This window comes from Triticum aestivum, chromosome 5A (genome assembly GCF_018294505.1).
Source record: "Triticum aestivum cultivar Chinese Spring chromosome 5A, IWGSC CS RefSeq v2.1, whole genome shotgun sequence".
Taxonomy (NCBI): Eukaryota; Viridiplantae; Streptophyta; class Magnoliopsida; order Poales; family Poaceae; genus Triticum; species Triticum aestivum.
The window spans coordinates 40,045,349-40,117,437 of record NC_057806.1 but is presented as its reverse complement, the minus strand read 5'-3'; positions in this window follow the sequence as shown (position 1 = coordinate 40,117,437).

Here is a 72,089-nt window from a genome sequence, read left to right as displayed (position 1 = left end):
TTTTTAACAAAAGCATGATAAAATACTAATTCTTTTTTATAAGACTAATAGACAAATTTCCCAGGTTGTCCTATTTTTTCAGAATTTTTGGAGTAGCAGAAGTATGGTTGGAGTACAGATTACTACCGATTGTTCTGTTTTTGATAGATTCTGTTTTCAATGCATAGTTTGCTTGTTTTCTAGTTTCCATGGTTTATATTGCTCAATATATATTATGTAAATGATATGCTACAGTAGGCATTGTGTGCGAACAATTATGAATCTTGTCTTTGACAGTACCAAAGTGAAATGGTTTGCTCTTTATCATACTAACCTATCTCACGAAGTTCCGTTAAGTTTTGTGTGATTGAAGGTTTCAAGTTTTGGGTGAGATGTCGATATGAGGAGAATAAGGAGTGACAAGACCCTAAGCTTGCAGATGCCCAAGGCACCCCAAGTTAATATCCAAGGAAGATCCAAGCAACTAAGCTTGGGGATGCCCCCAGAAGGCATCCCCTCTTTCATCTCCAACATTACCGGTAACTTTACTTGAGGCTATATTTTTATTCGTCACATGATATGTGTTTTTCTTGGAGCATCATTTTCTTTTATTTATATTTGATTGATGTTATTTAGAATAATGTTTTTCATATTTTATTTCAATAAAAATGTCAAGTATAGTGTTTTCCATGCTTATTTTGCAAGTCTACATGTTGCTGTTCCAAAACAGAAAGTTTATCGCTGTTGCAAAAATTCCCTAGAAAAGTCAGAATGTGATAACATGCTGAAACGTTTTGCACATTAAGCTATGATAAATTTTATACAGTTTGGTAAATTTTCATAATTTTTGGAGTTAAAGAAGTATTGATACTCTTGCATTCTTTACAGACTGTACTGTTTTGGCAAATTGCTGTTATGTTTGCATTGTTTGCATGTGTTTGCTTGTTTAATTATTCTATTTGAGGATAGGAGTATTAAATATGCATAGGCATTTTGTATGCAATGTTGAATAATAATTTTAGTGATTTGCTACAGTAGAGAATGATGAGGTTTTTGCATTGGTTTATACTAACTTATCTCACGAGTTCTTGTTGAGTTTTGTGTGGATGCAGTTTTTAAGATTTAGGGAAACCGTGGTATAAAAGGAATTAAGGAGACACAAAATATCCAGCTTGGGGATGCCCAAGGCATCCCAAGATGATATTTCAAAGAAGCCTCAAGCATCTAAGCTTGGGGATGTCCCGGTAGGCATCCCACCTTTTTTCATCAACAATTATCAATTAGTATCGGTTGATCCTAAGTTTTTGCTTCTTCACATGATGTGTGCTATTGTTGGAATGTCATTTTATTTTGTTTTGCTTGCTGTTTTCATAAAATACTTAGATCTGAAAGTTTTAAATAAGAGAGAGTCCTCGCATAGCTATCTGTTTACTTAACAACTCGATTGGTCTTCACTTATATCTTTTTGGAGTAGCTTGTAATTTACTCTTGTGCTTCACTTATATCTTGTGAGTAAATTGTTGAATAAATTGAATTTTATGAAGCTGAAATTATATGTTCATATCATGCGTAGTGGTAGCTTCACATTGGGTTTAGAAAGTGAAATCTTTTGAAGCTTGACAATCACAATATTGGTCATACAAGCAATTCATGAATGATTACTATAAGGAAGAGAACTTTCACATGCAAATACACTATCTTGGAAATCATTTGTGATTGTGAAACCCCATCAAAATATTATATGGCAAAATTGTTGATGTTGGACAAGGAAGACAATGTAAAGGTTTATGTTTGTTCATATTCACATAGAAGTTATATTGTCATAGATCCTTCAACATGTGGTGCTTTCCCCCCATCTTTGCTAGCCAAAAATTCCGCACCAAGTAGAGATACTACTTGTGCATCCAAAAACCCTTAAACCCAAATCTTATTTTCAAGAGTCCAACATACCTAACTAAGGATTGAGTAAGATCCTTCAAGTAAGTTGTCATCGGTGTAATAAGGCAATAAAAATTGCTTCCAAAAGTGTTAGATCATTTAGTGTAAGAGAAAATTGAGTGTTGTACAAACTTGTGATGGCAAAGAATAAAAGCGACAGACTGCATAATAAAGGTTGCTATCATAAGGGGCAATATAACGTGATGTTCTTTTGCACTAAGGGATTGAGCATACAAATAAAAAGCACATGTTAACCTCTGCTTCCCTCTGCGAAGGGCCTACCTTTTACTTTTATGTATTTACTTTCATGCAAGAGTCAAAGTTTTTCTCTCCATTCCTTTTTATTTTTCTCATTGGCAAGCACCATGTGGTGAGGAAAGATCTAGGCACATATATCCAGTTGGATATGGGTAGCATGATTTATTATTGTTGACATCGCCCTTGTGGTGAATACGTTGGGAGGCGAAATTATAACCCCCTACCTTTCTATGTGTCTGGTTGAAATGTTTTGCTCATGTGTATGCAGTGAGTGTTAGCAATCATAGAAGACTATATGATGGTTGAGTGTGTGGAGCTCTTACTTAAACTCTATTGAATAAGTTGAATTACAGTTGCTTGGTGACTAAGAACATAGGTTGTTGAGTTTCAAGAGAATTCATTGTTTGAACCTTAACATGTGAATTGGTTGCTACTTTAACATGAGAAGTTTTATATTGTTGTTATGATGCTAGGAAAAGTGATTGAAATTACCATTGATCAAACTTGTGCACATTGCTAGCATTCACACTTCATAACTTATTTCTTTTATCATTTACCTACTCGAGGACGAGTAGGAATTAAGCTTGGGGATGCTGATACGTCTCTAACGTATCTACAATTTATGAAGTATTCATGTTGTTATATTATCATTCTTGGATGTTTTACAATCATTTAATAGAAACTTTATATCATTTTCTGGGACTAGCCTATTGACCCAGTGCCCAATGCCAGTTGTTGTTTTTTGCTTGTTTTTACACCGGAAACTTTTTGGAGATTTTTATGGACCAGAAGACATCCATTGGGCCAGAGCAGCACTTGGCGGGTGCCCCGAGGGGGGCACAACCCACCAGGGCATGCCTGGGGGCCCAGGCATGCCCAGGTGGGTTGTGCCCACCTCAGTGGCCTCCCGCACCCCTTCTTCACCCTATAAATTGCCAAATATTCCAAAACCCTTGGGGGTAACCCTAGATTAGAAGTTTCGCTGCTGCAAGCCTCTGTAGCCATGAGAAACCAATCTAGACCCTGTTCCGGCACCCTGCCGAAGGGGGAGATCATCTCCGGTGGCCATCTTCATCATCCTGGCGGCCACCACGATGAGGAGGGAGTAGTCCACCCTCGGGGCTGAGGGTTTGTACCAGTAGCTATGCGTTTAATCTCTCTCTATCTATCTCTCTCTCTCTCATGTTCTTGAGATGTCACTATCTTGATGTATCGCGGACTTTGTTAATATAATCGGATCATATGGTGTTTTCCCCTCTCTATCTTGTTGTGATGAATTGAGTTTTCCCTTTGAGATTTTGTTTTACCGGATTGAATACTTCTATGGATTTGAGAGCACTTGATATATGTCTTGCAAATGAATACTCGTGGTGACAATGGAGTATCATATTGATCCACTTGATATATGTTTTGGCACTCAACTCGTGGATTCCCAAGGTGACATTGGGGTAATCTATGCATAGGGCTTGACACACGTTCTCGTTTTTTGTTTCTCCGGTAGAAATCTTGGGGCATTCTTTGAGGTTCTTTGAGTTGTATTGCGTATTACGAATCTGAATTTTCTTTGGTGTTATTCTAGTATGAACTCTAGGATAGATCAAACGGAAAGAATAGCTTTGTGTTACTTTAGTACGAACTCTTGAATAGATCAAATGGAAAGGATAGCTTTGAGGTGGTTTTGTACCCTACAAACAATTTCTTCTTATGTTCTACGCTAGATAGGAACTTTGGAGTGATTCTTCTTTACACGTTTAGGGATGGTTATATGTTCCAATTATGTTAGCATTATTGAGAGATTGCACTAGCAAAAGTACGGGCCCTAGGCCTCATTTTCAAGCATTGCAATACCGTTTGTGCTCCGTTTTATCAATTGCTACCTTGCTGTTTTTTATTGTTCTTATTACAAAAATCAGTATCTACTGTCCATATTATACTTGTATCACCATCTTTTCACCGAACTAGTGCACCTATACAAATTTCCATGTATTTGGTGTGTTGGGGACACAAGAGAATTTTTATTATTTGGTTGCAGGGTTGTTTGAGAGAGACTATCTTCATCCTACGCTTCCCATGGATTGATAAACCTTAGGTCATCCAGTTGAGGGAAAATTGCTACTGTCCTACAAAACTCTGCGCTTGGAGGCCCAACACGTGTCTACAAGAATAAAGTTGCATATTAGACATCACTAACCACATTCATGATAAATCTTAGAAATCATATTCATTCAGATCAATGGCATAATCAACTAGCGAGCAATAATAAAGTATCTCAAATGCCAAGAGTTTGTCAAAACAATCATGATATAATATGACCATGATGGTATCTTGCTAGCCCTTTCTGAGACCGCAAAACATAAATGTAGAGCACCTCCAAAGTTCAAGTAGTGACTAACCATTGTAATTCATGGCAATGAAGATCCAGTCATGATGCACTCAACAATTGACCGCACACAATGCATGAGGATGACAATAGTGCTCTTTGGCCTGGTGCTTGTTTGAGAAGGTGGTGACTCAACAATAAAAGTAAATAGATAGGCCCTTCACGGAGCGAAGCATGGATTTGCAGAGGTGCCATAGCTCAAGGGTTTAAAACAGAGAAACAAATATCTTTAGGTGGCATGCCATTCCTGTCAACGTCACAACCGAGATTTTTTAGTAGCTTCAATGCTAAACAAATTAGTGGCGGTTCCCAAGCGTTAAAAGTAAAGTTTACTCCCCTTCCACCATCAATCACAAGCCATGGCTAACCAAATTCCCGGGTGCCCTCCATACCAACAACAGTCCGGGGGAGTTTGTTTTATTATTTGCAATTTTGAGTTTGGGACTGGGAATCCCGATTACCACCCTTTTATCGTGCGATAACAAGTGAATAAAAACTCATATGAGAATAACCCCTTAGCATGGAATATACTGACTGCCCCCTGTCGCTCCATGAGCGGTCCAGGCACACAAAACAGATGTTCATTTGAGTATTTAGAGATAGCACATGCAAATTTACTTGGAATGGCAGGGCAATACTGTTGGAAATATGCGCTAAAGGAAGTAATAAAATGGTTAATATTATATTTCCTTGTTCATGGTAATCGTTAATTAACTAATCCATGCTATAATTGTATTGACTGGAAACTCAAATGCATATGTGGATACATTGACAAACAACATGTCCCTAGTAAGCCTCTACTGGGCTAGCTCGTTGATCAAAGATGGCCATGGTTTCCGGGTCATAGACATGAGATGTCATTTGATAACGAGATCACATCATTAGGAGAATGATGTGATGGATAAAGACCCAAACAATGAACGTAGCATATGATCGTGTCAAGTTTATTTCTATCGTTTTCTGCATGTCAAGTATTTGTTCCTATGACCATGAGATCATGTAACTCACTGACACTGGAGGAGTACCTTGTGTGTATCAAACAACGCAATGTAACTGGGTGACTATAAAGATGCTCTACAGGTATCTCCGAGGGTGTCTGTTGAGTTGGGATGGATTGAGACTGGGACTTATCACTCCGTAGGACGGAGAGGTGTCTCAGGGCCCACTCGGTAATACAACATCACAATGAGCTTGCAAGTAATGTGACCAATGAGTTGGCCACAAGATCTTGTATTATGGAACGAGTAAAGAGGCTTGCCGGTAACGAGATTGAACTAGGTATGGAGATACCGACGATCGAATCTCGGGCAAGTAACATACCGACGGACAAAGGGAACTGCATACGGGATTAACTAAATCCTTGATATCGAGGTTCGAACGATAAAGATCTTCGTAGAATATGTGAGAACCAATATAGGCATCTAGGCCCAACTATTAGTTATTGACCGTAGAGGTGTCTTGGTCGTGTCTGCATAGTTGTCGAACCCGTAGGGTCTACACACTTAACGTTTGGCGATGATATTAGTAAAGTTGAGTCGTTATGGTGGTTACCGAAGGTTGTTTGGAGCCCCGGATGAGGCCCCGGACGTGACGAGGAACTCCAGAATGGTTCGGAGGTGAATATCGATATATAGGACGAAGGGAATCAGAGCCCGAAAGTGTTCCAGAGGTACCAGGTGAAAAGATAGAGTACCGAAAGTGGTTTCGGGGGGCCCCGCAAGTGTTGGGGGCCCCATGGGCCAAGGGGAGGGGCAAGCCAGCCCACTAAGGGGTTGTGTGCCCACAACTCCCCCTCCCATGATCACCAAAGGGGTGTGGTGCGCCCCCGTAGGGCTGCCTCCCCTGGCTTCGGGGGCAAGGCACTTTGGGGGGGCACCCAAAACCCATCTAGGGTTTCCCCTTGGCCGCCGCCACCCCCTAGGGGAAACCCTAGGGGCGCCCCTCTCCTCACCTACTCCCTATATAAAGAGGGGTATAGGGAGGGAGGCCACACCCATCTATGCCGCGATGCTGCCCTCCCTCTCCCTCGGTATTCTCCTTCTCCGCGTAGCGCTTAGTGAAGCCCTGCTAAAATTCCTCCACCACCACCGCCGCCGTAGGACTCAAGCTACTACTTCACTGTCGCTCGCTACATCAAGGAGGTGAAGGCGTCATCAAGCCATACGTGTGTTGAACACGGAGGTGCCGTCCGTTCGGCACTAGATCGGAGTTCGCGGGACGGATCGTGATTGGATTGTGAAGACATTCGACTACATCAACCACGTTTCTTAATGCTTCCGCTTAGCGATCTACAAGGGTATGTAGATCCAATCTCTCCTCTCGTAGATTGTCATCTCCTAGATTGGATCTTGGTGATCGTAGGAATTTTTTGTTTCCCATGCAACGTTCTCAAACATTGGCATCATGAGCTAGGTCTATGCATAGATGACATCATGAGTAGAACACAAAGAGTTTGTGGGCGTTGATATTCAGATTGCTTCCTTCCTTGGTTTTTTCTTGATTCAACGGTATTGTGGGATGAAGCGACCCAGACCAAATTTACATGTCCACGTACATGAGACCGGTTCCATTGACAGACATGTGACTTTGTTTCATAAGATGGCTGGCGGGTGTCTGTCTCTCCCACCTTAGTTGAATCGTATTCGCCGAAGGCGTTTGATGTAGAAGGTTAAATAGAAACTTGCATATCACCCTTCTGGTTTTGTGTAGGTAAGAACCGTTCTTGCTAGATACCCATATAAGCCACGTAAAACATGCAACAAAAAATTAGAGGACGTCTAACTTGTTTTTGCAGGGTATGTTGTGATATGATATGGCCAAAGACATGATGAAATTATTTGATGTATGAGATGATCATGTTTGTAATAGTATATATCGACTTGCGTGTTGATGAACATGGCAATCAGTAGCAGCCATAGGGTTGTCTTTATTTATTTTATGACCTGCATGTCAATCTTTAAGCGCTATGTAATGCTTTACTTTATCGCAAAATGGTAGAAATAGTTGTAGAAGCATGGTTGGCGTGACAACCCCGATGGCGACACGATGCTAGAGATCATGGTGTCATGCCAGTGACAACAGAGATCATGTCGGTGCTTTGGAGATGGAGATCAAAAGCACAAGTTGATGGCCATATCATGTCACTTATGATTTGCATGTGATGTTAATCCTTTTATGCATCTTATTTTGCTTAGGATGACGGTAGCATTATAATGTGATCCCTCACTAAAATTTCAAGATAAAATTGTGTTCTCCTTGAGTGTGCATCGTTGCGAAAGTTCGTCATTCCAAAGCACCACGTGATGATCGGGTGTGATAGACTCTATGTTCACATACAACAGGTGCAAGCCAGTTTTGCACATGTGGAACACTCGAGTTAAACTTGATGAGCCTAGCATGTACAGACATGGCCTTAGAACACAAGAGACCGAAAGGTCGAACATGAGTCATATAGTAGATATGATCAACATGGAGATGTTCACCATTGAAACCACCTCATCTCACGTGATGATCGGACTTGGGTTGGTGAATTTGGACAATGTTACACTCAGATGACCGGAGGGATGTCTATTTGAGTGGGAGTTTTAAGTAATATGATTAATTGAATTCATTTATCATGAACAATAGTCTAAGGTTTCTATGCAAATTTTATGTTGTAGATCAATGGCTCGCGCAGTAGCTTCCCTGAATTTCAATGCGTTCCTAGAGAAAGCCAAGCTGAAAGATGATGGAAGTAACTTTGTAGATTGGGCCCGTAATCTTAGGATTATCCTCACGGCTGCCCAAAAGGTTTATTTCCTTGATGCACCTCTTGGTGTGCAACCCTCTCCGGCTTCTGTGGACATTATGAATGCCTGGCAGGCGCGTGTGGATGACTACTCAGTAGTTCATTGTGCTATGTTGTATGGCTTAGAACCGGGACTTCAAAGATGTTTTGAACGTTATGGAGCATATGAGATGCTCCAGGAGTTGAAGTTTATTTTTGAAAAGAATGCCCGGATCGAGAGGTACGAGACCTCCGATAAGGTCTTTTCCTGCAAGATGGAGGAGAACGGGTCTGTAAGTGAGCACATACTCAAAATGTCGAGGTATTACAACCGTCTGGCTGAGTTGGGAGTTGTGCTCTCGCTAGAGGCAATCACTGACAGAGTTCCTCAATCACTACCACCTAGCTACAAGAGCTTTGTGCTGAACTATAACATGCAAGGAATGAACAAGTAAGTCTCCAAGCTATTTGTGATGTTGAAAGTTGCTGAGTCAGACATCCAGAAGGAGCATCAAGTGTTGATGGTCAATTAAACCACTAGTTTCAAGAAGAATGGCAAGGGCAATAAGTGTAACTCCAAGAAGAGTGGCAAAGCAGTTGCCCCTCCCGTGAAGAAACCGAAGGCTGGACCCAAGCCAGAAACCGAGTGCTTCTATTGCAAGGGGACTGGCTACTGGAAGCAGAATTGCCCCAAATATCTGGCCGATAAGAAGGGGGCCAATGCCAAATAAGGTATATATTATATACATGTTATTGATGTGTACCTTACCAACTCTTGTTCTAGTGCCTGGATATTTGATACCGGTTCGGTTGCTCACATATGCAACTCAAAGCAGGAACTACAGAATAGATGGAGGCTGGCGAAGGACGAAGTGACAATGCACGTGGGAAATGGTTCCAAGGTTGATGTGATCACTGTCGGCATGCCCACTCTTCGATTACCATCGGGGTTAGTGATGAACCTGAATAATTGTTATTTAGTGCCAGCGTTGAGCATGAACATTATATCTGGATCTTTTTTAATGCAAGACGGTTACTCATTTAAATCAAAGAATAATTGTTGTTCTATTTATATGGTTAATATCTTTTATGGTCATGCACCCATTGTGAGGGGTTTATTCTTATTGAATCTCGATAGTGATGATACACATGTTCATAACATTGATGCCAAAAGATGTAGAGTTGATAATGATAGCACCACATTCTTGTGGCACTGCCGCTTAGGTCATATTGGTGTAAAATGCATGAAGAAACTCCATGCCAATGGACTTTAGGAGTCTCTTGATTTTGAATCACTTGAGACATGCGAACCATGCCTCATGGGCAAGATGGGTAAGACCCCGTTCACCGGAACAATGGAGCGGGCAAGTGACTTGTTGGAAATCATACATACTGATGTGTGCGGTCCGATGAGCATTGAGGCGCGCAGTGGATATCGTTATTTTCTCACCTTCACCGACGATTTGAGTTGATATGGGTATATTCACTTGATGAAACACAAGTCTGAAATGTTTGAAAAGTTCAATCAATTTTAGAGTGAAGTTGAGAATCATCATAACAAGAAGATCAAGTTCCTACGATCTGATCGAGGGGGAGAATATTTGAGTTATGAGTTTGGCAATCAGTTAAGGCAATGCGGAATTCTGTCACAGTTTATGCCACCTGGAACACCACAACATAATGGTGTGTCTGAATGACGTAATCGAACCTTATTGGATATGGTGCATTCCATGATGTTTCTGGCCGATCTTCCATTATCATTTTGGGGTTATGTGTTAGAGTGAAAGGACCAAGATGAACCTAGAGGGGGGTGAATAGGTACAATTACAAATTTTAATTATCACTTAGCAATTTCAGGCAATAATACGGAATATGAAAGTGAGCCTAACAATTGCAAGTATGATGCTAAGAGATTATGTAAGATAAACAAGTAACACAAGCAATGTTGGGAATATCGCTTATCAGGAACTTATCGGTTGACCCATGATAAGAGGTAAATCGGCAAGTTTATCGGCATATCGGCCGATTTATCGCCATATCGTCTGATTTATCAGCCTGTTTATCTTATCGGCCAGACAACGATAAGCGATAAATCGGCCGATTTATCAGAATATCGGAAGATATCTTGAACAATGAACACAAGTATGTGAGTAAGCGAGCATAATATGACATAAGTAGGTGCTAAGAGACAAGTAACCACAAGTAGAGAGTTAGGATTACGAATAACTGCAACTCCGAGAGACGAGGATGTATGCCGATGTTCACTTCCTTGGAGGGAAGCTACGTCACCGTTAGAGAGGTGGATGTTACCACGAAGGCTCACCCTATTCTCCCTTTGAGACAACACCATGGAGGCGTTTCTCAACCACTAGTCGTATACCTTGGGGTGGTCTCCAAACCCTCACAAAAATTTTCATGGGTAATCACAATGGTTGATTCCTCTCCGAAAGACTCCTACCGCCTAGGAGTCTCCAACCTCCAAGAGTAACAAGAACGATGGGGAAAAACTCAAGACTTGATCAAATCACAAATTCCTTTGGTGCAAAGAAGGGGAAGGAGTGGATCTATCACTTGATCGGACAACTTCTCTCAAATGCTCTCAAATCCCTTAGGGATCTAAGATTTGGTGTGGAGGAGTGAGAGAGAGAGTGAAATGTGTTCTAGGGTTTGTTCAAAGTGAATGGTCAACCCTCTCCCATAGGGGAAGAGGGCTATATATAGTGTGAGGAAATATGGTCGTTGTATTGTAAGTGACAGGGTAGTCCGGACATTCGGGACAGGGCCCGGACATCCGACCTATTGTAGTATGTGTAGATAGAGGCAGAAAGCAGAGAACAGAATAGAGAGCCCGGACATCCGGCACTACTGGTAGGCCCGGACATCCGGCAAGGTGGCCGGACATCCGGCAGGCCCAAGCAACTAAAGGTGCCCTCTAGATAGCTTGTCCGGACATCTGGCATGGAGGCCCGGATATCCGGGGTGTATGAAGAGCCCGGACATCCGGAAGGGAATGCCACCTTATATGGTGTTCTGGATAGCAGGGCCCGGATATCCGACATGCGGGCCGGATATCCGGCAGGTGGCCCGGACATCCAGCATGGCAATAGGCAGAATGGACCAGAGAGAATAGTGATAGATCATAATGAATTTTGGGAAGGATATTTGTGGCAAGAGCAAGACTTTTACTAACCCTATCAACCCCCTCTTAATAGTGCGGGATCCTATACTCAAGAAAACAAATATGTAACCATTTTTGGTACTTCATCCTTGAGTAAAATTACTTCGTACGCTCACGATCCACACACTTTAGATGAACCGGGGACTAACACCTGAGATTCACTTGACAAACATAGTCCCCTACAGTATATTGTCATAAACATCAAAACATGATGTAAGGGCATGATTGCACTTTCAATCTCCCCCTTTTTGTTTGTTGATGACAATCATACATGTAGTATCATAGATGCAATAAATAACTTTAGCATTGACAATCATGAGAGCATAATACAAAATATGTTCCTATTTGCTTTAGCTCCCCCTCATTGTGTGTATGAGATGAATGTTTTAGGATGTACAACACAACCTCTCATGGTAATATATGTAGCTCAAAAAGGATATAAATGTGAGACACGCATATATGAAACAACCATCACACATAGACTCAAACATTTCCAGGCCACAAAGATAACAACATAGTCTCAACTGATCAAGTACCATAAGTAGCAACATAAAGAGACATACATAAAAAGTTTGAATAATAGAATAATAGCTAACACAAATAGCCAACATATAGCATGACCATCCTTAGATACTACTTCTCCCCCTTTGATAGCAACAAGTAAAAAGGGGTGAAGAACTAGACGGACTCAGTCACTCCTGGTGGATGTCATCATTATCATCAAAGAATTCGGCATACTCGTCACGAGACGGGAAACCGAAGGTGGAAGAAGACGAAGCCACAAGAATTGGATCGTCATCACTCATTGGACTCCCAAGGTCGCGAAGGCGCCGCTTGAGCTGGTTCTTGGAGATGATGAGGCGCTTCTGAACATCATGGTTTTGCTGACAGTTGAGAGTGACTGCCTTCATGATAGCAGACTGAGCCTTGCCCAAGAACAAGGCAAGACGTCCACGAGGAGCAGTCGAGGAGGAAGTCACGGAGGAACCAGTAGGCTGAGACCCACCAACAGACTTCCTAGGCGGTCGAGGTGCAGCAGCCGGTGGAGGAGCGGCCATGCGCATATGAATAGGAGGCTTCCAACTGGAATGCACAATAGTCTTAGCAACCTCAAATGGAGCAGTGTGATCAATGATTGCCTGAATGAATGGAGCATGAGGGAATTGGCGTGTCTGAAGACCGGAGAGACGGATCTCATGCCAAATATTGTGGGCTGTGTCAAGAGGCTCAGTAGGTGCATCATGCATATGGACCATCAAGTCAATGCAGGAGTTGCGATCCCTGGAGCGATCCCCTTCTAAGGATAGAGAGTGTGGAGGACACATTGATAGAGAATGTGGTAGGGAGACCAGAAAATGGATGTCTTGTTGGGTGGATATGCACCTTCCTCTGGAGTGAGCTCAGAGATAGGCTTAAGAAGAGCCATGCAAGCATCAATCCCTTTGGGACTGTAGTGAGGATCTGTACTGTGGATGTGACGACCAACACCGGAGAAGCCCAAAATCTGAACAAACCGATCATAGGTGATGCTCAACACAGTGTCATCAGTCATCCATGTGAGAGTGTTGTCTGACCCAAAGAAGCAGGTGGCATAGAACTGAAGGATGGCAACTTCATTCCAATCACATTTGAAGGTCATTGCTTGACCTAGAGTCATATCATCAATGATCTTGACCGTGTTGTCAGGGAACATGGCAGGATGATCACACATGAACTGAAGATCCAGGTATTTATGAGGGGCAAGTCCACGTCCATGGATGAAACTCGAGTAAAGATCTTGCTGCATGCGAGTATGGAAATGTGGATCCTCGGCATCAACCACCATCTCATATTGGTTGGTATCCCATCGGAACTCAAGGTATGGACAGCCCCCACGGTGGTGAAGTCGTGTGTGAGGCTGTCCCCGCTGTTGGAAGCTCCATTGAGATGCGACGACCATGAACCACGGGCATTGCAGCACCACGGACTTGAGGCACAGGGGCCCTCCTAGTGCCAGGCTTGGACTGACCAACAGAATGTCTCGGCGCAATGTCATTCTCTTCCTCCCCAACATAGTCCACATCATCCGGATCAGAGGCCGACGGACTTGGGGATGGTGCCAGACTCTTCTTCTTAGTGATGGTCTTCTTCTTAGGTCGAGCATGTTCATCGGAGTCGGTGGAACATTGCTGGTGATCGACTGAAATGGATACATGAGAAGGGTACCAATGAGAAGGAGTCAAAAAGTATGAAACAAGGATAAGCCAAATTAAACAATGGGATGAATATTTTCGAACATGACTATAGGACAAGTCCAAGTGGTTGATCAAAATATTGACATGCCCATGATTAAGTTGTTTAGCCAAGTACATAGAGAGGATTTTAGGCTACACTACTGCAGGATGCTGCTAATGCGACACTACGATCAGAGACCCTTCGACGAAACTGTGTGCGATGCCATAATCGCAAACGCTGGTGTAAAAAAACCATCAAAAAAGGTGCAAAATGTTTGCGATGGAGGATGCATCAAACACGGTTCTGATTTTAGTTGCGTGTGCGATTGAGGGCATACGGTTCAGTTCAGTTAACCATTTGCGATGAGGAGGAACAAAAGAAACGGGCAGCTAGATGAAGGTGTGTGCGATGTACAACATACGACTCACTCAGAGGAACTATTTGTGATTAGGCAACACAAGAGAAACGGTCAGCCATATCAAAGGTGTGTGCGATATACGGCATGCGGTTCACTCGGATGAACTATTTGCGTTGAGACATGAGAACAGAAACGGTTCAAATGAACAAGATGTGTGTGATACGAGGCAAACAGGTCTATAATCAGAAACATGTGCGAAGATCGATAACAACACAGACGATTACTGCTAACAAGTCGTGTGTGTTGTGAGCAAACGATTGCTGGTATACAATTGTGAGTGATTGATGAAAACATCACCGACGGGTTCCATTGTTTAGTCCGTGTGAGATGTGATTTTCTTTGTCCGCACAACATCTACGCTCTGTCTACAGAGCATCAACATATATACTTAAATTGACAGCATTGCATAACCAAATTAAGCATACAATTACACAAGTGACTACACACATAACATTTACACACACCAAAGAAAGCAATTACATGCATACTAAAGTAGGATAAACGAGGATCTAATCGTCTACTTATTGGTGCGATGACACTTGCCATTGCTCTGCTTCCGGCTGGATCCCTAGCCATTTTGGGGAAGGAGACACTTACTCATGTCAACGATCCACTTGTACATGTCGTATCTCGTGTATGCCTCCTTGGCCACGTACACAACGTGAGCTTTATCGAGTTTCTCCATCCAGGCGGAGTGCCAGGCACGCTTGTCCTTGTTGCACGAACCCTTCATGTCTTTGTAGTAGGGGTCGATGATGGCCTCTGCGAGGTGAACCAGCGAGTCCTTCTCATGCTCCTTGCTGCCCCAGATCTTGTATTGGCCCTGGATGTCGACAAGATTCTGGCAGGCGATGCCCGAATTCTCGAGCACCTTTACATCGTTGGTGATGTACACCGTAGCGGACATGTAGTGGGGGCTGTTGACAAACCTGGGGAAACGCTCGCAAGGCCTTGTGGCTAGGAAGTAGTGGTAGACGAGGACGTGGTGGCGCACGCACATCTGGGCGATGGCGACCATGGGATGAGACCCAGCACGAGCGCGGGTGTACTCGAGGTCGAATCCGACCACCTTGTACTTCTTCGCAGCAAGCAACAGCTCCATGATGTGGATGGAGTGCTCCACCCAGACCGGGTCATTGGTGTACACCACCGAGAGGTCCATGAACCTTTTGTGGGTGTCCACCATGGCACTCATGGTGAACTGCTGCTCGTCGTCGGCAGCCGCTCGAAGCACCATTGGATTCGCGCAGGATACCCTATAAGAATTTCTCGTGGTGGGTGTGCTTCTTGCAATGGTGGGGCGTGATCGAAAGGTTGAAGAGACACAAGGGTAGGTTAAATGGCCGCTATAATAAATGGGGCCCAGTCGGCCTGTAATCATCACGTCTTGTCACGACGTTCATAGCAGAGGATTCCAGTGCATGCTTGACAACACCGCACCGCACGCGTGGGCTCGAAGAGGCGCCAAATGTATCGTCGGTGAGCTTGTTCCCGTGCTACCGTGCTGTTTATCGCGCAAGCTTCCCGCCCGGCTAGTTTAACGATGCGTCGGCTGGAAGAGGGACAAATCATGGGCGTTTATTGGCAAAAAGCTTTGTAAAAACGAAGTGTGTGGAATGACTTCGGTCATAAGTTTACCCTTGGTTGATGCGGTCAAAGTTACACAGAAGGGTGATGATGGACACTCGAGTGCGAAATTAATTCTGTGCTCTATAGTGCACACAGTGGAAGAAACCAACTGTGTGCAATAATGTCGAAGATCGCAGTCGAGTTAGCTATACAGATCGTGTGCTGTGAGATCGACAAGGTAAACTGATTCAAGAATGGTTAATAAATTCTAAGAGCATTGCATATTAAGGTCAGTATAGTGCTAGCAATATACGAGTCTCATACGATGCCATTTCAATGATTGTACCACAAAAGGTCGAAATGTTACAAGGTTCAAATTCCAGAGTTATATGGCTCAAATTCGAATATTACAAGGTTCAAACTGATATTAGAAATGAAATTCAGATCATCAGCTGCAAATGCTCGCGCTAATCCGATGAACATGGATATCAGAGAGGTTCAAACTAATATCACCGCTTCTAAGTCTGGCTTCGAAACCTCACAATTTTTGCAAAGGAGTCAGCCACTGAGAAGTCATGTATGGGGTTGACACAATGATTTCCGATTACTCTGTCATCTGAAGTTCCAAAATGAAATTCAGCATTTTTGGAGCCTACTCCATTCTGCCGCAGGCGCCGGCGCTGATCAACAAACCATTCATTTTTGCAAAATAAATGTAGGGCAAACCTCATTTCCTTCAGCACCCTTGCTCTAAGAACAAAGAACCCGGCGAATATAATCTCCGGTAAGGTCCCTCGGTAGGAGTTCAAAGTAAATTTTGAGAGATGCAGATCTAGGCATTCGACGTGATAGTTATATTGTATCACATTATCCACCACTGGGCCTAATCTTATCAGCAAAAGAAGAAAATGTGTTAGTGCCTACATGCAGTTTTGAACATTACTACATGCCTAGCTATTTGGTTTGCAGGATTTGTAAAATGCAGTAACATGCCATCTTCGATCTGACATGATTAACATGGGCATTTGATTGCATTCTAGAAAAATTTAGCCTTCTTCACAAGAGGTTGGAGTGGATGAGAAGTTCCCTAAGAAAACTAGTACAGATGAATCCAAAGGAGAAATGCTTATTGATTGTAACCATATGGATCAAGCAACCAATATGGGGGGGGGCATGTATGTACTGAAATCGTCCAAAAGAACCTTCAGAAATCGCAGTACATTGTCATTATAAACTTGGAAAAAGGTGTCACAAATTGAACTCCCTTATGGTTAACATTTAACAAGAAAGGAACATCACCTCAATATATAGCTTCTCCAGGCATGGAAAGCATCTCAGGAAACCGACAACTTGCTCCAGGTCGGGCCCGATAGATTCTAGTACCAAGAGCTTCATTGTGCGTAGTTTCGAGGTCAAGCTTGTGTGGAAGGAGAGTTAGAAGGTGGCTATTGTACCTGAACGGGTGTGGATCCAATAACAAGTTCGGAGCATTTGTTAGACGTGTAGCCCATCACTGTCAATTTCGATGCAGAAATGACATTGAGTCTTGTTGGACCTTCTTGATCAACTACAAGTAATCTCTCAAGTGCAGGTGTGTCCTGGATGACCATACCGTGGTACACATCTTGCGATGTCTTCCTGCCGCACCAACAACACACATAAATAGTCCGAAGAGTCATGGAGATGATGTGGAAGGAAATTGTCGTGGAATTGTCACGGCAAATGTCCTAGCCAAAGGAATTACTCGTAGGGCCATCGCAACTAGGAAGATTAAAGAGGTTAATCAGGACAATGGACATGAGAGGTTTATACTGGTTCGGCCCCTTACGGTGAAGGTAAGGCCTAGTCCAGTTGATGTTGTATTGCTAGGTATTGACGACCAAGGAGCGAATCCGCTTGCTTGGTTATTGATCTGTTGTCTCTTCCCCTAAGCCGCCGTCGGGTCGTCCCCTTATATACATGGGTTAACGCCTGGCGGCCTACAGAGTCCCGGCCGGCTCATAAAACGTGTCCGGCTCGGTGACTTCTTTTATATGCCTTTCTTTACAAGTCTTTCTTTACATATGGCGGTTTACAATATTGGGCCTTAAGACGCCTCGGGGCTTAGGCCTTCCATAATTCTTAATAAACTATCACCTTGAATGTTTACTAGGCTTCTTTTGTAACCCGCCATTGGGGTTGACCCGGCCCCTCCTGGTCGGGTGATACGTCTCCAACGTATCTATAATTTTTGATTGTTCCATGCTATTATATTATCAACCTTGGATGTTTTATATGCATGTATATGCTATTTTATATGATTTTTGGGACTAACCTATTAACCTAGAGCCCAGTTCCAGTTTATGTTTTTTCCTTGTTTTAGAGTATCGCAGAAAAGGAAAATCAAACGGAGTTCAATTGACCTGAAACTTCACGGAACTTATTTTTGGACCAAAAGAAGCCCACGAAGTATCGGAGTTGGACCAGGAGAGTCCCGGGCTGCCCACGAGGGTGGGGGGGCGCCCACCCCCCTCGGCGCGCCCCCGTGCCTCGTGGACAGCCCGGAGGTCCACTGATGTACTTCTTCCTCCCATATATACCCATATACCCTAAAAACTTCGGGGAGCACAATAGATCAGGAGTTCCGCCGCCAGAAGCCTCCGTAGCCATCGAAAACCAATCTAGACCCGTCCCGGCACCCTGTCGGAGGGGGAATCCCTCTCCGGTGGCCATCTTCATCATCCCGGTGCTCTCCATGACGAGGAGGGAGTAGTTCTCCCTCGGGGCTGAGGGTATGTACCAGTAGCTATGTGTTTGATCTCTCTCTCTCTCTCTCGTGTTCTTGAGGTGGTACGATCTTGATGTATCGCGAGCTTTGCTATTATAGTTGGATCTTATGATGTTTCTCCCCTCTACTCTCTTGTAATGGATTGAGTTTTCCCTTTGAAGTTATGTTATCGAATTGAGTCCTTAAGGATTTGAGAACACTTGATGTATGTCTTGCGTGGGATACCTGTGGTGACAATGGGGTATTCTATTCATCCACTTGATTTATGTTTTGGTGATCAACTTACGGTTCCGTGACCTTGGGAATCTATGCATAGGGGTTGGCACACGTTTTCGTCTTGACTCTCCGGTAGAAACTTTGGGGCACTCTCTGAGGTTCTATGTGTTTGTTGAATAGATGAATCTGAGATTGTGTGATGCATATCGTATAATCATACCCACGGGTACTTGAGGTGACATTGGAGTATCTAGGTTACATTAGGGTTTTGGTTGATTTGTGTCTTAAGGTGTTATTCTAGTGCGAACTCTAGGGCTATTTGTGACACTTATAGGAATATCCCAACGGATTGATTGGAAAGAATAACTTTGAGGTGGTTTCGTACCCTACCATAATCTCTTCGTTTGTTCTCCGCTATTAGTGACTTTGGAGTGACTCTTTGTTGCATGTTGAGGGATAGTTATGTGATCCAATTATGTTATTATTGTTGAGAGAACTTGCACTAGTGAAAGTATGAACCCTAGGCCTTGTTTCAACGCATTGCAATACCGTTTACACTCACTTTTATCATTAGTTACCTTTCTGTTTTTGTATTTTCAGATTACAAAAACCTTTATCTACTATCCATATACCACTTGTATCACCATCTCTTCGCCGAACTAGTGCAACTATACAATTTACTATTGTATTGGGTGTGTTGGAGACACAAGAGACTCTTTGTTATTTGGTTGCAGGGTTGCTTGAGAGAGACCATCTTCATCCTACGCCTCCTACGGATTGATAAACCTTAGGTCATCCACTTGAGGGAAATTTTCTACTATCCTACAAACCTCTGCACTTGGAAGCCCAACAACGTCTACAAGAAGAAGGTTGTGTAGTAGACATCAAGCTCTTTTCTGGCGCCGTTGCCGGGGAGGTTAGCGCTTGAAGGTATATCTTTTGATCTTGCAATCGAATCTTTTTGTTTCTTGTTTTAGCACTAGTTTAGTTCATAAAAGAAAACTACAAAAAATATGGAATTGAGTTTGCCTCATACGCTTCATCTTTTTAATATCTTTTGTGAGTATGATGGAAAGGAAAATTGTGCCAAAGTGTTAGAAGAAGAATGCATTAATTTGTTTGGCACTAAATCTTTGAATGATGGGCATGATTGCAATGTTGTTAGTGTGAACTCCTTGAATATCAATAGTACTAATGATGATTGCACTAGTTATGATGAAAATGTCTCCTATAAACATGTCAATTTTTGTGGAGTGCATTGGGTTTGCAAGTACACACCAAATAGGGAAGATAGATATTGCAAGATGCATAAGCATTTAGAAACTAAATTGTTGCAAGAAAGGCTAGGTGTTTGTGCTAAAAGATTCAATATTTATCGCCATCCTTGTGAACTTTGCAACGAACATGGTCATTTAAAGCTCCAATGCTATTAGTTTCATGATCAAGTCGTGTTCAAAAATTGTGATAACTTGATTACCCTTGAGCATCATAAACAGCTTAGTCTTCTTTTGGGTTATGAAGAAATGAAACATATAACTGAGGGTATTCCAAAATTTAATCTCGATAAATTTCTCGATTTCGATCTAGAGGAAATTTATATGTATTGTGCGGTGAATTACATTGAAAACCCTTATATTGCCAATTACATAAAGAAAATAAAACAAATAGAAGATGAAGAGAATACTAATGAAAGGGAAGAGACTTCCCAATATCCTCCTATTATTTCTTATGATGAATCAGGTAACGAGGAGGAGCCTCCTATTCAACCAATCTCATTAATAAGGAGCTCCGAAAAGAGGATTGAACCCACACATGATGTGGTGAAGAATAAGAAGAAGAAGAAGAAAGGAAGAGAGGTAAAAAGATATCTCTCCCAAATAATGCTTCTCCTATTATTGTTGTGCCTCATGAAAATATAATTGTGGAAGATGATGCACTTGACGATGATCTCGTTATGACTATTTCTTGTTGTGATGATTATGATTGGGAAGATAATGATACTTCTTATGATCTTGAAAATCTTTTTGGCACTTGCTTGGAAGAATATGATAATTGCTATACTATTGGTGCTATCCATACTATTAATGATGAGAGTGATTATGCTTATGATATGAAAAGTCCCAAGCTTGGGGATGCTATGTTTGATGAAGATGATGTTTTTTAGAATATATTTGCTACAATTAATGTTAGTCCCAAGCTTGGGGAAGCTATGTTTAATGAAGATGATACTTTTAGTCTCCCAAGTTTTGATATGCAAATTTATAATGATGATAGCATGCCTCCTACTTATGATGATTATATTGATGAAAGTGGGTTTGGAAGAGTGTCAACTTTAGGAAGTAATGATCCCACTATTTTGGAGGTTGTTGAATCTTATTATGATAATTATGAAAGTGGATTTGGAAGGTCATGACTTTATTTAGTAATGATTCCACTATCTTAGAAGAGGTTTCAATTGATTATGATGAGAACAAAGTTGCTACTTATGATAATTATTGTGATGATACATATGCTATAAAAAGTAGAGATGATTATATTTATAAAACTTTTCATGACTATGATTACCCTTTTTTTGAACATTACTCTTTTAATGTGGAAACAATTTATAATATTCAAGTCTCTTATGATACTCCCACTATCCCGAATGAGAAGAATTTTGCTTATGTGGAGAGTAGTAAATTTTCTATGCTTGTAGATCATGAAAAGAATGATTTAGGTGCTGGTTATATTGTTGAATTCATTCATGATGCTACTGAAAATTATTACGAGGTAGGAATATATGCTTGTAGGAATTGCAATAATATCAAGTTTCCTCTCTATGTGCTTAAAATTTTGAAGTTATGCTTGTTTTACCTTCCTATGCAAGTTGATTCTTGTTCCCACAAGTTGTTTGCTCACAAAATCCCTATGCATAGGAAGTGGGTTAGAATTAAATGTGCTATTCATATTCTTCATGATGCTCTCTTTATGTTTCAATTCTTATCTTATATGTGAGCATCATTGAAATCATCATGCCTAGCTTGGGGCGTTAAACGTTAGCGCTTATTAGGAGGGAACCCAATTTTATTTTTGTTCCTTGCTTTTTGGTCCTGTTTAGCAATAAATAATTTATCTAGCCTCTGTTATTATTGATATTTTATGTTTTAATTAGTGTTTGTGCCAAGTAGAACCGTTGGGAAGACTTGGGGAAAGTCTTGTTGACCATGCTGTAAAAAAACAGAAACTTTAGCGCTCACGAGTATTGCTGCCATTTTTTATTGGAGAGTGATATTTAGTTAACTATTTTTGCAGATGATTAATATATAAATTACTCACGTCCAGGAATTTATTTTAGAATTTTTGGGGTTCCATAAGTTTGCGTTAGTTGCAGATTACTACAGACTATTCTGTTTTTGACAGATTCTGTTTTTCGTGTGTTGTTTGCTTATTTTAATGAATCTATGGCTAGTAAAAGCGTTTATAAAACATAAAGAAATTTTAATACAGTAGGTTTAACACCAATATAAATAAATAATGAGTTCATTACATTACCTTGAAGTGGTGTTTTGTTTTCTTTCGCTAACGGAGCTTACAAGTTTTCTGTTAAGTTTTGTGTTGTGAAGTTTTCAAGTTTTGGGTAAAGATTCGATGGATTATGGAACAAGGAGTGGAAATAGCCTAAGCTTGGTGGTTCCCAAGGCACCCCAAGGTAATATTCAAGGACAACCAAAAGCCTAAGCTTGGGGATGCCCCGGAAGGCATCCCCTCTTTCGTCTTCGTTCATCGGTAACTTTACTTGGAGCTATATTTTTATTTACCACATAATATGTGTTTTGCTTGGAGCGTCATTTTATTTTATTTAGTTTTGCTTGCTGTTTGAATAAAATACCAAGATATTAAATTCTTAAATGTTAGAGAGTCTTCACATAGTTGCATAATTATTCGACTACTCATTGATCTTCACTTATATCTTTCTGAGTAGTTTGTTGTTGCTCTAGTGCTTCGCTTATATCTTTTAGAGCATGGTGGTGGGTTTATTCTATAGAAATAGTTGATCTCTCATGATTCACTTATATTATTTTGAGAGTACTAAACAGCATGATATTTTGCTTTGGTTATGAATTTAGTCCTAATATGATGGGCATCCAAGAGGGATATAATAAAAACTTTCATATAAAGTGCATTGAATACTATGAGAAGTTTGATACTTGATGATTGTTTTGAGATATGAGTATGGTAATATTAGAGTCATGCTAGTTGAGTAGTTGTGAATTTGATAAGTACTTGTGTTGAAGTTTGTGATTCCCGTAGCATGCACATATGATGAACCGTTATGTGATGAAGTCAGAGCATGATTTATTTATTGATTGTCTTCCTTATGAGTGGCGGTCGGGGACGAGCGATGGTCTTTTCCTACCAATCTATCCCCTAGGAGCATGCGCGTAGTACTTTGTTTCGATAACTAATAAATTTTTGCAATAATTATGTGAGTTCTTTATGACTAATGTTGAGTCCATGGATTATACGCACTCTCACCCTTCCACCATTGCTAGCCTCTCTAATACCGCGCACCTTTCGTCGGTATCATACACCCACCATATACCTTCCTCAAAACAGCCACCATACCTACCTATCATGGCATTTCCATAGCCATTCCGAGATATATTGCCATGCAACTTTCCACCGTTCCGTTTGTTATGACACGCTCCATCATTGTCATATTGCTTTGCATGATCATGTAGTTGACATTATATTTGTGGCAAAGCCACCATTCATAATTCTTTCATACATGTCACTCATGCATCATTGCACATCCCGGTACACCGCCGGAGGCATTCATATAGAGTCATATTTTGTTCTAAGTATCGAGTTGTAATTCTTGAGTTGTAAGTAAATAAAAGTGTGATGATCATCTTTATTAGAGCATTGTCCCAGTGGGGAAAGGATGATGGAGACTATGATTCCCCCATAAGTCGGGATGAGACTCCGGACGAAAAATAAAAAAAGAGAAAAAAGAGGCCATAAAAAAATAGAAAAGGCCCAAATAAAAAAAATAAAAAATAAAAAAATAAAAAATGAGAGAAAAAGAGAGAAGGGGCAATGCTACTATCCTTTTACCACACTTGTGCTTCAAAGTAGCACCATGATCTTCATGATAGAGAGTCTCCTATGTTGTCACTTTCATATACTAGTGGGAATCTTTCATTATAGAACTTGGCTTGTATATTCCAATGATGGGCTTCCTCAAAAATGCCCTAGGTCTTCGTGAGCAAGCGAGTTGGATGAACACCCACTAGTTTCTTTTGTTGAGCTTTCATACATTTATAGCTCTAGTGCATCCGTCGCATGGCAATCCCAACTCACTCACATTGATATCTATTGATGGGCATCTCCATAGCCCATTGATACGCCTAGTTGATGTGAGACTAGCTTCTCCTTTTTGTCTTCTCCACAACCACCATTCTATTCCACCTATAGTGCTATGTCCATGGCTCACGCTCATATATTGCGTGAAGATTGAAAAAGTTTGAGAACATCAAAAGTATGAAACAATTTCTTGGCTTGTCATCGGGGTTGTGCATGATTTAAATATTTTGTGTGGTGAAGATAGAGCATAGCCAGACTATATGATTTTGTAGGGATAGCTTTCTTTGGCCATGTTATTTTGAGAAGACATGATTACTTGGTTAGTATGCTTGAAGTATTATTATTTTTATGTCAATATTAAACTTTTGTCTTGAATCTTACGGATCTGAATATTCTTGCCACAATAAATAGAACTACATGGATAAATATGTTAGGTAGCATTCCACATTAAAAATTCTATTTTTATCATTTACCTACTCGAGGACGAGAAGGAATTAAGCTTGGGGATGCTGATACGTCTCCAACGTATCTATAATTTTTGATTGTTCCATGCTATTATATTATCAACCTTAGATGTTTTATATGCATTTATATGCTATTTTATATGATTTTTGGGACTAACCTATTAACCTAGAGCCCAGTGCCAGTTTATGTTTTTTCCTTGTTTTAGAGTATTGCAGAAAAGGAAAATCAAACAGAGTCCAATTGACCTAAAACTTCACGGAACTTATTTTTGGACCAAAAGAAGCCCACGGAGTATCGAAGTTGGACCAGGAGAGTCCCGGGATGCCCATGAGGGTGGGGGGCACGCCCACCCCCCTGGGCGCGCCCCCTGCCTCGTGGACAGCCCTGAGGTCCGCCAACGTACTTCTTCCTCCCATATATACCCATATACCCTAAAAACTTCGGGGAGCACAATAGATCGGGAGTTCCGCCGCCAGAAGCCTCCGTAACCTCTGAAAACCAATCTAGACCTGTTCTGGCACCCTGTTGGAGGGGGAATCCCTCTCCGGTGGCCATCTTCATCATCCCGGTGCTCTCCATGAAGAGGAGGGAGTAGTTCTCCCTCGGGGCTGAGGGTATGTACCAGTAGCTATGTGTTTGATCTCTCTCTCTCTCGTGTTCTTGAGGTGGTACGATCTTGATGTATCGTGTGAAACTATTCCACATTGTTTTAATTGAAGACCTAACTCGTAACTCAAATATTCGCCTCTGCGATCAGATCATAGAAACTTTTATTTTCTTGTTACGATGATTTTCCACATCACTCTAAAATTCTTTGAACTTTTCAAATGTTTCAGACTTATGTTTCATCAAGTAGATATACACATATCTGCTCAAATCATCTGTGAAGGTTAGAAAACAATGATACCCGGCGTGACTCTCAACACTCATTGGACCGCATACATCAGTATGTATTATTTCCAACAAGTTTGTTGCTCGCTCCATTGTTCCGGAGAACGAAGTCTTAGTCATCTTGCCCATGAGGCATGGTTCGCAAGCATCAACTGATTCATAATCAAGTGATTCCAAAAGCCCATCAGCATGGAGTTTCTTCATGCGCTTTGCACCAATATGACCCAAACGGCAGTGCCACAAATAAGTTGCACTATCATTATTAACTTTGCATCTTTTAGCTTCAATATAATGAATATGTGTATCACTACGATCGAGATCCAACGAACCGTTTTCATTGGGTGTATGACCATAGAAGGTTTTATTCATGTAAACAGAGCAACAATTATTCTCTAACTTGAATGAATAACCGTATTGAAATAAACATGATCAAATCATATTCATGCTCAACGCAAACACCAAATAACATTTATTTAGGTTTAATACTAATCCCAAAAGTATAGGGAGTGTGTGATGATGATCATATCAATCTTGGAACCACTTCCAACACACATCGTCACTTCACCCTTAACTAATCTCTGTTCATTCTGCAACTCCCATTTCGAGTTACTACTCTTAGCAACTAAACTAGCATCAAATACCGAGGGGTTCCTATAAACACTAGTAAAGTACACATCAATAACATGTATATCAAAAATAGCATTGTTCACTTTCCCATCCTTCTTATCCGCCAAATACTTGGGGCACTTCCGCTTCCAGTGACTAGTCCCTTTGCAGTAGAAGCACTTAGTCTCAGGCTTAGGTCCAGACTTTGGGCTTCTTCACTTGAGTAGCAACTTGCTTGCCGTTCTTCTTGAAGTTCCCTTTCTTTCCCTTTGCCCTTTTCTTGAAACTAGTGGTCTTGTTAATCATCAACACTTGATGCTCTTTCTTGATTTCTACCTTCATCGATTTCATCATCATGAAAAGCTCCGGAATCGTTTTCGTCATCCCTTGCATACTATAGTTCATCACGAAGTTCTACTAACTTGGTGATGGTGACTAGAGAATTTTGTCAATCACTATTTTATCTGGAAGATTAACTCCCACTTGATTCAAGTGATTGTAGTACCCAGACAATCTGAGCACATGCTCACTGCTTGAGCTATTCTCCTCCATCTTTTAGCTATAGAACTTGTTGGAGACTTCATATCTCTCAATTCGGGTATTTGCTTGAAATATTAACTTCAACTCCTGGAATATCTCATATGATCCATGGCGTTCAAAATGTCTTTGAAGTCCTGATTCTAGGATGTTAAGCATGGTTCACTAAACTATCAAGTAGGTATCATATTGAGCTTGCCAAACATTCATAACGTCTGCATTTTCTCCTATAAGCGGCCTGTCACCTAGCGGTGCGTCAAGGACATAATTCTTCTGTGCAGCAATGAGGATAGTCCTCAGATCATCGATCCAATCTGCATCATTGCTACTAACATCTTTCAACTTAGTTTTCTCTAGGAACATATCAAAAATAAAACAGGGGAGCTAAACGCAAGCTTATTGATCTACAACATATATATGCTAATACTATCAGGACTAAGTTCATGATAAATTAAAGTTCAATTAATCATATTACTTAAGAACTCCCACTTAGATAGACATCCCTCTAGTCATCTAAGTGATCACATGATCCAAATCAACTAAACCATAACCGATCATCACGTGAAATGGAGTAGTTTTCAATGGTGAACATCATTAGGTTGATCATATCTACTATATGATTCACGCTCGACCTTTCGGTCTCAGTGTTTCGAGGCCATATCTGCATGTGCTAGGCTCGTCAAGTTTAACCTGAGTATTCTACGTGTGCAAAACTGGCTTGCACCCGTTGTAGATGGACGTAGAGCTTATCACACCCGATCATCACGTGGTGTCTGAGCACGACGAACTTTGGCAATGGTGCATACTCAGGGAGTACTCTTTTATCTTGAAATTTAGTGAGAGATCATCTTATAATGCTAGCGTCAATCAAAGCAAGATAAGATGCATAAAAGATAAACATCACATGCAATCAATATAAGTGATATGATATGGCCATCATGATCTTGTGCTTGTGATCTCCATCTCCAAATCACCGTCATGATCACCATCATCACCGGCGCGACACCTTGATCTCCATCGTAGCATTGTTGTCGTCTCGCCAATCTTATGCTTCTACGACTATCGCTACCGCTTAGTGATAAAGTAAACCATTACAGGGCGATTGCATTGCATACAATAAAGCGACAACCACATGGCTCCTGCTAGTTGCCGATAACTCGGTTACAAAACATGATCATCTCATACAATAAAATTTAGCATCATGTTTTGACCATATCACATCACAACATGCCCTGCAAAAACAAGTTAGACGTCCTCTACTTTGTTGTTGCAAGTTTTACGTGGCTGCTACGGGCTGAGCAAGAACCGTTCTTACCTACGCATCAAAACCACAACGATAGTTTGTCAAGTTGGTGTTGTTTTAACCTTCGCAAGGACCGGGCGTAGCCACACTCGGTTCAACTAAAGTTGGAGAAACTGACACCCGCCAACCACCTATGTGCAAAGCACGTCGGTAGAACCAGTCTCGCGTAAGCGTACGCGTAATGTCGATCCGCGCCGCTTCATCCAACAATACCATCGAACCAAAGTATGACATGCTGGTAAGCAGTATGACTTATATCGCCCACAACTCACTTGTGTTCTACTCGTGCATATGACATCTATGCATAAAACCAGGCTCTGATACCACTGTTGGGGAACGTAGTAATTTCAAAAATTTCCTACGCACACGCAAGATCATGGTGATGCACAGCAATGAGAGGGGATAGTGTTGTCCACGTACCCTCGTAGACTGAAAGCGGAAGCATTAGCACAACGCGGTTGATGTAGTCGTACGTCTTCACGATCCGACCAATCAAGTACCGAACGCACAACACCTCCGAGTTCAGCACACGTTCAGCCCGATGACGTCCCTCGAACTCCGATCCAGCCGAGTGTTGAGGGAGAGTTTCATCAGCACAACGACGTGGTGACGATGATGATGTTCTACCGACACAGGGCTTCGTCTAAGCACCACTACAGTATTATCGAGGTGGACTATGGTGGAGGGGGGCACCGCACATGGCTAAAAGATCAACAGATCAATTGTTGTGTCTATGGGGTGCCCCCTGGCCACGTATATAAAGGAGTGGAGAGGGGAGGGGCCGGCCCTCTCTATGGCGCGCCCTAGGCGAGTCCTACTCCCACCGGAGTAGGATTCCCCTATTCCTAGTAGAACTAGGAGCCCTTCCAAGTAGTAGGAGTAGGAGAGAAGGAAAGGGAAAAGATAAGAGAAGGAAGGAGGGGGCGCAGCCCCGCCCCCTAGTCCAATTCGGACTAGGCCTTGGGGGGCGCGGCCTGCCCCTCTCTCTCTTTCCCCTAAAGCCCAATAAGGCCCATACACTCCCCGGCAAATTCCCGTAACTCTCCGGTACTCCGATAAATAGCCGAATCACTCAGAACCTTTCCGATGTCCAAATATAGTCGTCCAATATATCGATCTTTATGTCTTTTTGAGACTCCACATCATGTCCCCGATCTCATCCGGGACTCCGAAGTACCTTCGGTACATCAAATCACATAAACTCATAATATAACTGTCATCGAACTTTAAGCGTGCGGACCCTGCGGGTCCGAGAACTATGTAGACATGACCGAGACACGTCTCCGGCCAATAACCAATAGCGTAACCTGGATGCTCATATTGGCTCCCACATATTCTATGAAGATCTTTATCGGTCAAACCGCATAACAATATACGTTGTTCCCTTTGTCATTGGTATGTTACTTGCCCGAGATTCGATCGTCGGTATCTTAATACCTAGTTCAATCTCGTTACCGGCAAGTCTCTTTACTCGTTCCGTAATACATCATCCTACAACTAACTCATTAGTTGCAATGCTTGCAAGGCTTATAGTGATGTGCATTACCGTGTGGGCCCAGAGATACCTCTCCGACAATCGGAGTGACAAATCCTAATCTCGAAATACGCCAACCCAACAAGTACCTTCGGAGACACCTGTAGAGCACCTTTATAATCATCCAGTTATGTTGTGACGTTTGGTGGCACACAAAGTGTTCCTCCGGTAAACAGGAGTTGCATAATCTCATAGTCATAGGAACATGTATAAGTCATTAAGAAAGCAATAGCAACAAACTAAACGATCAAGTGCTAAGCTAACGGAATGGGTTAAGTCAATCACATCATTCTCCTAATGATGTGATCCCGTTAATCAAATGACAACTCATGTCTATGGTTAGGAAACATAACCATCTTTGATCAACGAGCTAGTCAAGTAGAGGCATACTAGTGACACTCTGTTTGTCTATGTATTCACACATGTATTATGTTTCCGGTTAATATAATTCTAACATGAATAATAAACATTTATCATGATATAAGGAAATAAATAATAACTTTATTATTGCCTCTAGGGCATATTTCCTTCAGAAGTGATAATAATCGGGATACTTACCGGTGATGACCGTAGTTTGAGGAGTTCATGTATTCACTATGTGTTAATGCTTTGGTCCGGTACTCTATTAAAAGGAGGCCTTAATATCCCTTAGTTTCCAATAGGACCCCGCTGCAACGGGAGGGTAGGACAAACGATGCCATGCAAGTTCTTTTCCATAAGCACGTATGACTATGTTCGGAATACATGCCTACATTACATTGATGAACTGGAGCTAGTTCGATGTCACCCTAGGTTATGACTGTTACATGATCGATTGCATCCGGCATAATTCTCCATCACCGATCCAATGCCTATGAGCTTTTCCTGTATTGTTCTTCGCTTATTTACTTTTCCATTACTATTGTTACAATCACTACAAAACCCAAAAATATTACTTTTTCTACCATTACCACTACTATAATATTACCTTGCTACTAAACACTTTGCTGTAGATATTAAGTTTCCAGGTGTGATTGAATTGACAACTCAGCTGCTAATACTTGAGAATATCCTTTGGCTCCCCTTGTGTCGAATCAACAAATTTGGGTTAAATACTCTACCCTCGAAAACTGTTGCGATCCCTTATACTTGTGGGTTATCAAGAACATTTTCTGGCGCCGTTGCCGGGGAGCATAGCTCTATTCTTTGAGTCACTTGGGATTTATATCTGCTTATCATTATGAAGAATTTGAAAGATCAAAGAACCAAGATTTTTCCCTCAACTACGAGGGGAGGTAAGGAATTGCCATCTAGCTCTACACTTGATTCACCTTCTGTTTTGAGTAAACTTGCGACATCTAAACCTGCTTCTGCTATTAATTCTGATATGTCGCATGCTATTGATGATGCCACTTCTGCTATGCATGATGCTTATGATGAAACTACTTCTATGCTTGATACTACTATGCCACTTGGTGAATTTATTGACGAACAACTTGCTAGGGCTAGAGAGAATGAAATTATTGAAACTGATAATATTGATGAAAGTGATGATGAAGATTCTCCCCCTAGATAAGAATTGCCCGTTGTTCCTGAGGGTTATGTTATGGATGAAGAAACTGCTAGAGACTTCTTAGCTTGCAATGATAGGTCTGATCTTAAGAAATTATTAGCTAAGCTGAAAGAAAAATCTCTGAAAGCTAGAATGAAATATGATCCTGTTATGCTACTTCACCTATCTTTATTACTGATAAGGATTATGATTTCTCTGTTGATCCTGAGATAATTACTTTGGTTGAATCTGATCCTTTCTATGGCTATGAATCTGAAACTGTTGTGGCACATCTTACGAAATTAAATGATATAGCTACCATGTTCACTAATGATGAGAAAACTCGCTACTATTATATCCTTAAATTATTTCCGTTCTCATTAAAGGGTGATGCTAAGATATGGTTTAATTCTCATGATCTTGGTTGTGTGCTTAGTCCCCAGGATATGATTTACTACTTCTCTGCTAAATATTTGCCCGCTCATAAGAAACAAGCTGCTTTAAGGGAAATATATAATTTTGTGCAAATTGAAGAAGAGAGTCTCCCATAAACTTGGGGGAAGCTTCTCCGATTACTTAATGCTTTTCCTAATCATCCTCTCAAGAAAAATGAAATACTTGATGTCTTTTATAATGGACTAACCGATGCTTCCAGAGAGCACCTGGATAGTTGTGCTGGTTGTGTTTTCAGGGAAAGAACAGTTGATCAAGCTGAAATTCTATTGAATAATATGTTGACTAATGAAAATAATTGGACACTTCCTAAACCAACTCCTAAGCCAACTCCAAAGAAAAGGGGTATTCTATTTATCAGTCCTGAAGATATGCAAGAGGCAAAGAAATCTATGAAAGAAAAAGGTATAAAAGCTGAAGATGTTAAGAATTTACCTCCTGTTGAAGAAATACATGGTCTTAATTTATCACCTATTGAAGAAACACACAGTCTCGATAACCCGACATAGGTAGTAAAGGTAAATTCTCTCTATAGATTTGATGAAGGTGATATTCCTCGTAATAAGTCTGCTAGCCAATGCTTAGATGAGTTTGATAATTTTATTGTTAAACAAGAAAACTTTAATGCTTATTTTGGTAGACAATTGAAACATAATGCTTATATGATTGAACACTTGAGTGATTACATGGCTAGTGTTAAAGGTGAACTTAAACTTATTAGTAAACATGCTTCTATGGTCACCACTCAAGTAGAACAAGTACTTAAAGCTCAGAATGATTTGCTCAATGAATTAAACAATAAGAATAATGACTTTGCTGTTAGAGTTGCAACTAGAGGAGGTAAAGTGACTCAGGAACCTTTGTATCCTAAGGGCCACCCTAAGAGGATTCTCAGTGGAATAACGTTGATGCACCTAGTCCTTCTAAAAGGAAGAAAAAGAAAAATGATAGGACTTTGCATGCTTCTAGTGAACCTGTTGTAGACACACCTGAGAATCCCAATGATATTTCTATTTCTGATGTTGAAACACAATCTGGTAATGAACACGAACCTAGTGATAATGTTAATGATGATGTTCATGTTGATGCTCAACCTAGCAATAATAATGACGTAGGAATTGAACCTGATGTTGATCTTGATAACCCACAATCAAAGAATCAACGTTATGATAAGAGAGACTTTGTTGCTAGGAAGCATGGTAAAGAAAGAGAACCATGGGTTCAGAAACCCATGCCTTTTCCTCCTAAACCATCCAAGAAAAAGGATGATGAGGATTTTGAGTGCTTTGCTGAAATGGTTAGACCTCTCTTTTTGCATATGTGTTTGACTGATATGCTTAAAATGAATCCTTATGCTAAGTTTATGAAAGATATTGTTACAAATAAGAGAAAGATACCGGAAGCTGAAATTTCCACCATGCTTGCTAATTACTCTTTTAAGGGTGGAATACCAAAGAAACTTGGAGATCCCGGAGTACCAACTATACCATGCTCCATTAAGAGAAACTATGTTAAAACTGCTTTACATGATCTTGGAGCCGGTGTTAGTGTTATGCCTCTCTGTTTATATCATAGACTTGATTTGAATAAGTTGACACCTACTGAAATATCTTTGCAAATGGCTGACAAATCAACTGCTATACATGTCGGAATTTGTGAGGATGTGCCTATTGTGGCTACAAACGTTACTATTTTAACGGACTTTGTTATTCTTGATATTCCCGAGGATGATAGTATGTCTATTATTCTTGGAAGACCCTTTTTGAATACTGCAGGGGCTGTTATTGATTGCACCAATAGGCAATGTCACTTTTCATGTTAATGGTAATGAGCATACGGTACACTTTCCGAGGAAACAACCTCAAGTCCACAGTATCAATTCTATTGAAAAAAATTCAACAATTACTATTGGAGGTTTTGAATTTCCTCTTCCTACTATCAAAAAGAAATATGATATTCTTATTGTTGGGGACATGCATATCCCCGTTGAGTTAACCTAGTGTTATTCGAAAATTCTTCGGTTTCATGTTATTCGAAATGAGTTTGTTAAGAAGACCTGATCAACCTTGTTAGTGGATTTCTTTTGATGAGCATGAGATGGATGAATTTAGAAAACACAACTCTCTGTACCCTATTTTTACTTTCTGTTATTTATATTAAATAAAGCAAAAATAGTATTTTTTCTGTCTGTTTTGTGAATTATCAATGCAATAAAAAATACCCCGAAAATAAAAGTTCTCCAAATGCCCTGAAAATTGAATATGATGTTTTCTAGAATATTTGAAAATATCTGGCACTGAGAACACACCAGGGGGAGCAAGCACCTGGCCACGAGGGTCCAGGGCGCGCCCACCCCCCTAGGCAAGCCCACCTGCCTCGTGGGCCCATGGTGGCTCCCCTCCAATTATTCCAGCTACCACACACTCCTTCTTCCTCCAAAAAAAATTACCAACCAGCTCAAGCACGAGTTCTAGCTCATCTTGCTGCCATTTTCGATCTCCTAGCTCAAAGCTGCATTCACAAAACTGCTTTGGGGGATTGTTCTTTGGTATGTAACTCCTCCAATGGTCCAATTAGTTTTTGTTCTAGTGCTTTATTCATTGCAAATTTTTTCTGCTTAGGTGACCCTGTTCTTGAGCTTGCATGTTAAATTTATATGGTGAAAAGTAGTTTTAATGCATGATATTGCCTCTAGGCACTTGTGGGAGTAGTTGCTATCAATTTTGTTGAGTTTGGTTCACTTTTATTTTGAGTTACTAAAAATTTCAGAAAATTGCATAAAAATATGAAGAGATTTTTTAGGGGCTCATCGAGCCGAAGCTCGAAGGATAAACAAAGTGAAGAGAACAAGAAGCCCAAGTATAATCTCCCTCGCACCATGGAGGTTCGGCCGTGTGAATGGCCTTGTGATGATTTCTTGAGAACAGCCGGGATTTATGATGATTTCTATGAGTTGGCTGAGAATGCAGGCCTCACCGCCTCCCGCCACGACCAACGCGAACAGTATCTCTTACTCACCAATATCTTTGTGCAAAATTTTCATTTCCATGCTAGAAGATCACCACCTTTGGTGGAATTTTATTTATATGATGAGCATAAGGAAATGTCACTTCGTGATTTCTGTCGGATTTGTTTGATACCTTGTGAGGACAGTGTAGAGGAACCACATCGTGATTATGTGGAGGGATTTATTTATATGATTGTTGTACGGGAAACGAGGAAAGTTTCCAATGCAAGAATCACTAGCATACATTTTCCCGTTTTACATTATTGTGCAATATTTGCTAGTGGATGCTTAATTGGTCGTAGAAACTGTGGCAACCTTAGTGCGCCTGACATTGTTATTTTGTGCCATGCCTTGTTCCGTGATGACACATTTAGTATGGGCGCTATTATTGCAAAGCGGTCAAATCTTAACCATAGTAAGGGCCCCATCTTGGGAGGTATCTTTGCCTCGCGCCTCACTGCACACTTTAACATACCTATTGGGCATTATGAGAAAGAAGAAAAGTTGTTGCCTCTTGTTTTTCTAGACTATAAGAGTATGGTAGCACATGATTTTATCGTTAAGAATAAGGAAAAGATGCTTAAGTACAAGCTCATATTTGATAAAAATCACCCTGAGACTATTACTTTGCCTGCTCCTTCCTTGTTTGACTTATCTGCAGGCAAGTACATTGTTCCGGCGGAGGCCATTCATGCCTACCGAAACCCCACACCAGCTACAGAGCCAGAGCCGGAACCACAATTTGATCCTCACCGACAGTCTGTTTATCAGTGGAATCCGGAAAAGATCGCCAACCAGTGGCACCAGCGGGATCCTTCTCAGTACGACCCCAGTTATAACTTTGGATATCCGCCAGGCCAGCCGTGGCCATAGACCAACTTAGGCCAAAAGCTAATCTTGGGGGAGTATGTATCTCTCACCAACATTACATGCCTCTTCACACACTCATGCTAGTTGTCGATGCTCGTACTTTTTCATTGTATCATCCATGCTAGTTTATTTTCTTTTTAAGCTTTCTTCTTGTGTGTTTGATAAACCTTAAGAAAAAGAAACAAAAAATTAGTTGTCGCTTTTAGTTAGTTTACTTCCCATGCCTGTAGTGGTAGTAATTAAAAAGAAAACCCAAAAAGATTTCTCATTCTTCTTTTGCTTGTTGGGAGCTTTCCCGTGTAAATAGTTTTATTTCTTTTCTTTGTTTTTTGGGGGTCGAGGGGAGAAGACCATAATGAAAATGTTGAATGGCTCTCATATGCATTATTGTTGATCTAACAAAGAGCCCATATTACCTTGTCTTCTCTCTTGAATTGAATGCTTGCAGATTCCAGCTTAGTCCAATGCACGTGCACTGTATTACTATCCACACTATTCGGTCGTGCAAGTGAAAGGCAATAATGATGATTATATGATGAACTTATTGAGATGAGAAAAGCTTGTATGAACTCGACCTCTCTTGTTTTCGTAAATATGATTAGTTCATCGTTCCTGATTCAGCCTATTATGAAAGAAACATATTTGCAATGACAATTAGAGATTGTCGTTGCTTATGTCATGCTTAATTAGCTAGGAGTTTACAATGGTTTACCTTGCGTGCCAACATGCTATTAAAATGGTTGTGATGTCGTATGATAGGGTGGTATCCTCCTTTGAACGATTCGAATGGCTTGACTTGGCACATGTTCACGCATGTAGTTGAAACAAAATCAACATAGCCTCTATGATATTTATGTTCATGGTGCATTATATCCTACTCATGCTTGCATTTGGTGTTGATTAATTTTAATGCATGTTTATAACTGTTGTCGCTCTCTAGCTGGTCGCTTCCCAGTCTTTTTCTAGCCTTCACCTGTACTAAGCAGGAATACTGCTTGTGCATCCAATTCCATAAACCCCAAAGTTATTCCAAATGAGTCCACCATACCTACCTGTATACGGTATCTACCTGCCGTTCCAAGTAAATTTGTATATGCCAAACTCTAAACCTTCAAATAAACATTCTGTTTTGTATGCTCAAATAGCTCATGTATCAACTAGGGCTGTCTGTATCTTCCATGCTAGGTGGGTTATTCTCAAGAGGAGTGGACTCCGCTCCTCACTCATGAGAAAATGGTTGTTCACCGGGATGCCCAGTCCCATGCTTTATGCAAATCAAATCAAAATAACTGCAAACAGAACTCCCCTGGGACTCTTGTTAGTTGGAGGCACTCGTTGTTTCGAGCAAGCCATGGATTGATGCTTGTTGGTGGAGGGCAGTATAAACTTTACCATTATGTTTGGGAACCGCCTATAATGTGTGTAGCATGGAAGATATCGAGATCTCTCGGTTGTTATGTTGACAATGAAAGTATACCGCTCAAAATATTATTCATATCTATTTCAAAACTGAGCTTTGGCACTGTCGTGGTTCTAAGTCTGACAGTAATGTAGGGGGTAGGTATGGAGAGGGAAGATCTTAGCTATGGAGTAGTTGTAAGCACACGAGGTTTACGAGTTCAGGCCCTTCTCGGAGGAAGTAATAGCCCTACGTCTCGGAGCCCGGAGGCGGTCGACTGGATTATGTGTGTATGAATTACAGGGGTGCGAACCCTTTACACTAAGGAGGGGGTGGCTTATATAGAGTTCACCAGACCCCTCCGGCCCTCAGTTATGCAGGGTTTCAAATACATTAAGGTCGGGCATTACTGGTAACGCCCCTAATAAAGTGCTATGATGACCATAAAAGCTACTTAATGACCGACCGTTAGTGCGCAGAGTGACTTTAGGTCTCCTGGCCGTCGAGTGATTGGATCTTGGTCGAGTGTTTGATTCTTGGTCGAGTGTCTTCGAGTCTGTCGAGTGGGACACCTCCAAGTCAATTGAAAGGTGATTTCTTCTAGAGATGTCCTTGAGTAGGGCAGTTAGGACAGGTCCATGACCCTACCCTAGGTACATAGCTTCATCATTAGCCCCCGAATGGATCGAGGTTTGAGTGGGGAAGGAGTTGAGAACTTCTCTGACTCAGTTTTCATGCCATGAGCATATCTTGTTTCGGATCAATGAACCTGAGTGATGACAGCAACTTCCTTTTCAGTCGCCTTGATCCATTCTTAGTTTTTTTTCGAGTGAATTTCTTTACTTGAAAAGCTCCGAGTGACGGTGTGGAGGAGATCTTCCGTCTGACAAGTTGTTCTGCTGCCCGCAGATTTCGCGGGATTCAAATTTTGGGAAGCGCGCGGGACGGGGAAGGCCGCTGTAATCGGATGGGATAGGGCGGAGCCGCCTCGATCTTCACGCCACCTTTTTCGCCACGTATCACACGCGCGATTGTTACGGGATGTGACAGGATCGTCCGGGCCTACCAGTCAGCCACTCGGAAGTGACCTCATATAAGGCGTCGGACCGGGGTTTCTTGAACAGTGCGTTCTCATTTCCTCTTCTCCTCTTCAGGCTTCTTCGTTGCGCTCGCTCTCGTCCCAGCACTGCCGCTCCGTACGCGTCTCACCGGCGACGATGGGGAAGGAGAAGACGGCGGCTCTGGAGCGGGCGAAGAAGGCGACGGCAAAGGCGAAGGGGAAGGCGACCAGTCGGGGTGGATCTTCCTCATGAGCCGGCCTGCTGAAGGGCTGGATCCAGGGCGACTGGATCCGCTCGGCAATCCGCCAAGAAGACCTCGACGACCTAGCCGATGGAGGACTGATCCCCCATGGATCGGCGCGGCTTCCGGGGAAGGAATCTGAGCCGCAACCTCGGGAGGGTGAGCGCGTTCTCCTTGCCACCCACGTCGACCGTGGATTTTCCTTGCCTCCTCACCCCTTCTTTTGGGGATTTCTAAATTTCTTTGGGGCACAACTCCACCACTTCACTCCCAACACAATCGCGTATCTTGCTGCTTTCATGTCTTTGTGTGAGAATTTCTTGGGTTGCCGACCTCACTGGGGTCTTTTCAAGCACATTTTCACCTGTCGTTCTTAGACGGTGAAAAGGCCAATCCGAGTGACGAGAGAACACAAGTGATTCAGATGTGTGGGGGTCTTGGTGTTCAGATGAGAGGGAAAAGTTCCTTTCCGGCCATGATTCTTCCCGACTCGGTCCGCGGATGGCAGTCGACCTAGTTTTATTGCAAAGACCAGCCGACGCCAGGGCAGTTGGTCTCCCTCCTTTTACCATGGACCGAGTGAAGAAACCCTCCTCTTTGAAGGTGCTCCTAGAGGAGAAGGCACAAGTTAGGGTGCTGGTCGAGCAAGTGGTCTAGCTTATCCGTGACGGGGTCACTGGTATGGATCTCTTGGAGGTTTTCCTTCGGCGGCGCATCCAGCCTCTTCAAGCTCGAGACCATCCGATGTGGATGTATTCGGGTCTTGACGACACCACTCGGATTCACCCGGAGAAGGTCGATGACGACACACTGGAGGGGTGGCTGTCGGGCATCACCGGAAACAAAGACAACCCCAGGGGAGCCAGGAGAGTTCCTCCATTTGACCAGTCCCACGAACCAGAAAAGGTCCGATTCTGAGCTTTTGATTATAATCTAAATTCACTCGCACAGTTGTCTATACTGCGTCGACTGACTTTATTCTTCTTGCTTTCTTTCAGGCCCTTATCGAAATGTACACAGTGCCCAACGGAGAGCAAGAGAAAGATCTGGAAGGAGAGGCAAGCAGCGGCGACAGTGGCGAATGGCATTCTAACGAAGAAGAGGACGAATAAAGCGACGACTCAGGTGACAGAGAAGAAGTCGAGTCACCTCCTCGCAGGGAGAGGCGATCCAAGCTTGACCAAGAACGACCGAGCGCCCGTGAAAACGTGATTGCTCAGACTGGTCAGTCTTCAAAGCGTCCTCGGACATCTTCACCAACCCCAACTGAAAAAGTGTCAAAGCATCTCAAGGTTGCAGAGCAGAAGCCTCGAAAGGCGTTGCCGAAGATCAAGATTGACATCCCCGTCGCTTCTGCCTGAGTGTCTCCCTTTGTATTCACTCGACGCTCCGTGCTGTTTATTTTTTTCTTGATTTAACCAGACGAACTTTGGAACTGGCAGCGCTGCTACTTCCGGGACCTCAGCTTACAGAGATGAGGATGATGTAATGGAGGATGCAGTCACTTCCAATCTGGGTATGATTTCTGTCATTCTATCTTTATTTGGTCGACTCAACTGCAATGTGTACCATTGGGTGATGTGATTTTGGCGATTGATCTTTGAACGGCTCCTAACATTATTGACCTCCCCGATGATGATGATGAAGAGCCTGAGAGGCCTTTGATGAGGAAAAACAGGAAAGCTCCCGCAAGCAAGGTGTCACAGTCGACGCCGATGGCGGAACCAGTCGTTCAGGACGCTGGTGATGCCAATCGGGGTTCTATTACCTTCGCCGTACCATTGTCGAGTGCCCTGCCTTCTTCGTCGACTGCCCAAGCTCCTGCCGACCCACCTTCAGTTTTTGCGATCCATCATGTCCCAGAGAACGAAGTGAATGCTGCCAAGGAAGCCATATGCCCAGCGGGCGTTATGATGGAGAAGATGAAGGCGGTGCGGGACGCCAGTCAGGCCGCCTATGACGCCAGCTCGGCTCTCCAAAGCAATGTTCAGGTTAGTTGGTCACCGCTTGTTCTGTTAGGATATGCTATCTGAAGACTCTCTTTCCGAAAATCTTTGCATCTGTACACCCACTGGGTGCGTCGATTGAATTTTTGGACTAGTGGGGGCACGCTGAGTGCACCCACTGGGTGTAGTCCCCGAAACTACGGTGGACTGCTGGCAGTCGACTATAGTCTTTATATTTTGATTCTTTCGCTCGATCTGGTCTGGCCATGTCGAGTGTAAACTGGTAGTTTCGCTCTTCCACTCTTTTTTTACTCCCTGCACTCGACTCCGACGGGTCGGTCGAGTGGGATCAGAACCGGTGGGGGCACGCAAAGTGCACCCACTAGGTGTAGTCCCTGAGACTATGGTGGACTGCGGGCAGTCGACCGTAGTCTTAGTATTTATTGTCTTTATCGTTTTTCGCTGTAAAATAACTTCTCCTCCCTGATTGCAGAAATCTTGTGATCTTGGAGCTCGCTTTGCTGACTTGGAGAAACAGCAGATGCAGCTAAACCTTGACTTGGAATTGCCCAAGACAGAGCTGCAAAAGGCCAAGGACGACGCTAATGGTAAGACGAGCTTGTCGACTGGTTTGTCTTAGGCTTGAGTAGTCTTCTACTCTTTCTGAATCAAGCACCATTTCTTTGCAGTAAAACTGAACGAAGCTCTAGCGAAGAAGGATCAGGATTTGGCTACTGCTCAAAAGAAAGCTGACGACAGAACCGCTCTGGCTGAACAGAAACTGGCTTCAGTCGGCCAATTGGAAGAAGAGAATGCCAAGATGAAATCTTCCCTGAACGAAGCCAACAAGGAGTGCACGCGCTTGAAGAATGACAATCTCAACCTATACGAGAAGATGGAAGGCATCGCTCGCAGGAGGGACGATCTGGAGAGCTATCTGAGGAGCCTTGCCAAGAAGTTGTTCATCAAGCTTGAAGGTATACATTTTGCTCCGACTGATGTTTTTTTTGTCAACTCAGCATACGAAAAATGACTTATCCTTGGATCCTGAATGCAGAGTTTTGCCAGAACTTCGAGGAGGAGACTGGGCGGATTGAGCCAGGTTTGGACCCCATCAACTCTCCCATGAAAGATGAAACTGCCATGAATCTGCTCCGACTAGGCCACTCGGAGGACCAAGTCTCCTTCTTGGAAGGCTCGACTCTTCACATTTCTGGCATGGAATCGACGCAAGTCTTGCTGATAGATGGTCGATCGGATCATGGCCATTTCTCTTTCTTCTTCCAGGAGGTCGACTGCGTCCTGCCGGGCTTGTTCTGCTTCATCTTCAGAGTAGAGCTCGACTCGGGTGCGTTGTGAAGCAGGTCACTCGGCAAAACTGCTTCGGCTCCGTAGACCAGAAAGAATGGGGTTCTTCCGGTCGATCGGTTCGGGGTTGTCCTCAATCCCCTAAGAACTGATGGAAGCTCATCGACCCACGCACCTGCTGCGTGCTTGAGATCACGCATCAGTCGGGGTTTTAGTCCTTTGAGAATTAAGCCATTTGCTCTTTCCGCTTGTCCATTCGACTGGGGGTGAGCGACCGAAGCGTAGTCGACTCGTGTGCCCTGAGAGGCGCAAAAGGCTCTGAATTTGTTGGAATCGAAGTTTGACCCATTGTCAGTGATGATGTTGTGCAGAACTCCATATCTGAATATCAACTCTCTGATGAAACTGATAGCAGTGCAAGCATCAAGATTCTTGATAGGCTTAGCTTCAATCCATTTGGTGAACTTGTCGACTGCTACTAGCACATGAGTGAAGCCGCTCCTGCCCGTTCTCAGTGGTCCAACCATGTCCAGTCCCCAAACAGCGAAGGGCTAGACGAGTGGAATGGTTTTCAGGGCTGACGCGGGCTTGTGCGACATATTGGAGTAAAACTGACATCCTTCACATCTATCGACTATCTCTTTCACCATTTCATTCGCTCTTGGCCAGTAGAATCCCGCTCGGTATGCTTTAGCCACAATGGTCCGAGAGGACGCATGATGACCACAGGTCCCCGAGTGGATATCATCAAGGATTATCTGAACTTCTTCTGGTGTTATACACTTCTGACTGACTCCAGTCGCACTTTCTCTATACAACTGTCCCTTTATGACTGTAAAGGCCTTGGATCGACGGATGATCTGTCGAGCCTCTTCTTCATCCTCTGGGAGTTCTTTCCTTAGGATGTACGCGATGTACGGTACCGTCCAGTCGGGAGTGATGACCAAAACTTCTATGATTAGGTCGACCACAGCTGGAACTTCAACTTCAATCGGATCCGTGGCACTTTTTGGCTGTGGGGCTTCTTCAGTGAAGGGATCCTCCTGAACTGATGGTGTGTGGATGTGTTCCAAAAACACATTGCTGGGAATGGCTTCTCTTTTGGAACCTATTTTCGCCAAATCATCAGCTGCTTGATTTTTCAGTCGGGGTATGTGATGAAGTTCTAACCCCTCGAATTTCTTCTCCAGCTTTCTCACTGCATTGTAATAACCAGTCATGGCTGGACTTCTGACGTCCCACTCCTTCATCACCTGATTAACCACCAAATCTGAGTCGCCATAGACAATGAGATGACGGACGCCGAGTGAAATGGCCATGCGCAACCCATATAAAAGTGCTTCATATTCTGCCTCGTTATTGGAGGAATCAAAGTGGATTTGAAGAACATATCTGAGCTTATCTCCTCGGGGGGAGACCAATACTACCCCGGCACCGGAACCATTCAGCATTTTGGAACCGTCGAAGAACATGGTCCAATGCTCCGAGTGAACCTGAGTCGGCAGTTGCTGTTCAATCCACTCGGCGACGAAATCTGCTATTGCTTGGGACTTGATAGCTTTCTTTGACTCAAACTTGATATCTAGAGGAAGGAGTTCAATCACCCATTTTGCCACTCAACCAGTTGCATCTCTATTGTGCAGGATCTCTGACAATGGAGCATTGCTGACGACTATAATGGAATGATCAAAGAAGTAGTGAGCAACCTTCTTTGTGGTCATATAAATCCCATATACAAGCTTCTGATAATGAGGATATCTTTGTTTCGACGGGGTCAAAACTTCAGAAATATAATATACTGGGCACTGAACTTTGAAGGCTTTTCCTTCTTCCCGCTCGACTGTAAGTACCGTACTGACGACTTTTCCCGTGGCTGCAATGTAAAGCAGCAAAGGCTCTTTGCTGATTGGGGCAGCAAGCACCGGCTGGGTGGAGAGCAGAGCTTTGAGCTCTGCAAACGCTGCATCAGCTTCAGGAGACCACTCGAACTTGTCTGACTTCTTCATCAATCGGTAAAGAGGCAATGCCTTTTCACCGAGACGGGAGATGAATCGACTTAAAGCGGCCAAGCAACCAGTAAGCTTCTGGACGTCGTGCACTCGCACAGGACTTTTCATTCGGAGTATAGTACCGACTTTTCTGGATTGGCGTCGATTCCCCGTTCGGAAACGAGAAACCGAGTAACTTTCCGCCAGGAACTCCAAATGTGCACTTTGATGGATTAAGCTTGATATCATACCTCCTGAGGTTGGCAAAGGTTTCAGCAAGGTCAGTCAGCAGGTCGGAACCCTTCCGTGACTTGACCACAATATCATCCATGTATGCTTCCACATTCCGACTGATTTGAGTGAGCAAACACTTCTGAATCATCCTCATGAATGTGGCTCCGGCATTCTTGAGGCCGAATGGCATGGTAACATAACAGAAGCACCCGAATGGAGTGATGAAAGCTGTTTTGATCTCGTCAGGTCCATACAGACGGATCTGATGGTACCCGGAATAGGCGTCTAAAAAAGACAGTCGCTCACATCCCGCAGTCGAGTCGACTATCTGGTCGATGCGGGGGAGAGGAAAATGATCTTTCAGGCAGGCCCGATTGATATGTTTAAAGTCAATGCACATGCGAAGTGACTTGTCCTTCTTGGGGACCATGACAACGTTGGCGAGCCACTCGAAGTGGTAAATCTCTCGGATGAACTCCGCTGCTAAGAGCCGAGCCACCTCCTCACCAATAGCCTTTCTCTTCTGGAAGGCGGACCGTCGGGGATGTTCTTTGACAGGTTTCACTTTTGAGCCGACTCGTAGGCGGTGCTTAGTCAGCCCCCTGGGAACACCCGGCATGTCAGAAGGCTTCCATGCGAAGATGTCCCAGTTCTCATGGAGGAACTGGATGAGCATTTCTTCCTATTTGGAGTCGAGTGTTGTTGATATATGAGTCGGAGCAGCACTGGGATCGGTCGGGTGAATGTGAACCGGCTTCATTTCACCAGACAACTGAAAAGCTGATTCTGTAGTGGGCTTCTTGGCTCGCAACAAATCACTCGGGTCTGCAGTCTTCTGGTACTCCTACAACTCCACCACTGCCATCTGAGCATCAGCGATCTTTGAGCCTTTCTGAAAACACTCTTATGCTTTCTTCCGATTGCCCGTAACAGTGATCACACCTTTGGGACCAGGCATCTTCAATTTGAGATACACATAACATGGTCGAGCCATGAAGCGTGCATAAGCTGGCCTGCCCAAAATAGCGTGGTAAGCACTCTGGAAATCCACAACTTCGAACGTCAACTTTTCTTTGCGGTAATTCTTGGAATCACCGAAAACCACATCAAGAGCAATCTGGCCGAGTGACTCAGCCTTCTTCCCAGGAATGACTCCATGGAAACTCATGTTGCTGGTACTTAGTCTGGACATCAGAATGCCCATCCCTTTCAACGTCTCAGCATACAATATGTTCAAACCACTGCCACCATCCATCAAGACTTTAGTCAGTCGAGTGCCTTCAACAACTAGTTCGACCACCAAAGCTTGCCTCCCAGGGGTGGCAATGTGCGTTGGGTGATCGGACTAGTCGAATGTGATGGCAGTCTGAGACCACTTCAGATAGCTGGGTGTCGCTGGAGCAACCATATTCACCTCATGGTTGATAACTTTCAGTCGACTTTTGCTTTCAACATTAGCAAAAATCATCAGGGTGGAATTGACCTAGGGGTATCCATCATCACTGTCTTCCTTGTCCTCAACTTTGTCCGACTCCTTTTCCTTATCTTTGGGTTGTTTGCCCTGGAACTGCTGGATCAAGAGCCGACACTGTCGAGTGTATGTTTCGGGTAAATGAACTTACCATCTTCATCTTTCTTGGTGTGGATGTGACATGGCAAATCCAACACATCATTTCCGTCTTGGTCTTCAACTTTCTTGGGGTTCCAAGGCCCTTTGGGCATCCCCTTAAACTTTCCTTGAGTTACAGCCAAGGCTTCCCCAGGAGCAGCTGGCTCGGCTTTTCTCTTCTATTTCCGATTGGAATTTCCTCTTCCGGTTTCTTGGGCGATTGACTTGTGCTTGCCACTCTGGAGTCGATCCTCATCTTCACCATTAGCGTACTTGGTGGCAATCTCCATCATCCTATTCAGAGACATGTCTCCGGTTCGACCGAATTTCAGATTCAGTTCTCTGTACTTGACACCTTCTTTGAAGGCATAGACTGCTTGGTGGACAGGCACATTCTCTACCGTGTGATGTAACGTGATCCATCTCTGGATGTAATCCCTCAAAGTTTCATTCGGCTTCTGCACGCAAGACCGAAGTTCCGTCAGCCCTGCCGGTCGCTTGCATGTTCCTTCAAATGTGGTGACAAACACTCGGGCGAGATCTTCCCAAGTGTAAATGCTGCTGGGTGCGAACTGATTCAGCCACGCTCTGGCCGAGCCCTCCAACATGAGAGGTAGGTGCTTCATGGCCACTTCATCATCGCCACCGTCAATCTGGACAGCCACTCGGTAGTCTTCAAGCCAAGTATCGGGCTTGGACACATCAGTGAACTTACTGACTCCAGTCACCAACCTGAAGTTGGGAGGAATCACAGCGGCCCTAATGGCTCTACTAAAGCACTCTGGCCCCGAAACATGTACTCTGCTGTTGGTAGGTGCATCTCTGTCGTGACCTTCTCGGTGAGCTCTGTTCCTGTCGACCAAACCTTGAACGAGAATGGATCTCGCATCAAAGCCTGGTTCCCTGGGATCAACTGGAATCCTTCGCCCAACACTACAAGGGGACCTGTCATCCTGCTGTCGAGGCACATACGATCCATTCCTCGGGGGAGGGGTGGGCACTCGACGTTGATCGTCACGATCGAATCGGTGATCATACTTCTCACGGTTCCCATACTGATCACGCCGGTCCCCATGTCCCTCACGCCTCGGGGGCGATCTTGGGCTATGAGCCGACTGGACTGTGTCTGCAGCAATGGATCTGCTATGAATCCTGTTCCGCGACTGAGAAACAGCGGAATTCTGGTCTCCTGCTGCCTGGAGTAATGCTCTGATCTGCAGCAAGCCTCTGCCAGCCTCTGACTGGGAAGGCTGAATCGACTTTGCTATACGGGCTGCAACTGCTAAATTCTGAATCGGAGTTCGATATACCTGCAAGGGCAGAAAGAGCTGACGTCGACTGGATTCTGGAACCCGTTGTCACGCACGCTCGTCGAGTGCTCGCTGGAGGTTCTCCAGTCGAGTGCGCTCAGCCAAGTTTGCCAGGCGCGCGTCCTCCAAGGCACGAGCCTCGGGGGTTTCTCCAACGATAGGAGTGTGCAGTGCATCCATGTTCCGGCGACGAAGTTCTTCTCTCTAAAGCGACATGAGAGGCTCGGGGAGATATTCCTCATGGGGACGCGACGGGTCGCCTCCACCTGCACCTCCGCCGGTGCGGGGAAAACCGGGAGGACTGGGCGGTCCATCGACCATCAGAACCTCCGCCGCCGGATCGCTGCTGTCGCACTCGGATGCGGTCTCTACGGAGCCAGTCGAACAGGCCGTAGAGGGATTCGTCGGGCTCGATTGCCGCGACTTGAGGGGTGGCCGACTGGTGTGCCACCGCGTGTCTCACCCACCGCTGAAGTCTCGACCGACCGGAGCGCTTGCGTCGGTGGGAAACAGGGAGGGAGGACAACATAGGGACCGACCGATAATGGGTCGACGGTTGCCGCAAGAGGACGTCGCGGACGCACGCGCGAAAGTGCGTTGCCCCACGGACACGGAGTGCGTACACGTCGAGCGGAGCCTCCTGAAGCCAAGCGGAGTCATCGGCGATGAACGTGAGCGCGCCGAGACGGATCTCGCGGCCCTCCACCAAAACTCCGTCGGAAACCATGATGATTTGGATCGGAAAAGATCACAACTCCTCCAACAAATCACTAAAACACCCGCCCCAAGGTGGGCGCCAACTGTCATGGTTCTAAGTCTGACAGTAATGTAGGGGGGTAGGTATGGAGAGGGAAGATCTTAGCTATGGAGTAGTTGTAAGCACACGAGGTTTACGAGTTCAGGCCCTTCTTGGATGAAGTAATAGCCCTACGTCTCGGAGCCCGGAGGCGGTCGACTGGATTATGTGTGTATGAATTACAGGGGTGCGAACCCTTTACACTGAGGAGGGGGTGGCTTATATAGAGTTCGCCAGACCCCTCCGGCCCTCAGTTATGCAGAGTTTCAAATACATTAAGGTCGGGCGTTACTGGTAACGCCCCTAATAAAGTGCTATGATGACCATAAAAGCTACTTAATGACTGACCGTTAGCGCGCAGAGTGACTTTAGGTCTCCTGGCCGTCAAGTGGTTGGATCTTGGTCGAGTGTTTGATTCTTGGTCGAGTGTCTTCGAGTCTGTCGAGTGGGACACCTCCAAGTCGATTGAAAGGTGATTTCTTCTAGAGATGTCCTTGAGTAGGGCAGTTAGGACAGGTCCATGACCCTACCCTAGGTACATAGCTTCATCAAGCACCTCTACAAATCCCTACTTCCCTCTGCGAAGGGCCTATCTATTTACTTTTATGTTGAGTCATCATCCTCTTATTAAAAAGCACCAGTTGGAGAACACCTCTGTCATTTGCATCCATTACTGTTAGTTTACATTGAGTATGACTTGACTGGATCTCCTTTACCATGAATTACAATGTCTAGTCAGTCCTTGATCTTTAAAGGTGCTCTGCATTTATGTTTTGCGGTCTCAGAAAGGGCTAGCGAGAAACCATCATGTTATATCATATCATGATTGATTTGAGAAAGTGTTGTCATCCGAGATTTATTATTATTGCTCGCTAGTTGATTATGCCATTGATATGAGTAAACATGAGACCTAAGTGTTATTGTGAATATGGTCAGTTCATAATCTTTGCTGAAAACTTGAATGTTCGCTTTACATATTTACAACAACAAGAGCAAACAGAGTTTGTAAAAGTTTTTCTTTATCACTTTCAGTTTATCAATTGAATTGCTTGAGGACAAGAAAAGGTTTAAGCTTGGGGGAGTTGATACGTCTCCGTCGTATCTACTTTTCCAAACACTTTTGCCCTTGTTTTGGACACTAACTTGCATGATTTAAATGGAACTAACCCGGACTGACGTTGTTTTCAGTAGAATTGCCATGGTGTTATTTTTGTGCAGAAAAAAAAGTTCTCGGAATGACCTGAAAATCACTGGATAATTATTTTGGAATATATAAAAAATACTGGAAGAAAGATCCGCGTCAGGGGGCCCACAACCTGTCCACGAGGGTGCGGGCGCACCCTAACCCCTGGGCGCGCCCCCTGCCACATGGGCCCCCTAATGCTCCACCAACCTCAACCTTGACTCCATAAATTCACTTTCAGGGAGAAAAAAATCAAAGAGAAGGATTCATCGCGTTTTATGATACGGAGCCGACGCCAAGCCCTAAACTCTCTCGAGAGAGCTGATCTGGAGTCCGTTCGGGGCTCCAGAGAGAGGAATCTATCGCCATCGTCATCATCAACCTTCATCCATCACCAATTTCATGATGCTCACCGCCGTGCGTGAGTAATTCCATCGTAGGCTTGCTGGACGGTGATGGGTTGGATGAGATTTATCATGTAATCGAGTTAGTTTTGTTAGGGTTTGATCCCTAGTATCCACTATGTTCTGAGATTGATGTTGCTATGACTTTGCTACGCTTAATGCTTGTCACTAGGGCCCGAGGGCCATGATTCCAGATCTGAACCTATTATGTTTTCATCAATATATGAGAGTTCTTGATCCTATCTTGCAAGTCTATAGTCACCTATTTATGTGTTATGATCCGTTAACCCCGAAGTGACAATAATTGGGATACTTACCGGTGATGATCGTAGTTTGAGGAGTTCATGTATTCACTATATGTTAATGCTTTGGTCTGGTACTCTATTAAAAGGAGGCCTAAATATCCCTTAGTTTCCAATAGGACCCCGCTGCCACTGGAGGGTAGGACAAAAGATATCATGCAAGTTCTTTTCCATAAGCACGTATGACTATATTCGGAATACATGCCTACATTACATTGATGAACTGGAGCTAGTTCTGTGTCACCCTAGGTTATGACTGTTACATGATCGATCGCATCCGGCATAATTCTCCATCACCGATCCAATGCCTACGAGCTTTTTCTATATTGTTCTTCGCTTATTTACTTTTCCGTTGCTATTGTTACAATCACTACAAAACCCAAAAATATTACTTTTGCTACCGTTACCACTACTATCATATTACCTTCCTACTAAACACTTTGCTGCAGATATTAAGTTTCTAGGTGTGGTTGAATTGACAACTCAGCTGCTAATACTTGAGAATATTCTTTGGCTCCCCTTGTGCCGAGTCAATAAATTTGGGTTGCATACTCTACCCTCGAAAACTGTTGCGGTCCCCTATACTTGTGGGTTATCAATCAGCGTGCCTTGTCGTTCTCTCCCAAGCATCACTGGTGAGGGAGGGCCTCCCACCCCTTCTTCCTCGTTGTCGTAGTGTGGGCAGATCCGGCCTCCGGCCGCCCACCTAGCGACATCCCGGTGAACCTCAGGTATAACTTCCTTCGAAACTGTCCTTGCTCTACTTCCCGAGATCCTGATGTCGCTGCATTTGTATCTTTTACTATTTCTTAGGGGCCCTCCTAGATAGGATCGATCGGCTGTTCGAAAACCACCTAATTTTTTACTGTTAAGAGGTAAAACTAGTTCATGCACTCGAATCTAGTGGTACTTGGTTCAAACAAGGAAGAAAGGGGGTGGGGGTGGGGAAGATTTGTTACCTGAATCTAGGACTTGGTCGAAAGAGGAAATAATGGGGGCGAAAAGTAGCAGAGACTGGCTATCCAACTGGTCTCTAGGTCTAATATGGAAATAAAGGGAACGCAGTACAAACTCAATATAAACCCGATCTATTGGTTGAAAAAGAAAAGAAAGTGGGGACTGGGGGACAAGTCAACAGAGTAAGTCCAGCACTAGATTTGCTAGCCTCACACAGTATAAGGTGGCTATATACTGAAAAAAATGGGACCAACCCAGATATCCTCGTCTGATGTTTGTTGCCCTGACCCGCTCTTATGTAATGCCACTGGTAAAATGTAGTAGTCACACTATTAAAAGTAAGGACACGTTAAACCAATGTTGTTTCCAATGTAATGCCTCTAGTAATATGAATCAATGGCACTTTTTTTCATGTCCTGCGAAATTTCCCATTAAGATAAGTTGCTTCTTTTCATTAGAGATGCAATTGTCCTGGTCCGCCTACTCTCCCGTGCCCAAATACCGACTCTGTAGCAGCTGTTAATGTAATGTTGCTGGTAAAATGAAGCAATGGCACCATTAAACTAATGTCGTATTTAACGGTTGTCATAGTCAATCCTGATGCCCACACTAATATCTAGCAATGCTACTAGAAATTGCTACTGTCCTTGTACGATTCCCATTCAGATAAGGACCATGTTTTTTTTCATTTGATGCATGTTTCATCACTTGTTAGTCACCCTCCTTTCCACCTTTTTTGTGCAAACAGAGATATACATTTCACGCTTGATCTTAGTTGAACTGCACAAATGATATCCAAATTATAGTTGAACATTCCAGGAGCTTCACGACCAACCTTGATGTTGCTCAATTTTATTGCATCTAATGAAGAAGAAGCTCTGTGGGTTTCGTTTTCTGATGGAAATGGAGTCGGGGCTGGAGCCCTTTTCTTAAAAAAAAAGAAGAAGAAGCTGCTAGCTCATGGGACATTGCTTCATTTTAGGTGAACTGCACCAAAAGGTCCCATGAATTGAATCATCCATGTTGGTGACTGGTGTCATCCCTTCTACGATGGCGTTGACTGCAGATATGGTTCCCATCACGAGGTATGTTCCTTTTTGGTCTGACCATTTGCCAAATATCCTGCATGTTGATCCTGCTCTTGTGCTACTATTTTGGCACTGCCATGATAAAGCAGTAATGTTATTATTTTGCACCTTAATCTAGTGGCAATATTAATTTGAGGCAAGGTTTTGGCACCGCTAGTGTCACTGTTTTTTTATATATCGAAAGAGGGGGTTCCCTCCGATTTCATTAAAGAAACCCAACCATAGAGAACCATTATCCGACAACATCTCAGTGTAAACGGGCAGTTATGCAACTACTACTAGAACGGACCGAGTACTAGCAGGAGACAAGTTCGCCACATAAGCTAGGTAGGTAGGGGACGCAGCACCAGCTCGACCAAGTTTGGATTACAACCCAAATGCTACCACAAAAACATCAAGGGGAAGATAGGGACTGAAAGAGCCAGCTTCAGCATCCCAGTCTAAGCACCCCCGGCCTTCATCCTTGCGACGCAAGGTACACCTCGTTTGCCACCTGCTCGACCCTAGTGTCATTGATAAAATGAAAGTAACAATATAGTTAAAATAGAGCGAGTGTCCTCTCTATCATTTCATTTCCAATGTAGATAAAGAAAGTGCTTCTCTTTGTTAATGTATGTTTCATCAACTAGTCCCATTGTTAATGTTTAAGCGTTTCTGCAAACTGGGGTGCTTAATTTTAGTTGATCTGCACAAAAATAGAGATTTGAATGTCTCAAGGCCCCTCCTTGTACTACCGATGTACACTGATGATCATCACTGGCAGAAGGTGTATCGGGGAGACTTGGGACGATTTCTAGTATGAGGCGTGGCGTACCGTATGAGGCGTCGCAGGGCCCATCTCTCCCTTGCAGCATGGCATACTATGATACTATCGCAATATTTTCTTCTATTTATTTTGCGTGTTTCATCAACTAGTGCCACTATAATGTAATCAAGTTTTTTCATTATCTGTGCAAACAGGGTTATTCAGCTGCATTTTGGTGGAACTGCACACATGTACGGATGGAACCGGCATATATGCATAGTGCGAGGTGTGCCAAGTAAAAATTATTGACACCAACCATGCTACATGCACGCATTGGCATCCACCACCACCAGTGGGATGTGTGGCGCTCTCTGTTGACGGAACTTTCTCGGCAGCAAATCCTCTAACCAATACTAGTAGCTTATATTGGCAGTTTTCTCGGGAGTACTCTTTTCTGAAAGAAGCACCAATCTATTTTTCTTTATTTGTACACAGTGTCACAACTTTGACCCAAAGGTCCAGAGCTATTTAAGGGTGATTGGCGTAGTACTCGGAGACTGATTGTAAACATGATTTTCATTAGTTGTCACACTGATTGTAAGCATGAGCGGGTGGAAGATTAGGTTAGTGCAAAGCTTAACTTAAACCCTACCATCGCCGTTGAAACGAGGCGAGCGTCAAGGGAACCGTGGAGAACGGCGGGGAAGCGACGTCGCGCCATCCGGCCTCCTCTTGCAGTGGGAGAACGAATACTCCTGTGGCTCCGGCTGGCTCTGCACCCTCACGAACGGCACACCGTACTCGATCGATTCGTTATCCTCTGGGTGCTCGACCTTCGACCTGTACGCCCACCACCTCCGCCTGACTTTCGCCTCGGGCGAATCTGTCTGCTCCATCGCCTAGAGGAGATACTCGATGAACTCGAAGGACTGCGGCGTGACTGCCGCCGAGGAGTACATGTACATAGCCGCTCTCATCGCTGCCGTCTCGCTCTTTCGCATACATTGCCACATGGCCCTCACCTTCCTCGAAATCTCCCACTCATTGTCAAACCAAGTAAGGATCTCCTTCAACCTAGCTAACTTTGCCTGGTCGCCACCGGTGATCTGCCTAATTCTCTGTTGCATCCTCTCCATAAATGTCCTTCTGAGTGGTCTGGTGCTAGCTTTTGGAAGATGGGAGGAGAGACGGTGGTCTTGCAATAGAGAAGAGGGAGAGGCGAGACGGTGGTTTTGGAATGGAAATGATGGAGAGGGGAGGAGGTGGTTTTGCAATGGAGAAGAGGGAGAGGCGACACGGTGGTTTTGGAATGGAGATGATGGAGAGGAGAGGAGGTGGTTTTGCAATGGAGAAGAGGGAGAGGCGAGACGGTGGTTTTTGAATGGAGATGATGGAGATGAGAGGAGGTGGTTTTGCAATGGAGAAGAGGGAGAGGAGCGTGCGGCAGCGATTTAGGATTGGACGAGAGGGCCAGCGCGCTGTGACTGGATCAAAATCAAAATCAATTTATCCTTCAATTAAGAAATCGACCCCACAATAACTAGTCTTCCTTTTATTCTGGGTCATAATTGACCATGATCTTCGCAAATAAAATATATACTATACATTGCAAAAATAATATAATTTCAAAGTACATTCAGATACGAACCAAACGATACAATATTTGGTGACATGCATTCACATTTTGCTTGTGAAATACAATACGTGGTCAAACTTTGACCCAAAATATGCAAAACAAAAAAATACTTCCAAGACCAGCGCCGCTCTTCCGCTCTTCTCCTCTTAAACCACTGCCGCTCCTCTCATGTTCCAATCTAAATCCAGCGCCGCTCCTCTCCTCTTTCATTTCAAAACCACCGCCCCTTCTCTCCTGTTCCAATACAAAACCAGCGTCACTCCTCTCCCGTTCTAATCCAAAACCAGCGCTGCTCCTCTCCTCTTCCATTCAAAAACCACCGCCGGCGAGTGAAGGTGTTGTGGACAAGTAGATCGATGGAGGAGTACAACCGATACGTGAGGATCGCAGACGGCGACCCTGTGAAGCTAGCTAGGATGTTGGAGATACAGTCTTGGTTTGACAACAAGGACCAACTAGCGGCGACGGCGACATCCATGGCCAAATATCTGCAACAGAGCGAAAAGGCGACGATACTCCCGGAGGGAGTCGCGCGGGAGTACATAGAGCTACTCCTCTGGACCATGGAGCAAACAGATTCACCGAATCTGATCGTGAGGGAGCGGTGGTGGGAGTATCGATCCCAGATGGAGCATCGACCAGAGATTGAAGGATCGAGTATCTACAGGGTGCCGTTTGTGAGGGTGTCGTGCCAGAGCGAGCCGGTGGAGTCTCCGTCGACTGAACCCAACTGCAAGAGGAGAAAAATAGTTGGCCCGACGACGCTTCCCCACCATCCTCTCCCTCGCCGTTCACATCGTCTCACGGGCGGCTATCTGCCGCCGAGGAATAGGAGGGACTACCCACCCTGCCCAATAGTCGAGCAGGTTGTGAATTGTCAAGAGGAGCTTAGGGTTGTTAGTATTTGTAGGTTGTGAATTGTGTTTTGTGTTGTGTATTTTGAGAGTACTTTCATATATGAATGTATTTTGAATTTCAGATTTGCAGTATTGAGCATATGAAGTATTTTATGAATTCTAGAGATCTATTTCAGCACTTAAAAATGTAGTTTCATAGGAGTAAAAAAGTGCAGACAATGTGATTCTCACAGAAGAAACTGCAAGTTTCAGTTTCAGATAAGAAACTCCAAGTTCAGTTTTAGATAAGAAACTGCAACTTTCAGAGGCAGAACATTTATATTAACACGGCTTTTTCAAACCATGTTAACATCATGTTGGAATTTTTATTCATGGTCGAAACTGGAACTACCAGCCAGTTAACATCATGCTAATCAACATTCATGCATAGCACATCTTCATATCATGCACAGTCAAAAAGATATGCTATTTTAAAAATGCCCACACAATGTCGAGTGTGCAAAAAACAGAGAAAACGAGGGACGAAGTTCTGGCAGATGTTGGACGTGGTGTGCGTAGATGACAATTGGGACCCGCATGTCAATAAAGGAAGAGGCAAAAAATTTGGAGATATTTTCTCTGCACATGTGGAATCGAACCCGGGCGGAACAGCTGTCGGGTAGTGTCACTCGGCCACTAGGCTAGTTCAGTTGTTTCGTTACTAATAAGGCACTTCCTCAGGTGGTCGGATCTCCTCCTGCGCCTTTGTGCGCTCGCCGCGACGCTGTTGTCTGCCATTGTGAACATGCTAAACAAACGAGAGGAATCTGGAGAGGACTGTATGTGAAGAGGCGGATAGTCTGGGCCCACCAGGTCTATGGTCGTACGCAAACAAGTGCCTCATCGAAAAAATACTTCCTCCTAATGCCATACTGATGTTGGGGCCCACGGGTTTGTCAACATAGTTACATTTTTTAGGTGCTTCTACGTAGTTACTATCGGAGATAAATTCACAACGAAGCCGGGGAGCTGGCAGGTATCATTTATTATCACTAGGGCAGCAAGTATCAGCTGGGTTTTGGACTGCCTCGTCTAGGCTTTCTTTTTTAACATGCGCAGCCCACGACCTCGGATGGGAGGTCCATAGGCCTATGGACCTCCCATCCGAGATTTTATTTTTCTTGAAACATCGGCAACCCAATTTATGTTTTTTTTTTTGAAAAAAACGCGGAGGTCTGTTCTATTTTTCTATATAAGAATAAGAATGTCTGCTCCAACTTATGTTTCCCTTCTAACTATATTATATATATATATTTAAATTATTTTATATGTTATTATATATTATTGTTATTGTCATCATATATTTAACAGATACTTACATATGTAAGAAAATAATATCCCACATCTTATTAACTCATAAAAATAATTTCTTAACAATAAAATACTGGATTTTTTTGGCAACGAAAATCCTGGTGATTGTGTACAAAAGCTTGGTAAGATTTAAGGACCAATGTACTAATAAATCACTTATTATTTTAATATATATATAAAAAAATGCTCAGCCCCTGTTTATTTTTTGATAACATTGCTGCACCCACCCAACATTATAATTAGAATCAGCCCAGCTATGTATTTCGAGAAAGTGCAAATGGCCTATAAATTTTTAGGAAAAACACTGCATAAATGCTATATTATTTGTTCACCCAGCCCAGCTAATGAACTGTAATTCAAAAAAAAGATCAAATTGACTGTAAAATTCTACCCCGCAAAAAAAGACTGTAAATTTTGAAAAAAATAGGTTGAATACATGCCACATTTTTGGAGGCTGAAATATGGACCTAGGTCGAAGCCAATGCAAGTCGTTGTCAACTTAGTCAACAAATGATTCTGACATCGTTAGCCGTTGGATTTATATCCAACGACCGTCATCCATCTTGAATCTCTCGTCTTCTTCCTCCAGCGTCGCCGGGACCACCTGCTCCCGCCACCTGCTGCTAGCAGCTCTTCTTAGCACGCTTCGCTGTGAAGCACTACACCACCGTTGGCCAGGCCATCCCTCCACCCCTTCACACCTCCTATTCTTATCCACCGACTTCCGAACCACACCGCACTAGAACCAGTTAACCCTCGTACACCTCTCCGTCCGCGACTCTACTCCCACGTCTTCCCATCTCTGGCGCGTTGCTATCTGGGGCCTCGCCGTCGTCCACCACCTCGGATGCGCTCGGGCGGAGTGGTCAACATGGTCAACGAACGACACCATCGGAAGTAGACTGTGCGTGGAGAGGCTGACAGCTGGGTCCACGGCCGCACGCAAGGAAATGCCTCCTTATTACGTGCAAAATAATGATTCCTGGACCTGACAGCTGGGACCCACCGGAAGGGCCTCTGTATTTCACGAAAAAAACGTTCCCACCGCTGACAGGTCGGACCCACCAGCTATATCTTCGCATGCAAGGAAGTGCCTCCTTATTACACACACAAAAATGAATACCCCCTGCTAGCTGGGACCCACAATAGTGGGAGGCTGACTTGTGGGCCAACTAAGTTGACGGGGACGGAGGGCTTTGTCAACTTAGTCAATATGAACGATTCTAGCTCCAGTGACCGTACGATGTCCATCCAACGGCTGTAGTGCTTCTTCAACCTCTGGTCTTCTTGCTCCAACCGTCCAAACCAGCGCCTGTCGTGCCTCGTGCTCCTGCCTCCCGTGGCCGGCTGCGATGCCGCAGAGGCCTCACCGCCCCCTACTACTCCCATCACTGGCCAGGCCATCCCTCTACTCACCCACACCCCCTGTTATTCTGCGGCGACGGTAGCCTCACACTGCAGCGAACCAGTGAACCATCATACTCCTCTACGTGTCGGCATCCACTGTCGCGTCTTCCCCGGCTCCGCGTCGTCCCCTTCCTAGGCCTCGCCGTCGTCCACCACCCTGGTGCTCTCGGCGCGACGTGGTCAACATGGTCAAGGAACGGCTTCCATTGGACATGGATTGTACATGGAGAGGCTGACAGCTGGGTCCACAACCGCAGCAAGGAAGTGCCTCCTTATTACGCGGAAAATAATGATTCCTCCACCTGACAGCAGGGACCCACCATACGGGCAACCGTATTTCGTGAAAAAAACGTTTCCCCCTGACTGCTAGGACCTACCAGTGACATCTTGCGCAAGGAAGTGTGTCCGGGCCAAAAAAATGATTCGCCCCCCTGACTGCTGGGACCCACCAGCTACTTCTTCGCACGCAAGGAAGTGCCTGACAGTCGGGACCCACCTGGTCAAAGCATGCGTAGCGTTGTCATTCTGGTCGCGAACTTGTACGTACATACTGGTCCATGTAGAGACGCACATGTGTCGTAGTAGAGGCGCGCACGTAGCATGTACACGTATGTACAACGGCCAGTGTGCAAGAAAGAAAATACGGCCACATACGTACATACGGGCAGGGTCTCGAACGCCTACTCGCGCATATGTACGGCCAGGGCTCATGTACATGGCTGGGTCGGAACAGAGAAACAGCGTCGTCATCGTGTTCATAGGGAGCCAACCGGCTGGGTCGGAACGGAATGCGTCGTCATGTTCATCAGGAGGGCTTGGATGGAACAGCTGATGGAAACAAGGCCTGGCGTACCGCAGAACGGAGGAAACGGCCTTGTGTTCGACTGGCCACGGTCGAAACGGGATCCTGTTCATCGGGAGGGGTCTGGCGTACCGCAAAACGGAGGAAACGGACTTGTGTTGGACCTCCAATGGTCGAAACGGGGTCCTGTTGATCGGGAGGGGTGGGGTGTACCGCAAAACAGAGAAAACGGACTTGTGTTGGAGCGCTACGGTCGAAATGGGGGTCCTGTTCATCGGGAGGGGTGTGGCGTACAGCAAAACGGGACTCCACGGGATACTGTTCATCTCCACCATCGACCCCCTCCAGCCTCCACAGGCTACTGTTCATCCACCGTCGATCTCCTCCAGCCTCCACCTGCGACTGTTCATCCACGGGCTCCTGTTCATCCAGCCTCCACCGCGCGCTACTCCACCGGCTATTATTCAACCAGCCCTCTCCACAGGCTCATGTTCAACCACCCCTCCACGGGCTACTGTTCATCCATCCATCCACCGTCTACTGTTCATCCGGCCCTCCATGGGGTGGTCTTGTTCATCCAGACCTCCATGGGGTCCTGTTCATCCAGCCCCAACCGGCTCGATCGATCAGTGTCATGTTCATCCAGAGGCAACACCACGGGGTCCTGTTCATCCACCCCCACCAGGAACTGTTCATCCAACCCCCTTCCCCCAGCAACGCCCACTGTTCATCCAGAGGCAGCATCGATCGGCTTCAGTTAGCAGCAGTAGCGAAGGAATCGCTCGATCGGGTTCAGTTAACAGCCATCGATCGATCGCTCGGGTTCAGTAACGCATAGCCTGCAGTGCAATCGCTCGGGTTCAGTAGGCGAACGCCTCGCTCGGGTTCAGTTAGAGTCCAAGGCCTCGCACCCACGCGTGTGCGTGTATGAGAGAAACACGCAAACCTTTATGCATCGCTCGGCCCCGACCATCCACCGTAACCGGGAACACCCCGATATTTTCCTCGCACTCGCTTCTACCACGGTTTTTTCCATCATGGACGGCCCAAAAAATGTCATGCAGCTGCGTGTCCGGCCCGCCCAGGACGAAAAGCCCATTTTCTGTCATGATTTTTGTCATAGAAGTAGGAGCCCACCACATCTATGATGATACCGGGTTTTGTCACAATTATCGTCATAGAAGTGTCATAAGTATGACAAAAAAATCGTTCGGCCCAAAATGTCACGGATGTGTCGTTTTCTGTAGTGTTAGATGCCAAGCCTATATATTAGATGGTACCTAGATTAAATAATATGATCATATGTAGCCTCTCCTTAGTTATCTACAATTTCTAAAGTAGTCTGCCGGCGTAATGTGATATGATATGATATGAATGAGGATGTCTTATGACCAAACTCCTATAGAATTTTCACCACTCACTTGTTCATCCCAGAAATATATACAGACGCTCGTCATATATAAAACATTTATCTAGTGCTTATAGGTTTGCATGTTGGCTTCAATGTTAATAAAGATCAAACTCAAAGCACACTCACCATAGTAACTAACTACAGTTTGAAATAAGAAGCACTGTTAGCTCAACGAACTCTTACTCTGCAACTTGTATGTATGCTTGGGATATTTTTTGACAAACTAAAGGAAACTTCCAAAATTTTGGCATAGGATTAGCTTTCAAAATGTATCTGAAGATGTACATGTTTGGATCTGAATAGTCCATTGCCATATGCAGCCAATACATTTTGATCAACAACCCCATATGCAGTCTAAGAATATACGAAGCACAAAAATAGTGATGAAGGATTTACCAGATAGCTTATATCTCTGAAGGAGAGGTATCCATTAAGTGGTTCTCTGGTTAAATGATGTTTTGGAGTAGCTTTTCTGCACAATTTAACCCGGGTCAGAAAAGTATATATACACACAAAATATTATTTTTCTCTAATGTTGATTGTGAAGGTCTGTGGGAGTTTTTGTTAAAAGAGACCACCTTAACGAATTCATTATCAAAAGAGACCACCTCTGAAAATCATTGTCAAAAGAGACCACCTGGCAACGGCGGCACCGACCCCGGCGGCACCCTGCCACGTGGGCACATGCCGCCAAGGGCAGGGCGGCACCCCCTGCACTGGCACCTGCCGCCAGGGGTGAGGGCGGCACCTCGCTGTGCACTGCTGCTACTACTACTCGAAAGCTATAATGCACTGCCCAGATACTACTCGGAAGCTGATGTGCAGTCGTCCGGCGCCTCCACATCAATATCCATCATAGACGAGATCCAATAGTCCGCTCCTCCTCTGTGGGCCTACCATCACGATGGACTCGAACTGTAATGGGCTGGCCGACGGCCCAGTTTACCACAGGCCTGCGTTTCGGCCTCCAGAGCAGAAACACCTGGATCGTGAAAACGGATGATCGGAAATGCAAATCATTGAGAGGGCTCGCTTTAGGTCCGGTTATACTGTCCTAAATTTCAAGCGTTCAAGTTCATGCTTGGATCAATTGTTAGATTAGTCCAACAATATGGTAGCTAGAGTTGTATTTAAGATCACTGGTAATTCTTTTAACTTTGTACTAGGAAATATGCCCGTGCGTTGCAACGGGAATAAAAAAATATCTTTGCGTCTAGAAAACACAACATGTAAAATTAAATAACGAACAAACCATGTACTAATATGTCCTAAAGATATTTTAAAAATTAGACTATGAAAATTTAGCACAATAAATTTCAATTTTCCATTTTGTTACCGGGTAGAAAATTCGATTACATAACTTCGATATCCCAACACTGATTTCTATATAGTCCGAATTAACCCTATCTATCATCTAACGCATGTTACGCATCTTGTACTCCCATATATACATCTAAATAATATTATATTTTATTGTATGTTTGTACTTTTTGAGGAAAATTTTGTTTGTTCCAAAAAACATGTGGAGATGTTGTGCTGCCTTTTAATTTTATTTTTTCTTATGGGGTGCAAGGTCTTCTCCCCATTTAAAGCGACTTAATTGTTGGGCTATCTAACTTTCAGCATAATAACATTTATTAGGGAGCCAATTACGTGAAGAAAATTCCATTTAGTGGAAAGAAATGCGGCCAGTTATGTCATGAAAATCCATTTGATGGAAAGAAATGCGGCCAATTATGTCATGAAAATTCCATTTCATGGAAAGAAATACGGCGTGCATGTGGCCCTTTATTGGGTTTCTCGAAATCCCACTTAATTTTCCAATAAAGCCCATAATCCATATAATTGGAGTCAATTTCTGCACGTCCTTCCTTATCTTGGGTCTTTTACTTTTATTGGCATCGTCATGTCCACATTTAGCGGGATTTTTTAATTGACACGTGCATTCTTTTTTTGGTAGTTTCCATTTTCTAGGCAACTGGTAATTAGGTAACGACCAGGTTTTGCACACGGAACAAATGATAGGTGAGTTGGTTGTTCTGTTGTGGTTGGTAGTGAAGCTCTCAAGTTCGAGTGCTCTTCATATATATATTTTTCCTTCTTATCGAAAGAAGCGAACCAGGCCCACCTTGTCCCACGCTAGGGACTGGCCGGCCCATGTAGGGAGCAGAAATTCTGGGACGAGCTTTTATCTGGATTGCGGGTTGGCTCTTAAAAAGGTGAAGGGTTTTTCTGCAAAAACAACGACGAACCAAGAATACCTATTTCTTTTATTAGTAGGTATAGATATAGATGGTTATTTGTTTAGTTACTGATTTTTGTTGGATTTCACTCCACCCGCGGTTGGGAACTACCAATTCGTTGGGTCTACAATAATTTCGGAAAAGGCTCCAACGAGCTAATTTTCACTATTTTTGTTTGTAGTTTTCCTGTTATTCTAAACACATGTTATTCTTTCTAGTTCTACCTGCTCAAGGTATTCATCATTCCAGTAGAATGACAACAGACTCATGTATAGGGAACTAGATTAGCTACCTATCTAATTTATTGTAGAAATTCCAGGATCTGCTATTGGACATGGAAAATAGAAATACTTTTTCTTGGTTTTTTTTTGAGACAAACTCGGAAGCTTTTATTAACTCGTCACAACGTTTACACGGACGAAGGAAAGTCCATCCGGCTGGCCTAACCACACATGTCGGCCAGCTGAAAGTGATAAAGCATGCTTCGAGAGTTTGTGAGCCTCGACATTCGAGCTCCTAAATTCATGACTAAAATTACAAGCTTGAAAAGTAGCCTTATGTTCTAATATTTCATGTATGAGTGCTCCATAAATAGTCGTGTTTCTTTCTCTGACATCTTCCGACCACCTTGCAATCTGAAGCAACTTGAATCTTCCGTTCGTACAGATCATCTGCCAGGGAAAGAGACTCCCTGATTGCCAAGCATTCAAGAGTAGCTGGGTCTGAGATTCTCATGAACACCATTGCCGAAGCTCCCAGCAAAGCACCTGAGCGGTCTCTGCATATTGCTCCCACAGCTCCATATCTTCCTCCTCTTCCAACAGCGGCGTCCACGTTAATTTTAGCTGCTCCCTCCGGTGGAGGTATCCAGTGTGTCGGCCGTGGACCAGGCCTGGGAACTGATGCTGATGGCTGTTTAATAGCCTCCAACTCTCTCAGATATGACTGCACAAAAGAGTGTGTTGCGAATGGGCTTTTGTATATCTGCTCGTGAATTGCCTTAGGTCGTGCACCCCAAATAGCCCAGAGTGTAACCACAAATTTTATGAACTCTGGTTGAGGGAGAACTTCTTGCATGGAGAATAACCAGTCTTTGGCGTTGTCATTGATGTTTGTACTTATCCCGTCCAAGATTGCTTCTGATGAAAGCGCCCACGTACTCCTTGATACAATGCAGTTTAGAAGAGCATGGCGTCAAGTATCCTCCTCTCCACATAGGATGCATGAGCTGCTAGTAGACATGTTGCGGCGATTCAAAAGTCCTGCCGTTGGTATCGTATGCTGTGCCAGCCTCCATAGAAAGTTCTTCAGTTTTGAAGGAACTTGCACCCCCATAGCTATGACCAAAATTTGTTGTCTGTGTCGCTGTGTGAGGATCCCCCTTGCTCGTACAACCAAGCTTCCTGGCTGAACTTAACTCGCTGGATCATTCTGTACGCCGACCTGACAGTGAAGTGTCCAGTTCTTTCCTCACTCCACGCCCAAAAGTCCTTGGTCTGACGTGTGCACAAGGGTATTTGCAAGATTGCCTATGCATCTATCGGGATGAAAGTCGACCGAACAAGTTGTTCGTTCCATGATGAAGTGGCCGGGATGATCAACTCGGAGACTTTGGTAGGAGGATGTTGTAGCAGAGATGTTAGAGGCCGTTTCAGATTCGGCCTCGGGATCCAGTTCGAGCTCCAGATCTCTGTTGATTCACCATTGCCAATTTGACGGATCAGGCCTTGTACCATTACGTCACGTCCATCCATAATCGCTCGCCAAATCTACGAGGGGTGAGATCCTAAAGTTGCCTCAAAAAGAGAAGTGTCCAGATAGTAAATTGCTTTGATCATTCGTGCACTTAGAGACGTAGGGTGATGTATCAATCGCCATGCTTGTCTGGCTAGAAGGGCTAGGTTGAAGATCTCCAAATCCCGAAAGCCAAGTCCCCCCATATGCTTCGGTCTAGTCATGACGTCCCAGGCCACCCAACTGGGCTTCCGCTTCCCTTGTTTGCTGCCCCACCAGAACTGCCGAATCAGTGTTGACACACTCTCACAAAGGCCCCGAGGTAGGCGGAAGCAAGACATGGAATATACGGGAATAGCCTGCGCCACTGATTTTATTAAGATTTCTTTGCCAGCATAAGAAAGCATTTTCTCCATCCATCCTTTCACCTTCTCCCAAACACGGTCTCTCAGGTATTTGAACGTGCCATTCTTCGAGTGTCCAACATCGGTGGGCATTCCCAAGTACCGATCGCTCAAAGACTCATTGTGGACATTTAAAGTGTTCTTGATACTGTCTCTTACCACCTGAGGGCAGCCACGGCTGAAAAAGATTGAGGACTTCTCATGATTAATGCGCTGACCTGAAGCCATACAATAGTAATTCAGTAGGTTTGACACCAAAACAGCCCCATTAGTACTTGACTTAAAAAGCAGCAGGCTGTCATCGGCAAAGAGGAGGTGACTGGCGACAGGAGCCGTTGGAGCCACCTTGATCCCCTCAAGCTGGGATGACGAAGAACTGTTTTTGAGGAGGCACGTGCGGCCCTCTGCTGCAATTAAGAAAAGGTATGGGGAGATCGGATCTCCCTGCCGAATGCCCCTTCCCGGGCTAAACTGATCAAGTCTCTCGCCATTGAAGAGGACTGAGAAAGAGACAGTGTGTACCATGCTCATCACAATATTCACCCAAGCTGAATCGAAACCCAGTTTCAACATCATTGCTTGCAGGTAGTCCCACTCCAATCTGTCATATGCCTTCATCATATCAAGCTTCAAAGCACAGTGGCTATGTACCTTGTATTTGTTCCTTTTCATAAAGTGAAGGCATTCATATGCACTAATTATGTTATCTGTGATGAGCCTCCCCGGTACAAAGGTCGACTGCTCTTCAGAAATAATATCCGGTAATACCTGCTTGAGCCTGTTGGCAATGACCTTGAACGCAATCTTGTATAAAACATTACATAAGCTTATGGGTCTGAATTGTGACAGAAGGGATGGGTTGGATACCTTTGGAATTAGCACTAGGACTGTGTCGTTGATGCATTCTGGGCTTTCCTCTCCCCTTACAATTTTCAACACTGCCTCTGTAACCTCATCACCACAAAGATCCCAGTGATGCTGATAAAAATGAGCCGGAAATCCGTCTAGACCATGAGCTTTTGTCAGGAACATTTGGAATAAGGCTGATTTTACTTCATCCTTGGTGTAGGGGGCGCACAGGAGCTCATTCATCTCCCTTGTCACCTTGACCGACACGGTGTCTAGCACCACATTCATATTGTGAGTACCTTCAGCCGTGTACAGAGATGTATAGAAGTTTTGGACCATGACCTTTAGTTCGTGGGGATCAACAGAAATCACACCAAGAGAGTTTTGCAAAGCTTTTATCATGTTCTTCTTCCTCCTTATACTTGCTCTCAAATGAAAAAAGTTTGTGTTCTTGTCGCCCGACGTTAGCCACTAAATTCTGGACCTTTGCCTCCACATCAATTCCTCACGGTGATAGAGTTCCACCAGTTTCTCATTTATCTTGAGCTCAACATGGGTTGGTGCCGTACGATTGGGGTCTGACTGAAGTTTAACAAGTTCCTTCTTCAGGTCCTTGATCTCCTTACGGACACAACCAAAGGTGTTTCTGTCCCAGCGCCCTAAGTCATTTGATATCGCATGCAACTTATCCTTGAGTTGTTCCACCGTTGTGCTCACACCCTTCTGTAACCGTGCTGTATCGATCGTCTCTCCCCAGTCCGAGTGGCCCTCCCACATAACCTCATATCGAAAAGTTCGGGGTGGCCGAGCCACCATCTCCTCTCTGTTTAAGTTCAATAAAATTGGACAATGGTCAGAGGTGGTTGTTGTTAAGTGTGACAGGTCAGCCATAGGAAACAGAGTACGCCACTCTGTCGTGGCTAGGGCCCGATCTAGGCATACACGAGTGTACGTCCCTCCCCTCACTTCTCGAAAGTCCAAGGCCGTCCAAAGAAGCCAATATCCATTAAACTGCAGACGTCCACGGTATCTCGAAACGCTTGAATTTGTGCGTTGCTTCTCTGTCCAATCCCGACGTGCTCATCGGGCCTCAAAACCTCATTGAAATCTCCTAGACAAATCCAAGGGAGATTATTGGAATTGCTCAGATTCTTGAGAGTGTCCCATGTTTGTGATCTGAGGTGTGTTTGAGCTTCTCCATACACTATAGTTAATCTCCACGGATCCATGCCTGGTTCTGTCACAGAGCAATCAATATGATACACTGAGTAACCTAAAATCTCAAGCTTTATTTCATTGTTCCAAAAAACACCGATGCCGCCACTTCTACCTTGACTATCAATAGCATATCCATTATCATATCCAAACGAGCCAGCTAATGCTTCTACCCTAGTTCCATCAATCTGAGTTTCTACAATACACATTAGGGTAGGGGCAAACTTATTCGCGAAATCACGAATTTCTCGAACCGTCGCGGCTTTGCCCAAACCACGACAGTTCCAACATAATGCATTCATTGGGCCCGGCGGCGCTCCTCGAAGGAGCCCGCCAACATCTTCACTGCTACACTTTGTCCATATGATCCATCATCTTCCAGCCTAGTCCTCTTTGGGTCTCTCTTTGGAGGAGGACTCACCATCGCAGCTCCTGCCGGAACAATCGCCAATGGATTCACCATACTTTCTGAAGAAACCAGACTGGGAAGGGAGGCCGAAGAGCTAGTTAATCCAGGATCTCCTGATGGATGAGAAGTGCGTTTCCTGCTCTCCTCCACTTCCTTCATTATTGCATCCTCATCGGCATTTAGCGGCAGCTCAGAGTCTGCATCGTTGGGTTTTCCATCTTCGGCTCTTCCCCCCCTAGCACGTCCACCCCGGCGGCCGCCGCTGCGTCCTCTTCCTCGCCCTACCCCCGGGCCTGCACCAACATGCATGTTCCATTCAGCTCTGAGATTCTTAAAGTACAGCGCCGATGGGGGGTGAATACCACTGCCGTGCTCCTTGTAGACATGCCCAAGATGGCCACACATAGCACACCAATCCGGCAAGCGTTCGTATTTCACACGGTATATCTGACGCTTGCCATCACGAATCATAGAGACCGCATCCTTCAGGGGATTATTAACGTTGATCTTGACCCATACACAATAGAAGTTTCCAGCAAAGTCTTGAGTCATTGTCTCAGTGAACAAAACTTCCCCGACTTTTGCAGCTAAAGGCCCAACCAGATGTGCATATAAGTCAGGTACATCGTGGATCTGTATCCATATATCAAGGGTGTCTAGCTTCACTTCAGTTGGCTTGGTGATGCCGTCATATGGTGTGATGATGACGGCGTTACCCCTGAAATTCCATGGTCCTTCTTGCATCACTCGTTCCCAGTCACCCAAGCAAAAGAACTGCAGAGTATACAGATTATCCTCAAGCGGGCAGAATTTGACATCGCGTGCTAGATCCCACGCAGCCCGCATGTTTTTGAAGAACCAATATTGACTGTACGACTTATCTATGTGAACTCTAGCCACCGCCATCCACCTCGCTGCCTCCGGTGGTGCAGCTTTCTCATCAAAAACAACGTCATCTAGGTCTTCGTCGCGAAGCCCTAGCTCAGCCATCATCTTCTCCACCTCTGATGCGGAGCAGGAACCCGACGCCTCGTTGGTCCTTGATCCCATCGCCGCACCAAACTTGAACCCTAGCCCGAGAAAGAAAACGATTGGGCCTTGTAAATTAACCCTAACTCTCCCGTCCTAGCAGGGGGATGAAACCCAGGTCGGGAGGGGATGCTGGGATCCCCCCGAGGTCGACCCGGATCCGTCATGCAGGAAGAATCGGAGGAGGGAAGGAGAACGCTCGACGGCGGCGCAGGATCGCCACCAGGAGAAGGAAACCCTAACGTGAGGGGAAAACTCTACCCTAGGTGACCAACCAATTCAGCCCACACTGCGCCTCAATCTATGGTTTTGTATTCCCTTCTATCTTACTTATATAAGCCTCCCCCGCCGCCGGCAGTCGATCAGTTGCCTTCGCGCACAGCCTCCACCCCGCTCCGCCGCCGCCTCCGCTTTGCCCCTGACGCCATGGGTAAGCATCACTGCGTCCGTCCTTACTAGTTTCTTGTGGATCTGACGCCTCCGTTGTTGTGCGGCAGACCCGGTCAAGCGGGCGGAACTTAGGGTGCAACTTAAGGAGCTAAAGGCGAAGCTGAAGGAACTTAGGGCAGCCAAGGTCACCAACGGTGTCCCCTCCGAGATGTGTGCGCGCCCTCTCTCTTGTTCGCTCGCTTGCGTGTATGTCTATCTTGGGGAATTTAATTGATTCTAACTAACCGAGCAAAATTTAATCTATCTGGGTTGTTCAGCCAACCTTTTCTCGCAGAGATGGTGAAGAAGAAAAAGGCGGCGCTGCGGGAGGCGTACAGCAACCGCGAACCACTCATCCTATGTCTCAACTCCCGGCAAGATCCGTGCGCATCACCTCCAGGTGTTGTCATGCTCCCATGTTGATATACCATCACCAATGCTACTCACTGCGGTCTATGTCAGCATCTTATACTAGGTGACTGTTTTATTTGGGAACCCATCATAAGATATATATTTTTGATTATCTAGGTTAAACTAGGTGACTGGAGGGGCAGGTCTTCTTTTGAAGAGTCTTATTTCGACGACTGTTTACTCTTGTTTTGAAGAGTGTTGTTTCTGACGATAGGACTGACTGTTACCTTAGCAGATTAGTCTGCGCCCAAGGGCTATGGGGCCATGGATTTTAAGTGCTTAATCCGAAAGGGTTTTCCCCCTACTTTTTGTTGCTTTAGTGTGTCACCGATTCATGTTTCCAATACTTATTCAGTGATTCTTGTATGCTACTGTCTCCTGCATGACAACAGGAACAATGGGTAGTGATAGAGGAGGAGGAGAAGTGCCATGTATGGAAACTCTATATTTAGTAAATATATCGTTGATCGAAACATTCATCCTTCTCAAACTAAAACATTTACAGTTTATAATGAAGAGTATATACACTTTGCTCTGTTCTCTGTAAAACGCCTAGAAACACTAGGCAGCGCGTGGGTGCTAGCCTGCTAGGTGGAGCTGGAGCGCTTGATTCTCTCTACGGTTTGTTAAGTATTGGTGGTTTTTGCTTAAACATTTTGGATGTGGTAGCAATTCTGCTTGCTGGTGTAATTGTTAATTCAAAGTTCACTCCTTGTGCACTTTTATGAAATTGTGCATTTCTAGCACTTTTCATGTAAAAGGTCTGTTATTACCCCTAACATAGGTTGAAATAGCGGGATCTTTTGAAGACTTTTGTTCCAAATGATAGTAGTGACTGCACTAGTCTTGTTAGTTTCTTGATAGCAGATGTTATGTTAAAGTTACCTTGGTAGTTTAGTGTTTAAAAAGCTGCGCCTAAGGTCTTTCATCTAAGCGATTGCTTTTAAGTGCCTGGATGCTTAAGCATTCAAAAAGGTGTTTTTTTCCTGCTTTTTGCTGCTTTAGTGTGTCAGTTGCACAGCACCGGTCCGTGTTCCCAATACTTATTCAGTGCTTTCTTGCATGCTACTGCCTACTTTGCAGGACAGGAATAGTGGGTAGTGAAGAGGATAAGTGGGAGATGTATGGAAACTGTGTCTAGTAAATATCTGACTGATTGAAGTACTCATCCTTGTCAAACTTAAAATTTTACAGTGTATAATGAAGTATATATACACTTGGCTCTTTTTTTTGTGAAATGCCTAGAAATGCTAGGCAGTGGTCTAGTTGCTAGGTGGAGCTGGAGCGCTTTCTCTGCCACTTTTTAAAACATTTGTGTTTTTTGCTTAAACATTTTAAATGTGGTAGCAGGTCAGCTTGCCGGTGTAACTGGTATTTCAAAGTTGACACCTTATGCAATGTTATGAAATTGTTTGTGCATTTCTAGCACTCTTCAAGTAAATGGACTGTTTCTAGACAACTATAGTACCCTTAACATAGGTTGAAATAGTGGGATAATATTTTCATGTTGGTATGCCACATTCAATCCACTGTTTTTTAGATCATTGTTTTTCTTATGTTCTCACATTTTATTTTTCCATTTTTGGAGATACCACTGGTTTTGCATCATACAAGTGGGATGGACGTGCCTTTTTTTTGTTGGTTTAACCACACTGACCCAACATTTTATTGATTTGTCCCACAACTTTCTCTGAAGATGGAGAGGGAAAGGAACCATAAGAACTACTTATCCATGAGGAAGTATAATAAAGGCCTAGGTCAGGACTGCGATGCAATGCCTAGCATAGTGTGAAAGTATTTTGTGTTTGCTCTGTTACCTGAAATGCCTAGATTGGTGTAAAGTGGCATATTCTATTGACACTGAAATCTTACATGTTTCATGGGAGCTTTGCTTTGTCTTTGTGAAATCTTACTTGTTTTGTGGAGCTTTGCATGAGAATGAAGTTGTCATGCTTTTGGTCCAAATGTTTCTATTTCCATCTTCCATGCTAGACGGCTACTCACAATAACACTCGAAACCCATACGTCAAGATTCTGCTCAATTGTTCTGAAAGAGTTTTCTGGACAGTTTAATTTATTGTGCTAACGTTCATCCAATATGTTCCTGGTAACCCAGTTGGTCGATAAAAACTAAGTTGGGGGGTTATAATCGAAGGAGTTGTTTCTACTCGTTCATGCCGTTTCATCAAGCCTGTTGGTGGTGCATCCACTTGGGACAATCAAAGTTGAAATTCTGAAATATTTCATACCAAGGTTCTACATTTCAAATTTTGCCCCATTTTCAGAAAAATCAAAGAAAATGAAAAAATCCTCAAAAATTATAATCCTTCTGCATGAAGCCCTCTTGTGTGAACTAAGGTGGGAAAAATCATAAACTTGCAATACAACAAGTCTTGAAAAAGTCAACATTGCAAGTTCGACTCCATTTAAAGTAAGTTTTCCATGATACTATTTTTGATAAGTTCTGCATGTTGCTATTTTTGGCAAATTTTGCGTGTTGCACTATGTTTGAACATGCAAAACCCACTGAATGTAGAAAATCCAAAACATAGCATACAACTATTAATTAAACATGGCATATTGTTTGCAGTTAAATGGACATCACATGTAGGATCCTCAACACTAGCTAGAAGGGGTTGGAGATGCCTGAGATGGCGAGCCAAATGGCAAGTAGGCGTTGAACATTCTGCTCAAACTTCATCGAGACCTCGTACTGCTCCACAACTATCAAGGCATTCTTGCCGCCAGTATTGCCCTCCATGGTGACCATCGCCAGATCATTGCCGGCATCAGCCTCCAAGTGCTCCTGATCAACCTTCTGCTTATCCTCGTCTTCCAAATTAATCGCTAGATTCATTTCAGCATGAGCAAGATGAGTGATGATCTCTGGACCCCCATGATAGCCCTACTCTTCTGGATCCTCGTCCTGTGCTATGATCTCGACCCCCCCTGATAGCCCTCCTCTTGTGAAGCCCCCTGTGTGATGATCTGCAACCCCCTGCTAGCTCACCTCTTCTTCATCCTCCTCCTCAGTCACCTCGTCGACGTCCTGGATAATATGCAAATTCACCGGCCCTTTCTCCCCTGGATTTGGCGAGGAGAGGCAGGAGTGGTACTCGTACCAGCGGGCTCGTTGTTGACGATCTGGAGACTCCATTGCCTCTGCCATTGCCCACAGGAGAATATCAATAGCCCTCCTCTTGTGAAGACCCCTGTGTGATGATCTGCAACCCCCTGGTAGCTCACCTCTTCTTCATCCTCCTCCATCACCTCGTCGACGTCCTGGATAATACGCAAATTCACCGGCCCTTTCGCCTCTGGATTCGGCAAGGAGAGGCGGGAGCGATACTCGTACCAGCGGGCTCGCTGTCGATGATCTGGAGACTCTGCCATTGCCCACAGGAGAATATCAATTGGGACTGCCCCCTTGCCTTTAGGAAGTAAACGCATCCGCTCGTTCGTCATAACTTCCAACACCACACCCAGCGCGTGTATCACGAGAGATTTCACGCTAAAAAACCATCAGCATATCTCCTTGCACTTGGCCAGCAAAAGCTCATCCGTGGCGCAAAAGAAATCCATCGCCCTCTTCTAGCTACGAGTTGTTTGCCATCAATCAAACACCAATTGAAAATCAAAGAACTAAAACCAATAGGATTTGGATCAAATTCACCACAAAACAATCTAAAATGGCCTCCATTTAGGAAAACCTATTTTCTAGGGTTTCATTTCAAAACTAGCCGCCAGCCTGCCACTAGTAACCCTGGCAGGAATTCAATCCTAAGTAGACATCCACACTAATTGCTAACTGCAGCAACTCGATGCATGACAATTTAATCGCTCAATCACCCATTCAATCGACTAATAACTGAATCCTAATTGCTAGGGTTTTGATTACAAATGTACCAGTCGGCTAATGATCTCCAATGGATCCGGCATATGGAAGGAAGGGTTGCCCATTAGAACCATGAGGCTGCACCATCGGAGCTCAGGAAGACAGTCCGAGTGGCCGGCGATGTGCGGATCGGGCGGTGGGGCTACGAGTGGGCAAGGCGGCAGTGGCGTGGGACTGGATGGGGGATGCGGCGGCTCACCTGGGTCAGGCT